Source organism: Euprymna scolopes, chromosome 15, assembly GCF_053919585.1.
Source record: "Euprymna scolopes isolate OS-2025 chromosome 15, ASM5391958v1, whole genome shotgun sequence".
NCBI lineage: Eukaryota > Metazoa > Mollusca > Cephalopoda > Sepiida > Sepiolidae > Euprymna > Euprymna scolopes.
In genome coordinates, this window is record NC_136496.1 from 89,170,126 (window position 1) to 89,242,214 (window position 72,089).

Sequence of the window (72,089 nt, forward strand, 5' to 3'; positions counted from 1 at the left end):
CGATTAAGAACTGTAATAGATTTCCTTCCTTCGAGGCGAAATGCCGAAGGGCTAAACAGTTAAAATTATGTACTCAGTGTCTGTATAAACACTCAGATGCAGTTTGTCGTTGAAGTAAGGGATTTCCTTACCCGTGTACAGTCTGTGGGTTGAAAAGCCATTTTAGTGTCATGTGTCCTAAAGGAAATAAGTCCTTTGTGGGCTGAACTACATATTCTGAAACACAGAACAGTATTTTTCCTGTCCTTAGAATATCGATGAAAGCAAATAGACGACCGACCTATTTCTTCTGTTTGATTGATATTGGGAGTCAACGTTTGTTTTTCGCCCAGGAAATTCTCTTTAAATTGTGTTCTGCTAAAACCATAAACCACAAGAAGGTTGATATAGTGGAGAACACATTGATTGGCAGTGACTACTTGAGATTGCAGAAGTACAATATATCTATAAAATTAGGTGATCAAAATCCCTTTAAATTTGCGGCGTTATTTTCCAGAGATTTAAATTTAAAATTTGAAGTGGATAATTTCGACAAAGTTCTCAATAACTTGTCTCAAGAAGGTTTCCGGCTCTGTCCCGGTTATAAGCATTTAAACGGAACTCCCATTAAGGGGATTATTAGTTTGGACATTCTGAGCAAATTAGATAATTTCAGATTAGTTGAGTGTCTTAATGGGAACGCTTGGCGACATGGAAATTTAATAATTCCGTTTGGCGAGAGACGACATTTTTTAATAAATATTTGAATACGGTAGAGTTGCCTCCCTTTAATAGCGTTGTGAAATCCCTCCCTCAATGCAACAGCTATTTGATCAATTCTGTTCTAAATCCGACACTCTCTTATGAGGATGGATCTGCGGTTGAACGATGGGTAGAGACGTTGCTCAGTCTCGACTTAGCAATTGATGAAGACGTTAAGTTATCAGCCGTTCGGCCGTGGACAAGGAAAAGATAGAGAAGTTTAAAAATTCCATCGTATGGGGGGGGGGAATATTACGTAAACTTACCGTGGCACCATGATAGGATCCCACTGTTAAAAAGTAACTTTGTGACTTCCTTAAAGGTAATGGACAGAGTGACAGAGTCCTTACAAAGGAAGGGAATATATAATGAGTACCTCCAAGTTTTTGAGGATTACGAGGAAGGTGGAATAGTGGAGCATTTTTTGTCCCGCCGGGGAAGTATGAAGATTATATTTGGGTTCCTCATAGACCCGTTATTAAGGAGGAAACTGGAGTGACGACAAAAATTCGTCCCGTATTTACTGCTCCTTGAAAAGTCGAGAGAGGACGTCAATTAATGATGATGCCTACATGGGCGTGAACTTATCTGCTAAATTATTGGACTTATTGCTGGGATTTAGGAAAAACGAATACGTCCTTCTAGGTGATATAAGGAAGGCCATTCTAGGTGATATAAGGAAGGCCATTTTACAAATTCACCTTAAATCAGAAGGTATAAAAATTGATTTTGTTTTTTCCTTAAAAATGTGACAAATTATGTACTTACAGGTACAAAACAATTATATTTGGGTTCAATGCTAGCCCCTTCATTCTGAACTTCATTTTGAAATTCCATGTGGAAAAATATGCAAAAGATGCAGCATTGTATGCTATTTCAAACAATTTTTATGTGGATAATCTTGTCACGACCAGTTGTGACGGAGAGTCCCTACTTGCTATTTATAACAATGTTCATAGCAGATTATTAGAGGCAGGATTCGATTTACGATCCTGAAATTCTAACTGTTCTAAGATACAAGATAAAATGTTGGAGGATGAAACTATTTCTTCTCCATTCCTAGCCTTCCTATATGATCCTATTCGGGACACGTTCAACCTTTCTCCCACTTTAGTGAACCCTAAGGTCAATACCAAACAGGGGATTCTTCGCAAATATCAGGAGTATATGACCCTTTATCTATGCTTCACCCTGTCACGATACAGGGGAAGATCATTGTCAACTCAATCTGGAAAAGCAAGTTGCGTGGGATGAACGGATACCCGAAGAGCTTAATAAGCTGTGGTAAACCCATACCAAGGATCTAAATGACTTGGGGAAGTTTGAATTTCCCAGGCGTGTATTGTCAGAAAATCAGTCTGTCGAATTTATTTGTTTCTGTGACGCGTCGAAAAACGCGTACGGATTCACCCTGTATGCGAAACAGAGTGGTCCCAATTAAAGGGAAGTCACTTCCCACTTTGGAACTATTGGCTATGTTTTTAGCCCTTAAGGTAGCCCCTCAAGTTTTTGGTGCTCTGGAGCCCCTTAACATTGATAATTAATTCCCAAGTTGCAATCGCGTGGGTCCTGAACGGTAAAGGACCCAAGAAAAATAGATGAATTGAAAACAGGATCACAGAGATCAACAAATTTTCAGAGATATTAATATTAAATTTGGCGTTCTACCGAAATTAAAATATGTTTCTTCGTCGGAAAATACTAGAGGTATCAATACTTCTAAATTTTCCCAGTTATTCAATTTCTGGATGTATGGCCCGGGATGACTCAATAGAGATGACATTGATTGGCCAATCTCACCCTTACCTTGTCTAAACGAAACTAATAAAAAAATTGTATCATGTTTGTACTGTCAGGAGACACGTCTTTCTGAAAATACCTTTCCGTTAGATATTACAAGGTATGCCAGCTTATCTAAGGCAATCAGCGTCTTAGAACAAGTGTTGAAATTTTATTTATTTATTATTTTTTGTTGGGCAGAAGAAAGTTGGATTATTTTGAATTTCTGACTGCACTTTCTGATGTGCAGAAGGCAGTAAATGACAGCCCCCTCACTTATATTGCTTCTGTCGACAAAGTCTTTAGTATTTTATCTCCGAATCATTTTCTTCTCGTTTGCTTATTAATAATTATGATGCTGAATTATGTCCTGACCCTCCAAATAAGACTGTCTTATTACATTCCCTCGAAATGAGGAATAAATTTGTTGAAAAATTCAATCGTATCTGGCATAATGATTCCCTCTTGTCATTAAGAGAAGTCGATGCCAAAATCGGGAGCAATTGTGCCCCCAAGTTATCTGTTGGAGAGATAGTATTTATTAAGACTCCCAACAAAACCAGACAATTTTGAAATCTTGGTAAAATAATTAAATTAATTACTGGAAGCGACAATAATGTTCATTCCGCGGTTGTTCTTAAGGATGGGTGCGATTAGGTCCATTCTTTAAAAAATCTTGTACCCTTGGAAATTAAGGGTAATGATGATATTGAATCAACTGAGTTTATAGAAGAAGGAGGTCCCTTTTTCTGTCCAACCTGTTCTGTTTCTAATGATGGAACATCGCCAATGGTGTGCTGCGATTCCTGTGACAGCTGGTACCATTTCAGCTGCGAAGGAGTTAACCGGCAAGATATCTTAGGGGGGTGGTTTTGTTCTAGTTGTAAGGATGAAGCTCCTCAGGTCAGTCCATACAGTGGAAATTAGCTAATGTCTGCATGCATGAGAATTTGAAGTTTAAACTGAAAATTGACAACAGACAGTGGCACACATATATTAATATTAAAAAAAAATTAATTGATTTAAAGTTTTAATTAACTTGTATTGGGAAAAGTAATAATTATCCATTACTTTTTCCTCTCCTCCTTGGAAGTGTAATATTAAAAAAGTTTAACTGAATTAAGTTATAATTATTGAATCTCAATTTGAATTGTCGACAAATGAACATATTAAGGTTTAGAAATTTAACTGAATTAAAACATATCGAAATTATAAAATTGTCCAAGTTAAGACTTATGTTTATTGGATTAACTTGCTATTCGTCGTTTATCCAACCGTTTTATTGATTAACTCGTATTGGGAAAAAGTAATGATTATCCATTACTTTTTCTTCTCCTCCTTGGCAGTGTGTGAGAAATTCCATATACAACAGCCATCTTTCTTTTAAGCCGGTCATACAGCTATAGTAGCCGGTCTGTGATTTGTTTAAATTTGAATGTGTCAGGTGATTTGACTTGGCGCCTTTTTTGTATTCATGCGTTTATTTTTCAGTCTAAGAAAGAACACGGAACAGGATAGACTCAGCCAAGACAATTCCTTCATGGACACCAAACATTTGGTGAACGAAGGACGCATCTCTACAAGCAGAGACAACTTATATTGCTGAACCTATTCAAGTCAAGGAGGACATTCAAAAAACTGTTTGTCATGTTTATTGTCCAAATATTGGATCTTATCTCATTTCTTCTTGAGTCGCAAGGGGCTCACATTGTGCCTGATTATAGGCGCCATCATTCCCGCCCTGTTCTCCATGATCTTCATGGATCCTTCTAAAGGAACAACGAAGTAACATTCCAACAATAGGAATTCGAACTAAAGGCTCCATGCGTACGGAAGCAAATCGAGTGACCGTTTTGCGAAAGGACTATACCAGAACCGAAGGACTTTCATTGCTGTTATTTGTGAATAAATTTTGAGTTTAAAGGTATGGCTTTTCTTTGTGGAATTCATGTGCTTCTGCAGGGATGAAATTGAGTGTGTAGGAAAGAAATTTCTTACAGTATATAGAGCCGTGGAGAAGACCACAGAAGTAAAAATCATCGTTTGTTATACCGACTATGACCTTCACCTTCACCGAGGTGAACGATTTATATGACCTTCACCGAGGTGCGCGACTTGACACACAAAAATAAACCGCCTCTTAATCACCTGCTAACGCACGCGTCACTCTAACGTCCAATGACAACAACAACAACAACAACCTTCTCACTCGACCTGCCTTTATACCACTATCTCAATCCCTTCTCTTGCGCATGCGCCTGTAGATTCCTGACAACCTCGAGACTTCCGCTTATAAAACCCCAATTTTTGTTGTCGCGCATGCCTATACAAGGCACAAACACGTGGGCATTTGTTGTGTTCGTAAGTACTACACCGACTACATGCTTTTAAACATGGTTTATCTTCTATGCATGGTTATCAGTGGATATTTGTTAGCGATTCAGCGTGGAAATTTCCTTTCAAGAATACATATTCATATATGTTTCCAGAATCATCTAAATATTACGGGGGGACAAACAATCCTGTTTATAGATGCATACAACACAATTTTCATGCATACTAAAGACTGGGAAAGAGTTCTGAGATACTATTTCACGGTGGATAGATCATTCAACATCGGATTAAAAGCTGTGTATCCTAATGAAGATACAAGCGCTCGAATGGCGTTAGGTTATGATGCCATCTGGTTATATACTGTAGCTTTGAAGAACATAGTTTCCAAAAGTCTTACAGCAACAACAGAAATGATCACTAAAGAATTAAGAAACGTCAAAATTGAAGGTCTCTCAGGTACTTTAAAGCTAAACAAAGACGGTGATAGGGAAAGATTTGAGGCAAATATTCGAATAATCGATGCCAGTAAATATGTATTCCGATAACCACTCCCCCCAGTGCCTTAATAGCATCATATCCCAACAGTACATCGAATTCCAGCAAATTCCCTCGCATCACCAGCACATTAATGTCTGCGGCCACACCAGAGTCTGTGTGGACTTTGACAGTTCCGGCTCCACAGCAAGCTTGCGTATTGCCACCTATTGTGGTTACTTTGATGTTCTGCTTTGTTCAGTTTCGACACAACTTGGCACTCATGATGGTGTGTGAGCACCCGGAGTCGAGAAGAGCTGAACAAAGCACTTGGTCCACGTACACATTTATTGTCGGTTGCGCCTCAATTAAATCTTGTCCAGGGAAGAGGGCGGCGCTGACGTCCTGCCCCCTGATGCATTTCCCGCACAGTTTTGGGATAAATGTCCATAACAACCACATTGGAAACAGCGCGGGCGCCCCGCTCCTTGTTAGTACAATTTCTTGCGATATGGCCTCGCTGGCCACAGCAGAAACATCTCCCATTGGTCGTGGGTCTCAAACTGGGACTCTTTTCAGCATTAGTCTTGGCTGCCTGCGTCATCATTACAACCGGTTCCCTCAGGTCCTCCTCATCTCTGATAATGGCTCGAGCGCGTTCTAACAAATGTTCCATGGGCGTTACAGATACGCTGGTGGAAGCCCTCAACAGTTGCTTAACATGGGTGGGAAGGCCGACCACAAACGCATACGCCAGTGTTTGCTCTGACACTCCATTGCCAAATAGAACTGCAAGTTTCTTCAGCTCCGCGAAGAAGACGTCCACGGTTTCTCCTGGCATGAGCTTCCTAGTAGCAAATGTTTCGTAGGTCGTACAGGGATCCATGGCAAATGCCTTGTATAAAACATTTTTTATACAGGTAATATCAGCCTTCTCCACGGCACTAAGTTGCTGATATACACTTAGGGCGCCTCCAGCCAATCTCAGGGGAATCTAGTATGCACCCCCTTTACTTCACAGAGGTTGCAGGTCACCTCAACCCTTTCGACCCAGTCGACAACAGAAGTGGATCCGTCGAATTCGGGTATCAGTTTTAAATCAAACTTTGCCCCAGCCATAATTGTTCAGGAAAAGAGACAAAATGAAATAGCCGAAATAGCTTATGACCTTCACCTTCACCGAGGTGAACGATTTATATGACCTTCACCGAGGTGCGCGACTTGACACACAAAAATAAACCGCCTCTTAATCACCTGCTAACGCACGCGTCACTCTAACGTCCAATGACAACAACAACAACAACAACAACAACAACCTTCTCACTCGACCTGCCTTTATACCACTATCTCAATCCCTTCTCTTGCGCATGCGCCTGTAGATTCCTGACAACCTCGAGACTTCCGCTTATAAAAACCCAATTTTTGTTGTCGCGCATGCCTATACAAGGCACAAACACGTGGGCGTTTGTTGTGTTCGTAAGTACTACACCGACTACATGCTTTTAAACATGGTTTATCTTCTATGCATGGTTATCAGTGGATATTTGTTAGCGATTCAGCGTGGGAATTTCCTTTCAAGAATGCATATTCATATATGTTTCCAGAATCATCTAAATATTACGGGGGGACAAACAATCCTGTTTATAGATGCATACAACACAATTTTCATGCATACTAAAGACTGGGAAAGAGTTCTAAGATACTATTTCACGGTGGATAGATCATTCAACATCGGATTAAAAGCTGTGTATCCTAATGAAGATACAAGCGCTCGAATGGCGTTAGGTTACGATGCCATTTGGTTATATGCTGTAGCTTTGAAGAACATAGTTTCCAAAAGTCTTACAGCAACAACAGAAATGATCACTAAAGAATTAAGAAACGTCAAAATTGAAGGTCTATCAGGTACTTTAAAGCTAAACAAAGACGGTGATAGGGAAAGATTTGAGGCAAATATTCGAATAATCGATGCCAGTAAATATAACGAAAGCATAGGAAAGGTTGCCCCATTATATAAACATATTATGAATACTTTCGATAACGAATATATCGAATATATATATACGAGGGTTATGAAGACACACCTTATCTTAATATGACAATCTTATCAACCGAGATCCCTCTCTCACCAGTGTATAATATCCGTAGATTTATGTAAATGACAAGGAAGCTGAGCAAAGATAATCTTCATTTTATCAAATACAGCGATAAATCACGGCACCCGGAAGTTATGTATCGCATGGAAAGAGTACTTCCGTCTTTCACTTGCGAAAATCCTTGTGGCAACCATCCGTCTATTTACAATGTAAACAGTTTCTAGAATGGAACGTGCCGATCAATGAACAAGTGTAGCTGCAGTAAAGGATTTTTCGGTGATTATTGCTAGAAGATGATATGCAATTGTAAATACGGTTACTGTTATTTCCCATTTCAATGCACTCGTCACAAAGGATACACTGATAAAGAATGCAATATTCCTATTTGTGTCAGTGACTGTTATAACGCCGAGTGTATGAAACCCAATAATTGCAAGTATTTCTAGCGACTTTGGATCGGTAAATCATACAATACACATCTGACGGAGATTATGGTGCCTTTAATTATAAACTTCATTCTGTTCATATATCTGGGTTACATATTTTTCATTTTCTTTCGGAGACGTACTGAACGTACGGCTGCACTTTCTAATGTGGAATGGATAGTAAATTGGAAAGATGTACATCAGATACCCCAAAATCCCACCTTGCTAAATAGCACGAGATTTAGTAATACCGATGGAGCCCTGACGAATGATATATACTATTGGAATAAACGAAATTGGTTTCTGCGGAAAATAAATTCGAACACAATTAACCAAGATGACGTGAATGTCCGCCTTGAGATGGTGGAATTGATTAATTTAAATCACCAAAACTTAATCACATATGGCGGAGCATGTATCGTTTACCCCAATGTATGCTTGCTTGTAGAAATAGCCCAAAAAGGAGGCTTGAGTGAAGTTTTACTCAATGATGAAATAAAACTGGACTGGAACTTTCGTTTCTCGTTTCTAAAAGACATTTGCCGAGGAATGAATTTTCTGCACACGGAGACCCGAATTGGTTCCCATGGTCGCCTCAAATCGTCCAATTGTCTCCCGGATAACCGCTGGTGCATTAGAATATCAGGCTTTGGAGCTTCGACGATTCCCTATGGACCTTACTTAATTTAAAAGAACGAAACAGAAAAGTCAAATCAATACTATACAATGCAAGAACTGCTTTGGACAGCGCTAGAAATATTGGAAACAGCGTCATGCCTCAATGATGTTAAAGTGGGCACCAAAGAAGGTGACGTTTATTCATTTGGGATCATCGCATCGGAGATCGCTACACGAGACATTCCATTCGCATATGAACGATGTTATGTATCTACTTGTACGTTGATCGACCTCATCGTTAACCGAGATAACCCATTGCTCTCAAATGATCTAAAAATTTGGCAATCACTTGAGAAGGACATGGATATAGTGCGCCCATATATTCATGACGACTACCTCACCGGAACAATGACAGTGAAATTAAAATTTAAGAAAATGCTTAACGATGTATGGGCTAACGACCCGCTTGCGAGGATGACATTTCAAAGAATAGCCACGGTGCTAGACAATTTATTTCCAGTTCCAGAAGAATTGATGGACAATTTGATGCATATGCTAGAATCGTATTCGAAGAATCTTGAACGGATTGTCTTGGAGAGAACTGATGCGCTTGAAGCAGGAAAAAACAAAAGTGGAAAACATTGTGAGCCAAATGCTGCCGAAAACCGTAATCGAAGAGTTGAAGTACGGTAACAAAGCTGAACCGGAACATTTTGAATGCGTCACCGTTTACTACAGCGACATTGCTGGCTTTACAACGATCGCAAAGAATATCCAGCCTATGCAAGTTGTGGATCTTTTGAACGATTTGTATATCCTGTTTGACAGTATCCTCGCAAAGTACGATGTCTACAAAGTGGAGACCATCGGAGATGCTTACGTGGTGTCAAGCGGAGTTCTAATCTTGAACGGCAACTTACACGCTGGAGAAATTGCTACAACATCTTTAGACATGATGTCCGCTGTAATGATGATAGAGACTCCCCAACTAATCAATTTAAAATTGCAACTACGATTAGGCATCAACACAGGCCCTGTAGTTGCTGGCGTGGTTGGTCTAACGATGCCTCGCTATACTTTATTCAGGGAGGCAATTCAAATAGATTCCACCATTGGGTCGTCGTAAAGCCAATGCGAATTCAAATTAGTGAATATACCGCGAAGATACTTAAGCAACTCGGGGGTTACTTCACAAAATATCTGTTATATCCCGTTTTGACGGTATATAATAACATGACAAAATACGCCGAGTGGAATGCGTAACAAAAAGGTTTATTCGTACTTCGAATAATACACAATACAAAATGGCTGCTCGCCTTGAAGTTGATATACGCGTAAATGAAGGTAAAGGAAAAAGGTAACTTAACGTGTGTGAGCGGAACGTTCGTCCTGGGAGCTTGGTTAATCCTGACTACACTTGGAGAGTGTAAGACGCGAGACGGTCGGGCTAGTGCGTACCACTGAACTGCCTCCAAGACAATACCAGACGCTCTTTTATACACCGTTTCGTATCCGGTGCTATCCGTAATTATGTCCCTTATAACACCTCCCCCTGAAGCTGAAATCTTCCCGATTTTAGCTTTAATATCGCTTCCGTTTAGGATCAGGACTTAAACGCCTGACGACTTTCCTTTTACGTGTGCTCTTCCTTTTGGTCAGAGTTTCCTTTGGTAAAGAATTCTGTTCAGCCCGTGCGGTATGTTCAGGAGATACATTCATGGGTCCATGTATACCCACCGGTTTTGGAATGTCAAATGTGTCGCACAACGTTTCCATTGAAATTTCCTCTGTATTTTCCGAAATTCTGGAACGGATTTGATTAACATGTCTTTTACAGACAAAACTGGGACCTTGAATAGTATAGACCATGTTCCCAATTCTTTTCTTAACAATACCGTCTACCCAATGATTTTTTCCATTCTGAAAATTTTTAAAATAAACTTTATCTCCTGGGGAATAGCACTTTACATTAAAGTTTTCTTTTCTGGTAACTTTCTTTTTATCCGGTAGAAGTCTATCGAAAATGGATCTAATTTTTCTTGCGAACATAAGTTCTGCAGGGGATGAATTTACATCATTGTTTGGATTTGGGGTTACTCTGTAGATCGCTAGAAATGTTTGTATTGTCCGCTCATCTGTGTCAATGTTCATGTTTTTCCTTAATGCCCGCTTAAACGTGTCCACAAATTTTTCTGCCAACCCATTCGATCTAGGATGGTAAATAGTCGTCGTGATGTGCTGTATATCCAGTGAGTTGCAGAATTCTCTAAATTCGTAACCTGTGAATGCTGTACCATTGTCACTCACTATGGTCTTTGGTACACCAAACCGGCTGAAAATTTCGTCAAGTGCACTTACAGTGTTCCTTGCTGTTGGATGTCTGATCTTGAATATCTCCAGCCATTTGGAGAAAGAGTCCACTACAATTAAGTAAAAAAAACCTTTTAGGGGTCCGGCATAATCAATATGCAGTCGTGACCAGGGCAAGTCCGTCTTTGGCCACGGGGTCGTTTTTACAGGCGGATCTCGGGCTGCTAATTGACATCCTTTGCACGCTTTGACACAGTTTTCCACCTCTTTATCCATACCAGGCCAATATACGTAACCTCTAATTAGGGATTTCATCCTTGAAATGCCAGGATGACCTGTGTGAAATTCGTTTAGCATTCTTTTTCGTAATACCTGTGGAATTACGATTCTATCGGCATACATAAGCACATCTTCGCAAATGGAAAAAGGTGTAATTTCTCTTGCCATCTTATTTCTTTCCGTCCGTCCTATTTGATTTTTCATTTGCTTTATAAAAACGTCTTTTGCAGCTTCTCTTTTAATCTCTTCTAGAGTTACCGGGAGTTCACGGATCATATTGCATATTGAGTTTGAGCATTCGCTTTCATCTTTAAGAGCTGCAATTACCGTCTCTTCGAAACTTTCCTTTCTTTTTGGAATCAACCTTGACAGTGCATCCGCGTGTCCTAACTTTTTTGATGACACATGCTCCATCTTAAACTGATAGTTTAAGAGAGTTACAGCCCATCGCTCTAGTCGATTTGCAGTATGCGTAGGGATGCCTTTCTTCGATCCAAATATCGTGATTAGTGGTTTATGATCCGTCTGTAATATGAAGTTTCGTCCATGGAGAAAACGGTTAAACTTTTTGACTCCAAATATTATTGAGAGAGCCTCCTTTTCAATCTGGCTGTAGTTTTTCTCAGCTGCAATCAAAGTTCTTGACGCGTGAGAGATTGCTTTTGTTGTTCCATCCTCATACTTGTGGAGTAATGCAGCACCAACTCCATAATAACTGGCGTCCGTTGCTAGTACAATCTCTTTCTCTGGATCGAAATGTGCTAATGCCAGATCTGATAGTAAACATTTCTTAATTTTCTGGAAAGCAGACTCACATTCCTTTGTCCAATTCCATCTACTGCCTTTTTTTAGTAGCTCGTTAAGAGGAGCTCTCAAATTATGTACATTAGGGATGTATATCGCATAGTATTGTACCAATCCCAGAAATGACTGTAGTTTTGATACTGAGTCTGGGGCAGGCATCTTATCAATTGCTTCGGTCCGTTGTGGATTTGGCCTTCGTCCATCTTCGTCAATTATTTGACCCAGGTATTTGATCCTTTTCATGAAGAAATCGCATTTCTCCGGACTCAATCTGAAACCAAACCCCTCTATTCTCTTAAGTACGTGCTTCTTGTGCTCTTGCAAATTACTGCTCTTTATCAAGATATCGTCAAGGTCTGCCATCGCAAATTCCAACCCTGCGAGCATCGTATCCATTATCTGTTGAAACAAAGCAGGGGCGACCTTTAAGTCAAAAGGAAGCCTCTTTAGCTGGAAGATACCCTTGTGCGTATTAATGCACAGGTACTTTGAACATTCATCATTGACCTTGATTTGCAAGTACGCGTCTGAGAGGTCTATCTTGGAAAAAATTTTTCCTCCGTTTAGTTTTGAGAATAGACCTTCTGTCGACGGAAGGGGATAATTGTGGTCCTTTAAACAGTCATTAAGGCCTGTTGAGAAGTCCGCACAGACCCTGATTTTGTTATTTTTCTTCTTCACATATACCGTCAGGCTGGCCCAATCCGTATGGTCAACTTTTTCAATAACCTCTAACTGTTGAAGTCTTTCCAACTTCTTCTCGATTGCGTCCATCGATGAAAACGGTACCTTTCTTTTAGGTTTGAACACTGGGGTGGCATCTTTCTTCACTTCAAATTTGGCTTCTACTTTCACACAATTTCCAAGTCCTTCAGCAAAAACCCTTGGAAATTCTGCTTTTACATCGTCCAGAAAATCTTCCACTTGGTTTGCTTTCTCTATGTTCAACCTATTACAAAAAGAATTAACTGGTCGCTCCCATAAATTAAACAGGACAAACCAATCCACTCCAAACAGACTTGTGTTCCTTCCTGGAACCACATACACTTTGGACGTGCGTGTCTAACCATCAAATGTCACGTTGCACCTCAGCTCTCCTTTAAATTCCAACTTTTTGCCGCACACACTCCTCGCCATCTTGCTGGTTTCCATTAGTTCGGGTCGACCGATCCTTCTCCAGATATCTTCATCTATGATGCTGATGTCCGAACCACTATCCAGGAGTAATGTTACAGGATGTCCATTTATGTGAACACTGACATACTTACGCCTTTCGCAACTTTTCTCTTTCCTTGTGCGAAGCGCATTCACTTTGTCAGTCTTTCGTTTTTTCTTCTGGTCACAGTACGTTCCCTTGTGGCCTTTGAACCCACATTCGTAACATATCTTATTCCTGAACCAGCAGGTCTTTTTGGTGTGTCTCGTACTTCCGCAACATTCACAATTTTGGTACTTGTGCATTCTAGGGGTCCTTTGTTCTTGGGTCTTGTAAGTTCTAGGGATCCTTTGCCTTTTTACATGTTGTACCTTGTAAACGCTTTTTTCTTTAATGCGGGTGTTGTCTCTCTTGATATTAATGAGACGTTGACATTCCTCGGTAACTTTTTGTAAAGTTATATTTGGGTCCGACTCCATAATTGTCAGGATCCGGGATCTGATATCTTTGTCCCTTGGTTCTGTGAGTCCCTGTACAAAGATTAAACATTTAAATAAATCCGCAGAAATTTCATTTAATTTAAATGATTCACATAAGCAATTTATAATACAAGCATACTCTAAATAGTCTTCAGATTCCGATTTCTGTAAATTCAAACATTTATATCTCGAGTGAAAAAGGCTATCTCTTTTATCAAATATTCTAGACAACGTATTAATTGTCTCTTCAAAGGTCACTTCCTCCGGTTTTTTGGGTAAAATTAAGTTAGCGTACTTAGTGTTTTCGTCAGTACCCAGTTTTTGGAGCAACAGCGTGACTTTTTCTTCGTCGGTCCAATCCGAACACCTCTTTGTAAAAACTGTTTCATACCTTCTATAGTATGCTGGAAATGTAACGCCAGTATTGGGAGAGTAGTGAAATTCCGACAAAGAATTTGAAATACCTTCTGCAGAAAAATTCGTTTTTTTCTCAGTTGTCGAGGTTTGAATTAATTTTTCCAAATTCTTTTGCTGAGTCGATATTTGGCGTTGAAGTATTTTTGTTTGTTCTTGTTGTGCCTCTAAAGTTTTTTGTGTCATTTCTTGCTGTTGTTGTTGCAGCTGTTGTTGTTGCACTAAGAATTGTTGTGTCATTTTTGACTGTTCCTGAACGCTAAGAGTTAGCACTTTCGTCAACTCAGCCAATTGTTCCATATTTAAAAAAAATGTCTTTCTAAAATTTACAACAATGATTCCACAAAATTTCGTAAGTATACGTTTTTCGCCAATTAGCAACAAGTCTTGCAAGAATAAATGTTTCCACACAGTTCATACAATTTAGCAATAGTAATTCTGCCTCAACGTAATTTTACACAATAATACTTTTCAAATTTACACAACGAATAATGCCCGAAAATGAGCAAACTGTTTTTCAACAAAAATACGGTTGCACGAAAAAAAGAAAAAAATTAAATTATAACAATAGTCTGTTTAATTTAGAGAAACAAAAAATCGTAAAAGTTCTTTTTTTTTCTTCCACAAACGTAATCCAAAGGTGCCGGGTTCGAATTCCGCCTGCGTTCCTCACATATTTTTTTCTTCAAAAAATATAAATAAAGTTCACTTTACCTTGTCAATATCTTTCAAGTACAATTTTATTACCTTTCCGTGAGTTCATATCGGAGAAATCCGTACTTTATGTAAGACAATTTCGAATAGTTCTTTGCCGTACGTGTTCAGTAACGAAATCCTTGTAAATTTGAATAGTACACAGTCCTATTAGTACGTTAATTTATCTCTGTTAAGAGATAAGAATCATCCTTGTCGCCAACTGTTATATCCCATTTTGACGGTATATAATAACATGACAAAATACGCCGAGTGGAATGCGTAACAAAAAGGTTTATTCGTACTTCGAATAATACACAATACAAAATGGCTGCTCGCCTTGAAGTTGATATACGCGTAAATGAAGGTAAAGGAAAAGGGTAACTTAACGTGTGTGAGCGGAACGCTCGTCCTGGGAGCTTGGTTAATCCTGACTACACTTGGAGAGTGTAAGACGCGAGACGGTCGGGCTAGTGCGTACCACTGAACTGCCTCCAAGACAATACCAGACGCTCTTTTATACACCGTTTCGTATCCGGTGCTATCCGTAATTATGTCCCTTATAACAATATCACTGGAATATAACTGTTTGTGGGGAAAGCATTGACACTTATTTTTTAATTGGGAAAAGCAATTATACAAAACGACTGCCAGAAATTGTATACAATAACAAGCAGGATAAATGATGCTTTAATGCCCCTAATTCCTTTAACTTGTATGATTTAAATTTTAATCTTATCTTGGATTTTCTTGGATTATTTTATATTTGAATAAACTATATTACTTTTTATCGATTAGCAAAAACTATCACAATTTGGTAATAGGGATTTTAAAACTAAATTCGTTCATTCATTGTGAGTAACCATCTAACTATAGACTATCTGATGTCTCCTCTTCAACTCTCTTCTTTCAATTAACTAACTTTCCTGTATATATCAAAACTAATTCTCTTGTGCTCACATCATTCGACTACACAAAGACCTAACATGCGACTTCTCAGTCTCGTTTTCTCTGGTCAAATTTTTTGTTTATATATAAATTTGAAAACCTAATTTGTTTACGTTTGCTACATTCCAAAACTTATAAACATTATTTGCCCTTGTAATACAACCTAATTTACATATCTATAATCATAATAATGTTCTTTCGTAATAATAACTTCTTTATATAGACATTTAACTTCTATAGATATAAAGTAGTAGCATTCGCAGGTGTGTGTATATGTGTCTGTGTGTACAACTCCTCTACAACCCATACCAATGGACCGATCATGACCAAACCTGGCATGATGACAGTTCTCTACCCAGGGATTGTGCACACCATTTTCAAGGTTAAGGCCAACGATCAAGGTCATAGCATACCGATATATATTTTCCTACAGCCCACACCACTAGACTGATCATGACTAAACCTGGCATGAAGATGGTCTCCCACCTAGGGATAATACATACCATTTTTCAAGATTAAGGTAAAAGGTTAAGGTCATAGCCTACGTATATATATACTCTCCTAGAGCCCACACCATTAGACTGATTATGACTAAACCTGGCATATGATGCACACCATTTCCCAAGATAAAGCTCAAAGGTCAAAGTTATAGCCTATGTATACACACTCTCCTACAGTCCACACCACTGGACCGATTATGTTCAAACCTGACATGAGGATGGTCTCTGACCTAGAAATGGTTCACACTATTTTTCAAGGATAATGTCAAAGGTTAAGGTCTGGACTTTGCGTATATGGCGAGTATCTTTGCGAGTTTAATAATAATAGTAGACCATACAGTTGACTATATGCAAAGCCAATACATAACAACCACGTCACCCTCACCCATTGCAGCATACTTTCAAATATGACTTTTCATTAGGTTACTTTATTGTATGATTTCTTTTGGTGATTGTAAAACGATGTCTATGGTGAATTATATATAGAATAAATGCGGTATTGAGGTGGTTGTTGAGTGCGAGTGATGTTGGGAATTTGTTAGGATATACCAGCTTGCAATAGTTCATCATGGCCGGTTTTCCCTCCTTTTATTCCCATTGTACCACATTTTTTAAAATACTTTCATTGTGTATTGAATACCAGCCTGGGTGCCCAGTGTTGCCCGGGTGTTTGGAGATGTGTGTAAAAAAAAAGTGGTAGTAGGCAGGCAGGCTCGAACCCGTATCGTGAAGGAGGAAAAGAACGTGAAAACAAAATACGTCTTTGTCGTGGTGTCCAGCGACAAACCAGAATTGGCAAAGGCTTAAAATTAAGGCTAGTCAATCGAAAAGAGGGTATGACTTTCGAAAATATGGGTGAAAAAAGTGATCCTTCCTTGTAGAAAAGTGGACAGTTGAGGGTGAAGGAATTAACGCTTTTAGCCAATTTTTCGATATTTGTCGTCCAAAGGGTCGAGCTTCAAAACGATATCGATCTCGTGAAAATCCGTTGCCTGTGTCAAAAGTTTTAGGCAGACATACATACATTTAAACAGACAGGTGAGATTTATATAATAGACTAGCGGGGGTACCCGGCGTTGCTCGGGTGTTTGGAGGTGTGTGTGGTGTTAAATAAAAAAGAAACGGGGGTAGTAGGATCGAACCCGAAGCCCTGAGGCGAAGTTTGAAAAGAAAATCGGCCAGCCAGAATGAGTTACTGAAAGATGTTTGAATTTATATAAGTAAGAACAAAATTGACAGGTGCGCGCACGGAAGTCGTCGCGCGTTACGATGAAGACGACGACGACGACGACGACGACGTCAATGACCAGGTTTGTTTGTTATAAGCGAAGTAAAAAAGAAAACAACGTTAAAACTAAGCGGGGGAGGGGAGGTAATCAAAACACAAAAAAACTAACGTAAGGCAAACGAACGATGAAAACAGAAAACGAACACGTGAAAAATGGCTTAAATAAGCCTGTTTCGATATTAACATTTAAAAAATCGGTAGGTACCCGCGTGTTTTTGGGTGTGTGAGGTGGATAAGCGAAGTAAAAAAAAAAAAAAAAAAAAAAAAAAAAAACACAGAAAAACGAACGTTACGTGAAAAATGGCTTAAATAACACTGGTTCAATATTTAAATTTAAAAAATCGAAAAAAAATACATCTCACACCACGATTCGAACCCAAAACGTTTACATAATGAACCAACGGGCTAATCAACCGACCTAACATGACGTACATGAAATTTGTCAGTTTTTCAACTATTTAAAGTAAATCAGGCCATAACGTCATCTGGCGCATGCGTAGAACCGGTCGTCGTCACGAGAAGACCGTTCTTTTTGACCTCTCCCCCCTGTCGAAAATTGTCGATTTCGGGGTGAAAAAATGAACATTTTTAGCCAATTTTTCGATATTTTTCGAGCGAAGGATGGAGCTTCGATATGATACCGAGTTTGTGAATTTTCGTCGTGTCTATCGAAAGTTTTTAGTAGACACACAAACATACACACACACATACATACATACATACATACATGCATACATACATACATACATTTTCGCTTTTATATATATAGATGAATATTTGCTAACACAACATTTCAGCAGTTGTAATATCTGACCATCTTAAGTTTCATTTAATCAAACTTGAGAATGTTTAGGTCAAACTCAGAAATCCGTACGGAATTTTTAACGGAACTCTTCATTTAATCCACGTTAATCGGCTATCACTCGTTCAGTCAGCCATGTCTTGGTAGAAATCTTAAGTAATTTGTAATTGTATTCCTTACTATTGCTTGTACGGCTGAAACTCCGGAAGACTGTCATTTAGAAATGATTATCGTAGCACTTTGTGCTACGTTCTTTGCAGGCGAAGATAAGAATAATAGTATGAATAATCCAAATAATGCAAATTATCAATCCCCCTCGAAAAAAAAATCTGAAATGTAAAATTATTTCTTTAACTTGAGCATGTTTTTTAGTTTGGAACAATTCTATTTTACAAGGGACGTTCCAAAAGTAATGTTTTCTATATTTCTATTCCGCCCGAATTGATCAGAGCGGATTGCAACTTGCATTATTATGATGATTGAACTTATACACCCATGACCTGAAAGTGTCATCCCTCCGTTGCAGTTATTGATGATGTGAGATTCTAAGAAAGCAACCCTTGTCATGGACTAGGTATATCAGAATTTTTGTAGGAATTTTTGACACCAGTAACACGAAACTGCGAATAACATATAAAAAAAAAACCCTCAAAATTTCTCATTTAAAAGTGGGTTGTTTATTTTCTTTATGGATTATACTTCCAAAATAAACTATTAAAGTTGTATAAAAAGTAAAATAAATTGTATTTTTTATTTTTTAAAAAACAGTAATGAAATTAATTGAATTCTATGAGTTCAGTATTTTTCAATTTTTAAACTTTAAAAATCTATCAACATTTTTCTATTGATTCTATTTTTACGAGTCAATGTGAAATTTTATGCTCTTTTCAATAAACCGAATATATTTTAGACAAGCGTTTTTTTTAATTCACGGTCCCCCCCCTTTTGAAATGTCTATTAAAAAGTAAATAATTAATTTACTCACCAAAGTTTTATATATCACAAATTGAAAATAAAAGATCAATAAATAATATATTCAAATTTAAAACAAAAAAGTAGTGTTTTTTTAGAAATTTACCTGCAAAGTCCGAAGTTTAAAACCTTTTTTTTTAAATCACGTTGTTTTTTTTTGTTTTTTTTTTTAATGAAACCTTGGTCCTTGCTCCTTTAATTGAAAAGAAAATAGGGTGTGAATTACATTTTTCAAGTAGTTATAAGCTTGGAAAAACAGGGAGTCGAATTATTCAATATTTTTCACAAAGTTAATAACACACCTAGTCATGGACGTGCGTCAGAAGCAGAGATACGTCACTGAATTCCTCCACGCAGAAAAATCAAACCGAACAACATTCACCCGCACATGTTGAACGTTTCCAAGCCAATGCAATTGATGTCAGCACAGTTAAGAGGTTGATTCTTCGATTTCAGAATGGCGACAGAGATATGACTGAAAAAGCGTTCTCCAGATTTTTGTAGGAAAATAAATTCTGGAGCACAAAGGGTCTCTAGTTTTAATGGTACCACTTCCGTCTTCGCATCCATTCAACGTTTAATTATTATTTTTTTTTAAATAAGAGGCTTTACTTTTCGAACGACCCAGGACAGGAAATAAGTTGAGTTTTAATGTGTTAGGGCATTTATTATTAAGTACTCTCCATCCTAGCAACAGCGAATCTACTTATAGCCAGTTTTAAAAAAAAATCTTTTTCACAAAAACTAAAGCATATTGCCACTGGAAACACTAGACGATACTATTTGGGATCCTGTCTAATAGGGAACTGTGGAGAGTTGAGCAGCGAGATATCTACTCTCATTACATTTAAACTTCTGCAGGTTAGTACAATTAGGGAAACAGGAAACTGTCCGAGGGGAGAAACTATACAAGTAGAAAGCTTTCCGACATCTAGGAACTTTACAGTAAAGGGATTTTGTTATTTGTCGTGCTAGTCGGGGCTTTTAGCGTCGAGGAGGCACAAGTGCTATGAGTTCATCAGCACATTTCATTAAAATACTTGTAAAACAGGAATAGGGATGCGACATTGCAGTGATGGGACAGAAGTTTGAGCTCTACATGAAAAAGCAGGTTATTACTGTGGTGTTATTTGATGTATTCCAATGTTAGGGAAATTTAATAAGTATGAATGTAGTCATATTTCATATATAAGAAGATGAAAAAAAAAGAACACCGAATAGGTTATTTTATATGGCATTTTCGATATCTAAAGTCAGAAGATTTGTATAACCATTAAACTGAAAACGAATTCTACATCAAAACATTGTTATATGATGAAATGAATAAACGACGTAGCAAATGAACCAATTGTAAAAATCCTGAGTAATTTTAAATGGTCATTTCGTGTTTGTTTTTCATTTTTTTATTAACTAACAGGATTGTTAGGCATTGACAGAAGAAAAATGTAACATAACTTCTATTCTCCTCTCGTTCCACCCTACCCTGTTTCAGTATTCCTTGTTTCTTTTTCGCCCAACCCATTCCTCTCTCTGCAAATACGCACATAACTCGAGTCGACGTAATGAAATAACTATGTGAAAAAATCAGAGTTACTTTCTTTTGTATCCTTCCTTTATATGATAACATTAAAATATGCACGTACGTTTTGATAACATTAAATGATATAATTGGGCATTCGACACTCAAATAATGAATCTTGTTCATTTTTCATTCGAGATTACTCCGATTACAAAATGCAAACTTTGCGGGTATTTGCTGTGTATTTTACAAGTTTTAGTTGGACATACAAACAGAGATTTCCTCTTTATATAATAAGTTATCTGGTGCTGTCAGCTCCTTATCGCTGCGCAAACTTGAAATATGTAGTACATGAATCTAATATATAAACGGCTTTATGCCTGTTTGTCTGTCCGTCTGTCTCCATATTTTCAAACTCTATCTCTTCCGAAATTAAAAGTTGCAGATCGGTGCTAGAGACCTCAAACGATTAGATTTTTATGGACCGTTCTTCTATGGGTCTTTAGCTGGTTAAAATAGTTTTAAGGGGTCAAAAATGGACCAAAATTGAAAAAAATCTATATACATTTTGTATATTCATCTTCGTATATTTTTAATTAAATTTTTTTAGTCAGTTCATATGCATGTCGCCCTTGTACAGTGGAAATGTCACGAGCTTTGAATGGTACAGTTTTGCTTTCGGTTTCGATTCTAGCTAATGGCACCCACATACTTTTTTTTCCTTTTGAAATCACGACTCTATAATAATAAATACGAAATCTGGATAAATTAAAATATCATATTTAAGTGTATTTTACGACTGGGAAAAGCATCCCCCACCCCGTTTAAAATGCTAAACACTTTATTCATAATTTTATTGTAAACACAAAAAAAAATCTTTCTCACTTGTTCATACGGATAAACATTAAATTTTGGTAATTTCGATAAAAAATCATTTATATTTTAAATGCAACTGTTAAGAAAGAAATAAAACATGAAATCAATTTGCCTTTTCATTTACAATTTAAAAATGCAGCGTAATTTATTTAAAATCAAATCTTCTTTAAAGAAAGGAACATTTGAAGGTAAATGCTAAAAGCAAAACGAAAAAAAAACATGGAAATAAAAAAAATATTATGAAACGGAAGTATTTGTTATATTAAAATCAAAAAATAAAACTGAATTTAAAAAAGCAGCAACAAATAGTTAATATATGAAATGTTCTTTTACAAAACCAATATGCAAATTAGTTTATCATTCGACCGATATTGCATATACATAAGCTGTGTATAAAAAATTGAATTTACTTTAAATGTGATGTTTACAATCTACGGTTGATATAAGAAATGGGCCAACTTTCGTATCAGGACGTTGTGACATAATCCTTAAATTGGATTATGTATTTAAATGAAAATTTAAATAGTTAATTTTAGGCTAAACAATACTATTTGTTTTGAACTGAGCGAAAGTCTACTAATCTATTCTTCCTTTAAAACTTAAGATCAAAGTCTGAGAGAACGAGGACGACACTGTGACCGGGTCTGGGAAAGCAAAGGATTCGGCCAGCAGATATTTTACCAGCTAGAGATATTTCATCAGCCAAGCAACGAAGAAAAAAAAGATTTCGTCAAATCTATTTTTAAATTGGAGTTTGAAACAGAGAAGAGGAAAGGGGACCGGAAGTGATCCTACTTCCCCTTCCCACCTTTCTTTAAGTGGATACTAGCGGAAGTCGGTCTCTTTTCGGCTTGGACGCCGACCGGCTAAAAAGTCACTCTCCTCGTGAGATGAGGGGGCGGCCTCTTCCATCATGCGATAGATATAGATATATGAAACACGGACGACGCGACTTCTCCTTCGTGAGAGGGACACATGATGCGACTTCTCCCCTTCGTGAAAGAGACAGTGCATGCAATGCGGACGACAAGAAAAGAAAACCTGCGGATTTGCTACCTGCACTTTTCCCCACCAAAAGGATTACCTCAAACTGACTACGTCGCCAGCAAGTTGTGAAAACATACAAGATAAAGAAATAAAAAGAAAAAGAAAGAGAAGAGAAAGAACTGTGAGCGTAAAACTTTGTTTCCTCTTTCCTCATGCTGACAATTTAATTTTCCCACGTGGTATCGCGTAAATCCTAATTACGCTGTTAGACCCCTTCCCACTCAGTTCATAAGCTTAGATATATCTCAAATTCCATAGCTTTGAATGCATTTCTTTTTCCTTCGTTAATTTTAATAAACCTAGTTTGTATTATTTGGAAAAGTGTTTGTTATTTCGTTCTTTCTCGTGTTTTTGTTATGTTCAGTCTTCGTGTCTCTATTCGCTTTTTTACCCTTGTCACATGTGCGATAAATATTTATTTATGTTTTTTTCTCGTAAATCCCCTTTTACCCCCTCCCCCTTTGGTAAGATGTTATGAAGATAAACAAGTTTCGTTTCTTTTGGAAATTTTTGTCATACCCCTATGTTGGTGCTTTTTACTTAATCCCACCCCTCTATCGCATGTGTAACAACGTAAATACACCTTATTAACTCGGTAAGCAGCAAAATCCCACGCCTTCACTGTGAAGGTCCACACCAATGCCAGGCAACTTTTCACTCTGAAAGTTTCTTCTCTTGAACAGCTAGCCTTTGGAAGTTTCTACTGATTTTCTGTAAAACAGTCCTCGTTAGGGATTAATCTACTAATTGAATTGTATCTGCGGCCTTTTCATTCCTTGATTTTCCAACTAATGACTACAATGCCATTATTCCCATGCGTTTATGTTGGAGAAACTCATTCCACCAAGCTAGTACCCCGTCCGCATTTTTAATTTGTTATGTCGAGAATTACCAAAACGACCCGAAGCCGGTGTGTGCAACACTGCCTCTATCTAGGCACGCAACATCACGGAAAACAGATTTTTAGTCGCGTGCAAACGACTCTATAAGTCACTCGGTCGGTCAGTCGGTCGTTCGGTCGGTCTGTCGGTCTGTCCGTAACACATTTGTACTTGGCCTTTTTGGTTAAGATCAAAGGTCTGTTGTTAATAGATGCTGTTCTTAGTTTTTTTTAAGCTTTTCTGGCCTTTTGGCCACGTGTAATATCTGTTCCGGCAGATACTGCAAGCAAAGACCATATGTGGGGCCAGCCCCACATATAAGACCTTGGTCAATGTAGGGGTAACCCTTCATACCAATTGTCACTATCCAGCTTCCCTACTTCCCGGGGAGTTGGTCCCCATTTCCCCTTCATCCCTCACATTAAAAATAGGCCATGTGCCTAATTTGCTCGGTGGGGGAGCAAATAAATACCCTTTTCTTGGCCTTTTGGTCAAGATCAAAGTATAGTATCTGTTCCAGCAAATACTGCAAGCGAGACCATATGTGGGGGAAACCCACATATAAGACCTTCGTCAATGTAGGGGCAACCCTTCATACCAATTGTTACTATTCAGCTCCCCTATTCTCCGGGGAGTTGGTCCCCATTTCCTCTTAACTCCTCACATTAAAAATCGGCCTTGTGCCTAATTTGTTCGGTGGGGGAGCAAATAAATATCCTTTTCTTGACCTTTTGGCCAAGATCAAAGTGTAGTATCTGTTCTTACTACATGCTGTACTTATTGTAATATAAAGTGGTTGATCACTTTTCTGTATTATTTTAATGTAAAATGATCGCCCACTTTACAACCAGTCAGTCTCAAAGCCATTCAAGTCATTCTCCAGATCATTCAAGTTGTTTTTGAAGGATTCCAGTTATTTTTTAAGCATTCAACTCATTCTTAAGATCATTTAATTCATCCTTAAGTTCAATAAAGTCATTCTAAATCATTTACTTTTTATTTATTTAAGTCATTTCAGTACATTTTTCGGTCATTTCAGTTTATATTTAAGAATTTCATGTCAATCGTACATTCACGCATTCATTCATTACACGAGAACATGCGACTAATGCCTATCGGCCTTGTTTTCTATTTGTTACATTAAAAAGCGATAAGACTATTTACCCAGATTCCGATACAATTACCGATTATTTTCTACATTTCCGATTCCGATACACCTACCAATTTCGATTCTTTGTAAATGTCCAAATATTTAGTTTTTTTTTTTTTAATTTTCGAAATACCATAAAAGAAACGGTATAACTGGAAATATTTTCTCTATCATTAAGTCATTTCTCTCAGATAGGCTCATAAGGTTGATGGGCAGAAATCAGAGGCCCACAGTATTAATGCTGGAGTCCCTCAGGGGTCCATACTAGGCCCAACTCTCTTCCTGATCTGCATCAATGATCTCCCAAAACACATACTAAAATCTTTCGTTGATATCTATGCTCATGACACGACCATCTATGGCAACACATAAAAGGCTGTAAATGATGATGTTCTCTCTGATTCACTCTCCTCTGATCTTGAGCGCGTGGTACAGTGGGGAAAGAGGTGGCTGGTTACGTTTAATGCATCTACGACCAATCTCCTATCTCTACATCATAAACGCTCTGATCCCCATCTGGCATCAATTGAAATGGATCGCTCTCGTCTAAGGGAGGCCCCAGGCTTTGATAAGCTCCTGCGTTTGACCTTTACACCTGATCTTAAATGGAACATATACATCAAGTCTGTGGCCAAGGTTGCTGGGAAAATGGTGGGATCCTTCTACCGCTACAGAAGATATCTCACTAATTATGCAATTCTCTATCTATAAAAGAGCCAAGTACGTCCAAAGATGGAGTACTGCTGCCACATATGGGCGGGGGCTGCTAAAAGCAGCCTATCTTGCTTTGACAGAGTACAAAATAGACTCCGTGGCTTGGTGGGGGATGTCCTTTTCTCTACCCTGCAACCTCTTTCCCACAGAAGAGACGTAGCGAGCCTGTCATTGTTCTATCGTTATTTCCATGGCAGGTGCTCGTCTGAGCTCCATTCTCTGGTCCCCCCTCGCCAATCTTTTTCAAAAAACATCCGACTAGCTGAAACCACCGTCAATAATATTCCCCACTCCCTATCTGTGCCTAAATCAAAACGTAGATACCATGAACAAAGCTTCTTTCTTAGAACTGCACGCCTGTGGAACTCTGTTCCGCTTGCCTGTTTCCCTCCCGACTTCAACCTGGATGTCTTCAAGTCCAACACAAACAAATTTCTGATGAACCGCCCCCCCCCTAAGTAATGACACCTGACAATTTCTCCAATACTATTGCTACACTATCCCTTTGATTACTGTACACACAATAACCCTCATCCCTGAGTGGCCATTGGGTCTTGATAAGTGGTGAACTCCATGTAAAAAAAAAAAAAAACTCTGTTCAGTTTTTCAACGCAGTGGTGGAGTCTATCCTTGTTTACGATGCTACAATCTGGACTGACCAAAAGATTGGAAGTAAAACTAGACTACGAGCAGTGTTAAATATATCTTGGCAAAATCATCCCACGAAGCAGCAACTTTATGGCAACCTACCTTCCATATCTAGTACCATCAGGGAGCGACGTCTACGATTTGCCGGTCACTGCCAGAAGAGGAAGCAAGATCTGGTGAGAAATGTATTGCTGTGGAATCCACAGCACAGGCGTACGAGCATAGGACGATCTAGATCCACGTACATCCAGCTAATTACACATAACGCCAAACATGATCCTAAAGATCTGAGGCAACTTATGGAAGACAGGGAAATCTGGAGAGAGTTACATTGGTCCGGGAAAAAGTCCGACAACACACACACACACACACACACACACACACACACACACACACACACACACACACACACACACACACACACACACACACACACACATCCTGGCTTGAGGTAGTTGCTTGTCTAGCCGCACTGATGAGCTGTGAAACAGCGAAACAGAAGTGAGAGCGTGTTTTACATGAGTAGATCTTTCTACCTTTTTTTCCTCAAATGTTTTTCCGGTAATTGAAAATAGTGAGGCAATTAAATGTGTATTATTTGTATTCATCGGACTACTGTTCTCATCTTGAGTGTCACTTTTATTACGCTTCGTTCGATGTAACCTCCGACCTTCTTCGGGTGTATCTTGTCGAACTCGGGAATGTTTCTGCCGAACTCGGGAATGTTTCTGGACGAAAATGTTTTGGACGAAAAATTCCCGAGTCCGACAAAATAAACCTAAAAAAGGTCAGAGATTACATGGAGCGAAACGTTGTGAAAGTGACACTCAAGATGAGAAAAGTAGTCCGAAAAATCCAAATTATATGAATAACCAATCCTTATCTAAAAAAAATTAGAAACGTAACAAAAAATCTATTTCTCGTTTCAAACCAAACTGATTTGCACTGATTTTCGTCAATTGACAATATGTTATTTGAATTTTTTCATAAACAATTGAAAATAGTCGACGACTTGCATGCAAAAAAATAAAGACGGCATAGGAACAGAATAGTTAACAACAAAGCCCATGTTAAAAATGAATGTCTAATTAATGACGCTGCTATTAAAAAAAATGAAGTCTTAACATGAGAATGCGCAGATGAAGTGTTAACTATGCTGTACTTATATAAATAACATAACCTCGACGATATCTCTGTGGTGGTGGGGGGCGGACTGGTGTACGTTTATAAACTTTTTAGTATCTTTGCATTGTCATTAGGCAATCCTCAAAAAAGAGAATCAAATCTAATGAGTCTCGTACGATCAAACAAACTCCAACCTCTGTCCCATCATCGCAATGTTGCATTCCTATGCATGTTTTTACGAGAACGTGCTCTAATGAATAATAACAGGTGTCTCCCCTCGACATACATATTCCCGACCAATTCGACAGGAAGTAAAATCTCACCCTCCACTGTTGAGGTCCTTAGATGCCGGAAAAACTTCTACTCTACTAGTTCTTTCACTTCGACCACTAGACTTTGGAATTCCCTCCGTGTTTCTCGTTTCTCTGACGATGCTAATCTGTAGAAGTTTAAATGTAATGTGAAAAAACATCTCGTTGCTGAACTCCCTATATCCCCCTGTTAAATATGATTCCAAATATTAATATTTTATGCCCAAGGTGCAATATGTCCTGTTTGGGGTTTAACAGTCAAAGAATAATTCTATATTCTGTGGCGCAGCGATGCGAGTGTGTTACTGTGAAGTACGTTTTTAGTGGGAAATCTGATGTTTATATGGGAATGAAGCAGCTGAAATCACTCAAGAACTTTTTTTATTGGTTAAGAAATTTCGTATAACCCTAACCCTAACTCTGCCTTTCTACTTCCTCTTTCTCACAGACAAGACGTTGCAAATCTATCTCTACTCTATTTTTACTTTTATGGTAGGTGCTCGACTGAGTTGATGCGGCATAATTCTTGTTGACATGCCGGTTACCTTCAGATCACCGAAGTTAAGCAACGTTGAGCCTGGTCATTACTAAAATGGGCTATGATTTGGGAATTCGAGATGCTGTTTGTGCTCTCCGTTTATCTTGGTATAGTTTCCAGCCGTCTAGCACTTCTCATTGCCACTGGCAAGCAGTACTGATTCAGGAGAGGTGAAGTTGGGATTGCGCAACCCCTACCTCAATTATACGCATAGCTAATCTTACAGAGGGTATCCATTGTCTCCGAGACTGAACAGAGGCATCAACTGAGCTCCAATCCATGCCCCTGTAACACGTTTGTAACAAATACTCGTTTAGCTATACTAACCGTCATCAATTTCCATTATTTTCTATCCGTGTCTAAAACTAAACGAAAATTCCACGAGCAGAATTTCTTTCCTAGAACTGTCCGTTTGTGGAACAAGATACTGTGGGACTGCTTCCCAACTAATTCTAATATGGTCGTTTTCTAGTCTATTATGGATAAGTTTTTGTTGATTCATCCTCTTAAATAACTAAGTCCTACCCAGGTTACACCATTACTGATCATCATGGAGTTGTCTCACCAACTACCTAACACTTATAAACCTTATCCTGGAGTGACCTTCTGGCCTTGATAAGTGGTGATTTTCAAATAGAAAGAAACTCTGACGCAAACTATTGAGGATGGGTTTGACTTTAAATCTGTGTTCTACTGTTGTTGTTGTTGTTGTTGTTGTTGTTGAGCATAATTTATTCATTGCGTATGAATCAAATGGTGTTCGTTTTTCGATATTGTTATAGTTAGAATTCTTTCTTGAAAGTCATCGGGTGTTTACGGGAGTGATCACGTAAAGCTTGCCAACATCCGTAAATGAAAATATTTCTATTGAACCAACTATATTTGAACTTGGAACACTTGAGTTGTCAGTCCTCCTGTTGTTGGTTGCTCTTGGTAGATTAACAGTAGAATTCAATCGCAATTTTGTTATAGAAATTAATTAATAAAAAAGAACTGCAAAAGAAAACTTTATCTAGTCTGCTGCTGGTTAGTCTAGTAATACAGTATTTGTGTGTATGTGTAGCACTACCGTTACTATCACTAGTAACACAATCACCATCACCAAGCAGGGTAACCAATGGCGGGCACGATTGATATCAAGCGGAATTAGAGCCGTAACTTGTTTACCAGGCCTCTGATTAAAATACAGATCCGGTGTTCTCTGGTAGTCTCTATTTCTGTGTGGGTCAATCTATGATCATTCATGCGCGACTAATGAGGGGTCTCTACACAGACCTGATAATCCTGAGGTGTGATCTTTCTGAGCTCTATATAGAAGAAGGCTCGCTCCATCACCAGCAACAGCAGCAGCACGACAACCACCACCAATACTAAAACCACCACTACTACAATTTGTATGCGTATGTGCGTATGATTATATATCGACTTACTTGTGAAAAGATCCAGTAGAATCCAAGAAAATCTGAAAAAAAAGCTTTCTCGATTAACTCAACGATCATTAGTGTTTACAAGTTATATAAAACAAGAAAATTGTATGCGCTAGCTACAACCAGTTTCAATAATATTTTTCAGTAATAGTAATTAATATCACAATTTGAAATTTAAGAAAACCAAAACAATATGTGCTTTTTTAAAAAAAAAAAGAAGAAATATTTATTAATCCTTTTGTTTTTACTCACGTTCATCCCGAACAAGACATATCGTCACTTGGACGTTAGGGGCTACTCTTTGTGACCATGCTTAGGGAAGATGTTTAAACTTCTGCATATCAATACAGTCAGGCAGCAGGAAGGGAATTCCAAAATATAGCTGTTCGCGGGAAGAAACTATTATAATAGAAAGCTTTCTGGCATTTTGGGACCTCAACAGTGAAGGGTGTGATTTTGTTGCTAAGCGAATTTGTCAGGGGTCTGTATGTCGAGGGGACACAAGTGCAATGAGTTCACCAGAGCACATTCTATTAAAATACTTGTAAAACAGGCATAGGGAGTAATATTGCGGCAATGGGTCAGGAGTTGGAGTTTAGTTAACAAAGTGGGCCATATTAGATTGGAGACTTTTCTTTGGACCCCGTGCAAGAGGGAAAGACTAGCAGTAGATGCACCAGTCCCGATGTGGCAACAATACTCCATGTATGGGCGAATGGTGGTTTTGTAGAGGTACAGGATTTTCTCAGGTGTGAGTAATCTTCTAGCACGATAGACGGAACCCACCTTCTTTGCAGCAGTTTTTGCAATGTCCTCATAGTATTTGTTCCACTTCACATTTCCTGTGAATGTTAAGCCGAGAAGTTTGAAGGAAGAATTCTCAGGTACGATGCTATTTGTCATATGTCGGTAGTTGGGAAGGGTTCTTGTAATTGTAAAAGGAGAGCAGCTTAGCCTTACTAACATTAAATGTTACCATCTATTTACGGCCCCATTCCACTATTGTTTGGAGATCATTTTCTAAGGATTCTGTCATTGTCTTAGATTTGTGTACATTCGTTTTTCTCATGTACATGTTATAAAGCGTTGTATTATCAGCAAATATACCCATTTCGAACACAATATCATCAGAGAGGTCATTAATGAATATCAGAAATAATAGTGGTTCAAGGATCTACCCCTGAGGCACTCCCACATTAATGTTATACTGTTTAGATGTACGTCCATCAACGACCACCTGGATGGTTCTATGATCTAAGAAGGATCTAATTATATTTAGTATTCGTCTAGTTATACCGTACGATTTAATTTTCATTAGCAGACCTTCATGCCAAACTTTGTCAAAGGCTTTGGATATATCAAGGGTTACAGCCCTGGCTCCGCCCGCCTTATTAAGTATATGGTATATGCGTTCAGAGATGACCGTTAACATATCTGCAGTAGAAAGACATTGCTTCAATTCATATTGTTTGTAAGAGAGAAAATTGCCTCAGTCAAGGCGTCTTCAAGCAATTTCTTTTTATTGATAATTTTTAAAAATCTCTCTGGGTAGTAGTCCGTTGGGATGTTGAATGGACAGTTTATAAGTTTCTTTAAGTGCAAGTAAGCGGCTCGCGTGACAATGTTATAAGAAATAGGGTAGCATTAAAAAATGTCTTTATGAAATTAATATTAATATCATTATTGCTTTCTTAAATTTCAAATTTTAATATTTATTCATGACACCCAAACGAACTACTACTCACAGAGATATTTATATCTCCAAGAAGTAATAAAAATAAAAATGATTAATGAAAAAGAAATTGTGTGAAAAAGCCTCAACCAAGGCGAAAGATTGCTTCATATTTTAAAGAAAAATAAATATTTCTTAAAAAACAAAAAACAAAAAAAAAAGCACATATTTTCTTAAATTTCAAATTTTAATATTCATTTCATCACGATATTTCAAAAAAAGTACCAATCGATTTCGTATTAGTATCATTTGGATCCGTCGGACTACTGTTCTCATCTTGAGTGTAATTTTCACAACGTTTCGGCCGATGTAACCTCCGACTTTCTTCAGGTGTATCTTGTTGAACTCGGGAATGTTTCTGTCGAACTCGGGAATTTTGATGGACTCTTGAGCGGAACCCTTTATTCACTTCACGGAGGTAGCATGCTCTTGTTCCGTCAGCCATGACTGGATGGAGGGCCTAAGTAATTCGCAATTGTATTTTTCGGTCGCCCACACTGAGGATTGAACCTTCAACCTTCAGGAGAATATCACTTTTTTAATTGATTTTTCCAAGTACTCTAACCACTGCGCCACGGGTTCTTGCGCAAGTTATATCGACCGAAACGTTGTAAAAATCACACTCAAGATGAGAACAGTAGTCCGATGAATCCAAATAATACGAATAACCAATCTTCATCTAAAAAATTCAGAAACGTCATATTTCTTATTAGTTATTATATATATAAACTTAGAAAGAACGTCATTAGTTATGTAAAGATCCTGGACACTGGATATAGGGTCTTACAATGAATAACTAAGCTTCAGACGAGTTCACCTTGGTTTAACAGTTATTCAAGCCTAATAAACACCAAAGTAGCTGAATCGGTCCACAACGTTATTTATCTAATCTATTTCAACTAAAATGCATTTATAAATCTTTCTCATTTGCTAAATAATAAATATAAGTAAATCAACAAATAATGAACAATGAGCAATTTTAGTCTTATAGTTTTATTGAATAAAATTAAACGTAACAATGGCAATAGAGAAAGAACACAGAGCATGTTATATTATGCTATGTAGGAAAGAAACATATATATATTGTGTTGTATATAATTGGTATGGAAGAACTTATCTTATGATGAGGATATTTTCGTCCAAGTAACAATTATTGTTGACTTATATCATGATGGAAATGAATAAAGTGATAAGAGAAAAAAAATATTTACACAATAACCTATCAAAATACGGAAAGCTTTACACGGATAAGAAGAGGAAATAAACATAAAAAAAAATAATTGCTGACAGTTGAAAATTAAATAAACTTTATTTGATGATTAGCTGGCCGACCGGCGTTGCCCGGTCGTACAATACGTTTAAACATGATATTTTAATTTATTCAGATTGCGCATGTATGTATAGAATCAATCCTCTATTGATTATTATATATTACGAGAAATAATTTGCCCGGTGCACTAATTCACAATTTTTTTTTAACTAAAAATAATAATGTTAATGTCGTTCATTGAATTCTGTCTGTGTTTGTTTACAATATAACGTCAGCTGATATTTAGGCTTTACGATCTTCAACATAGTCTTTTTTCTCTTATGGATAAAAATGATTTTTATATGGAAATATTTTACGTTAACCTGGCCAAGGGAAATAATAAAATTATTTCCCTTGCTCCGTGTAACGTAAAATATTCCCATGTAAAAATTCTCCTTTTTTATCTATAAGAAAAGAAATACTATCTTTTTGCGATACTTATCGGATGAATTTCTGTACAAAACATATCTAAGAACACTGCCAGACATATAAATTACTTTTGCGTAAAATTTATAAAAGATAGGCTCAGCCGTTTCGGAACCTATGAAGAAAGAAACTCACACACGCACATACACACGAAGTGACTTTTATGTAATAGTAGAGATTCTATCAATTCCTTATTGATTAGATGATCGAATAAAGGTTATTTAACTTTGAACTGTCATTACACACACACACACACACACACACACACACACACATACACACACACAAATTCCGTTTTTACGATTGGAAAAGTGAAAAAATATACGAATAGGAACATTGTGAGTAAGAGAGAGAGAATAAGAGTGAGAGAGAGAGAGAGAGAGAAAGACAGAGGAGAGGGAGAACGATAGAAAGAGATAAAGATAAAGAGATAGAAAAAGAGTGTATCTGTGTAAATAAAATAAAGTCCATACCTCAAAGGCATTATCATTGAAAACTGAAATGAAAGTGAAATTTATAAAATTTTAGCTCAAAGAATTATGCATTCACTAAACTATATATATATTATATACATATATATATATATTTATATTTATATGTATATATGTATATATATGTATATATATATAACTACTTCATTTACTCACATAAAATTAACATACAAAAGTATAAATTTATGAGTAAACTTTAAGTATTTACTTCAAAAGTGCTCAATACGTAGGTAGAGCTAGTTAGTAATTTATAAAATATATATGGCGATTAAGCTACACTGAATATTCCGCGTTTCATCCACTCTAGGATTCTTTAGGCTTATGCGCATATATATATATATATATATATATATATATATATATATATATAGGCGCATAAGCCTAAAGAATCCTATATATATATATATATATATATATATATATATATATACATTGAGTAAGATGATTGATAATTTATAATTAAAATTAAAAATTAAATATCGGTTTCACAAGGAAGAACAAACAAAGTCAATAAATTGTACGATCCTTTCGGAAACGATGTTTTTTATTGAGATAAACTTCGACAATAATTTTATCAACTAACAATCAATCGATTATCAATTAACTTTTTCAAACAAAGTCTCCTCATCGACATAAATGTTGCGTGTTTTTTTTTTTTTTAAGTAACCAAAAAATAAACCTAGCATTTTTTAAAGTAAGGCAGATGTATCTGGAAAATATTTAAAATATAAAGGAAAATAGTTACTTTTTTGATGTTGATAAACAAAGTACGATAAAATTAAAATAAAGATAAAAATAAAATAAAATCGGGTGGAAAGGTAAGGTTAAGAGAGGATATTTTAAATATTTCTAATAAAAATATATATACCTTTTAATGGTTCGCCTTCTAAAGCTCGTGAGTATCATCGTCAATGCATTCATTGGGATGTTAAATGTAGTTTATGAATGCTTGAAAATGTTGATATATACAAACTTTCAAAGGAAACGCCAATAGAATAAAATTACCAGTTTAAAATCGTTAGTAACGCTATATATATATATATATATATATATATATATATATATATATATATACATATATATATATATATATATATATATATATATATATATATATATATATATATATATATCGTAGATGCAAGTATTTTTCGTTCTTTGAGGAAATTATGAGAAGAATCAAAATCCTTTGTCTACTCAAATAGTTGCGTAAGCATTTTTTATTATAAATGTACAAAAAATATTTAGAATGAAATAAAATAAAAATAAATTTAAAATGAAATAAAATAAAAACAAGCACAAAATAAATGTATGAATGAAATTTACTCAAAGAAAAAAAAAGTAAAAACCGAAAACACGCTCGATTAATTTGGAGTTTAAAATCAATTTGGAATTTTCTTTGGGTTTTCCAACAAAAATTTTTTTGGCCTGAAAAAGTTTTTCATCGCTTAATAGACCAATGTTTGCGCAGGGCCTACACTCGTCATCAAATACCCAGATACCATAATACTTAAAGTTAAATTCAAATTTTGATACATCTTTTAATTTAAACGCGAAAAAAAAAAAAAAAAAAAAACAAAAAAAAATTGGGACGCTGAAACCGTACACAGTAAAACAATACGTTTTATTGTCGCGTTGATTATGTACGCATGCACAACCGGAAATCGTAAACCGGATGTTGGTTACAATGCCCGTTACAAGGTCATTTGAGTTTTATAATTATATGGATTTCGTTTAAATTTATGTTCTAAATAGTAAACCTTATAGACTACCTATAAATATTACTTTGCTGAGTACATTTCCTCTGAGGATATATGCCATTCATTTAAACTCCATGGAATAATGAAAAAGCTTTGTATATCTTGTCGAAGAATAAAATTGTTGTAAATTTTTACCTTACAAAATCTAATTCCAAACTTTTCCTTATACTATTGCTCTATCTCGTGTATTGAGCTTTTTTATCTGGTTGGGATTGTCTTATAAATATTAATGCTAATATTATATAAATGTTAAGTTTAAAGTATTATTCAATCTGTAATCTGATATTATTAATTTTTTCTTAGAATTTGAATATATATATATATATATATATATATATATACACACCCACAGTTGCGCCAAAAAGAAAGTCCGCACTTGCAATGCCAGTTTTTAAAAAATCGCAAATTTAAGCTAAACTGATTGTAACTGTTTAGACAACCTCATTTGATTCGCCTTTTATTTCTCTATAATTTTAATTGTGCACATTTGACTTTTAATTGAAGTATAACGCCAATTAAAAAAAATAATAACTTCAAATTGAGAAGGCTCCGTGGATTGTCCGGGCGTCCTTGTTTGCTTGAATCTTGTATTATAATAAAGTCGTATTCTTGTCTGTTTACAATTTAATTAACATATACAAAAACAGAACACTGTTTCACAAACTAATTTGACCACTGAAAACGGACTAATGCATTCTCTTATTCCAGCATTATTTCTATATATACTATGTATTAAAAAAAATGACAATCAATGAATTCCCTCGTTTGCATATTATATTTAAAAAAATCTAATTTAATAATTAACTCGATTTTATTAATTGTTTGTTGTGATAGAATCGTTTTATGAAAAAGCGGATCGAAGCACAAAAACTAGAAACTCGAGACTTCTGGAAAATCTACAACAGTGTAGTAAATAATGGGCAATCAATAATTCCCCCACTAACCAACAACCACGAGGTTGTCTCCTCAGCAACCGACAAAGCTAACATGCTTGCCAGTCGGTTTGCCTCAAACTCAAGACTGGACCCTTCCAACCACCCCCTACCTGACTTTCCTATGCGGACAGACGCCACGCGAGACGATCTAAAAACCACCCCTGCTCAGGTGCATGCTATCACAAAAAACCTTGACACTTCAAAAGCATGTGGACCCGATCTTATCCCAGCTGTGCTATTAAAAAAGTGCTCAGCCGAAGTAGCTTCAGTTCTCTCCAAACTCTACAACAAATGCCTTAATGAAGCTTGCTTTCCAGGCTGTTGGAAAACTGCTTCTGTTGTACCAGTATTCAAGAATTCTGGCGAAAGGACTGACCCATCAAATTATCACCCCATTAGCCTCCTCCCACTTTTTGCCAAAATATTTGAGACCTTAATTAACCATGCTCTAGTCCATCACCTTACAGATGCTAAACTTCTGACTCACAAACAATATAGATTTAGACAAGCCCGTTCCACAGCAGACATCCTCACTGTAATCTCTGAACGTATATACCATTCACTCGACAAAGCGGGGGAGGGCAGAGCGGTAGCTCTAGATATATCTAAGGCTTTTGACAGGGTATGGCATGAGGGTCTCCTCAGGAAAATTAGATCATACGGTATCACTGGTAGAATACTTGACATAATTAAATCCTTCTTAGATAAGAGAAAGATCCAGGTTGTCCTCGACGGTCGTACATCTAAACAATATGATATAAATGCGGGGGTGCCCCAGGGGTCTATTCTTGGACCTCTATTGTTCCTGATATTCATAAATGACCTCCCCGACAAAATTGCCTCTGAGATGGGTATATATGCTGATGACACTACACTCTATGGCAGGCACGACAGGAAGACGAATGAACACATTTCTAAAGAAATGGCAGAAACACTAGAAGAAGACCTCCAATCTGTGGAGGAATGGGGACAAAAGTGGTTGGTCGCGTTCAATGCTGCCAAGACTAAACTAGTTTCATTCAATAATTACAAGAAACCCTCTCTACCACCTATAGCAATGGCCAACGACTCTTTATCTGAGAGTACATCTTTCAAACTCCTTGGCCTAACGTTCACAGGAAACATGAGTTGGAACAATTACATTGAAGGCATTGCCAGGGCCGCTGCAAGAAAGGTGGGCTCTCTCTACCGTGCTAGACAACTACTAACACCCAGAAGTATCCTGTACCTCTATAAGGCCACCATTCGCCCATGTATGGAGTATTGCTGTCACATTTGGGCTGGTGCATCTGCTACTAGTCTCTCGCTCCTTGACAAGGTTCAAAAGAGAATCGCAAACCTTATAGGCCCTGAACTGGCATCTAAGCTTCAGCCTCTGTCCCATCAACGAAATGTTGCATCCCTCTGCCTTTTCTACAAGTATTTTAGTGGTGAATGCTCTGACGAACTGCAATCACTTGTGCCCCCACGACGTGAGCACTTTCGACAAACCCGACAGGCTGCTAAATCCCACACTGTAGAGAGCCCTAGATGTAAAAAGATCTTTTTACTCCAGTAGTTTCTTCCCCAGAACCGCTAGACTCTGGAATTCCATTCCAGGTCCCTGCTTCCCCAACAGTACTGACGTGCAGAAGTTCAAGTGTAACGTGAACCGACATTTTGCTGCCCAAATCCCTACATAGTACCCCAGTAGTTGTTGCCCCTGATAGTAGCCCCCTACACCAAAGTGGCAATGTGCCTTGTTTGGGATGAAAATGTAATAAAAAAATGTTTTCTATTTAGAAATAATATTTAAGGTTAATTTATTAAATTTATATTTATTTTTACTTTAATTTATATTTAATTTAATTCATTTTCAATTATTAATAGCTGACAACAGTTGTGTTTTAAACCGGAAGTAATTTTTTTAGCTATAGGAGTTATTTCCCATTCAAGCTATGAAAGTTACTTCGCATTAGATTTTCATAAACCAAGATGAATGTTTTTTATGCTTTCCTAAAGCCAACATATGGTCACTTTTCGTAACAAGTTAGGATATTCGGCGTATCTTAAATAGTATTCCTCCGCCCGGCAATATGTTTCGACAAGGCAAAGCCTGGTATATGGAGCTAGTAAACATATATTTCTGTGATATATTTTAATTTAAAGTTTGCCGTCTCTAAAAGCACCGTTTATATATGCACTAGCCTGGGTGCCTATCGTTGCTCGGGTGGTTGGATGTGTTGAGCAAAAAAAAAAAAAAATGTTAGTAGGCAGGCAGACTCGAACCCGTACCGCGAAGTAGGAAAAGAATGTGGAAAAAAAGTGACATCTTTCCCGCTGCGTTCATCGCTAAACCGGAAGTGGTAAAGATTTAAATTAAGGTTAGTCAATCGAAAAGAGGGAATGACTTTCGAAAATATCGACGAAAAAGGCGACTCCTCCCTGTAGAAAACTGCCCAGTTGAGGGTGAAGGAATTAATGCTTTTAGCCAATTTTTCGATATTTGTCGTTCGAAGCGTTGAGTTTCAAAACCAATCTCGTGAAAATCCGTCGCCTGTGTCAAAAGTTTTAGGCAGCATATATACATACACATATACATACATGCATACATACATACATAAATACATACATTTAAACAGACATGTGAGATTTATATTATAGATATGTGTGTATGTGTATATACGTCTGTGTATCTGTGTAATATTATAAAATAGCAATTACTTTAGGGGTGTCAGATAGATTCTTATTGCAAGCAATTTCAAAAGCAAATCAATCTCAGTTAAAGGATCTTTTTATAAACTTTGATAAACTATGCTTTGAATTTTTATCTAAAAAGTATATATTTCTTTTGAAATAGTCAAATTTGTTGCGAATAATAATCCCAAGGAAGATGTATTAACGCTTTCAGAGCTTATATACTGTAGAATTACATTCCAGTTACCACACAAATCAGTCCACAATCACGATTTTTAATTTTTAAATTCCTTTATCTATTTTTTTATGTGTAACTGATTCTAATATTTATCTGCTTCTAATAATTTGTGTGATTGCAGTATCGGCTACATAAACAATGAAACATGTGTAAGGCGCTTATGGAAGAAAGTAAATATAAAATTTCGCCTATATTAAAATAAATAATAATAATAATCATATGATTGTGAACTGATTTTTATGATAACTAGAATGTAATTCTGCAATATATATATATATATATATATATATATATATATATATATATATATATATATATATAGTAATTTATAAAATATATATGGCAATTAAGCTACACTGAATATTCCGCGTTTCATCCACTCTCGGACTCTTCAGGCTTATGCGCGAATTCTGTGGTTGTTTATCGTTTTTATATGCTCCTCTTCTATTGAGATTTTAGTAAGCCAATCAGCTTTCTAGTATCCACCACGCCCTTCCTATCAGTCAATGGGCGTGCATTTTATCGGACAAAGGATCTGTTTTAAAACTAGGTTAGTTTTTTTTCATATATATAAATATATATATGTGTACACACATATATGCACATATATATACACATATATATATATACATACATATATGCGTGACCGTTTATGTATATTCATGTTTATTTAATTTATTTATTTGTTTATTTTCTATTGTTTTTGTTAGTTTTAAAACTATTTTGTATCGCTATCCTAGAGTAAATTTTATCTTGTGAACACAGTTATTTGCTATTTCTCTTCTACAGTTTAATAGATGTTGGGGTTCTTTAAAGTACAGGATAGCAAATTTTTCATGAAGGCATAATCTACATGGGTCGTCTAGGTCCCTACACGTGGTAGCTTGTCTTATTATTTTCCATTCGACTACCGGCGAATGTCCGCTTTCTTTGAGTTCCCAGTATTTATTCGCTAGTGTTGTTTTTATACGGTGTTTTTTTTTTATTGTTGAATGTACTTTTGTGGTCATAGTATCGGGTTTTGAAATCTAAGGAAGTCATGCCTACGTAATATTTCTTGTTATTCGGGTTTTCTTTCGCAAATATTGTTGCCTGATAAACTACGCTTTTGGTTAGACATTTATTTTGAACTGAGCAAAGTGTGCGGTGTCTACAGTTGCACATATCTTGTTCGTTATTAGTATTTTTATTTATAGTATGGTTGTGCTGATAATCGGACGCACCGATAGAAAGCGCTTGAGAAGAATATGTCTGAATAACAATGTTTGGGCGCCATTCTATACAAAACGCCAGCTGAAATAAAAAAGACTGCTCTGCGAATGAAACAGATATCCAGAAAAATCGGAAAAAAGAATAACTCTGTCGTGTTCAATCAGATGTGCTTGAATATATTATTTATATATATATATATGTGTGTGTGTGTGTGTGTGTGTGTTTGTATGCATATATATATGTATGTATGCATATATATATATATATATTTGTATGTATATATATATATGTCAAAAAGGTTTTAAAAATATAAGTATATTCTTTATATAAAGATGTCAGAAATTATATACATAAAAAAAAATAAATATAGGTATATATGAATTTATTGGTCAGTTCATTAAAGAAATAACATCAATGGGAAGAAGGGTTATAGTTCACCTTTTTACCCCCGCACTTAATCACTAATTCAGCTCCCTTATAGCTTCAATATCACCCCCTACTTATGTAGCGGCAACTTCTAACTCCCCACATTCTTCTCGTTTTCCCCCTCATAATCTATAACCAATCCATCTTCATTCCATGTTTTTATTCTTCCTTCTATTTCTGTATGTTCCTTTTCTTTCTTATTTCTATTTATATATATTGTTTTTTTATGTTTATTTTGATGTTTTATTTTACATTTCCTGCCGAATGTATCCTAAGCTAGATGTCGCCTTCCCCTATATATGTAACCTAGCTTCCTTCTCCTTTTCTAATAAAAAGTATTAGGCTTCGAAATGCCTACGTATAAAGAGCATCTATGGTCCTTATTCCTATTGATGTGTTTTCTTTATTGAACTAAGAAATAAATTCATATACGAGGGGTGTGCAATAAGTAATTCCCCTGACCCACTTCCAGTTGTTTGATCTAGCTGAAATTTTGCATGTGCAATGATTTATATCTCTACGGGTTATGTGGCAAATTACAGCTCTGAACTAATTATGGTTTCTGTTTTACAGGTGTTTGAACTGAGTCAGGTGTGAAATGGAGCCTGTTGAATGTCAAGCAGTGATCCGGTTTTTGTATTTGAAAGGACGCACACCACAGGAGACTTTTGATGAAATGAAAGAAACTTATGGTGATAACGCCCCATCATATGACCTTGTAAAACGCTGGCATCTTGAATTCAAACATGGCCGGAAGTCTGTGGAAACAGCTCCCAGACCTGGTCGCCCCCCCCTTCTGCCATTGATGAGGCATCTGTCCGTCAAGTTAAGGCTGTCATTTTGGAAGATCGGCGTATTACTATTCGCCAAATAGCCCAAGATGTCCCAAGATGTCAAGATTTGTACAGGATCTGTGGAAACTATCATTCATGACCATTTGTATATGCATAAGGTGTCTGTCAGATGGAATCCCAGGTTGCTCACACCATTCCAGAAGCGAGAACGCGTCGAGTGCTCGAGGATGAATTTGGAGATGTGCCAAGAAGATGAGCCAAAGTTTTTCAAAAGACTGATTACACAGGATGAGACCTGGGTCCAGAGACCAAAGCCCAGTTAATGCAGTGGAAGCACTTGGACTCACCACCTCCAAAGAAGACAAGGGTGCAGCCTCCGCTGGCAAGGTCATACTCACAGTCTTCTGGGACCAGGACGGAATAGTGATGACAGATTTCCTGGCAAAGGGTACCACAATTACAGGAGCCTATTATGCTTCACTTTTGAGGAAATTAAAAGAAGCTATCAAAATCAAGAGGTGGGGCAAGATCAGCAAAGGTATCCTCCTCCTGCAGGACAACACTCCGGTCCACAACTCGCATGTCGCCAGATCAGAAGCACGGGCGTGTGGTTATGAAATCTTCCCCATCCTCCCTTCCCTCCTGACCTTGCACCCTCTGACTTCCACCTCTTCCCAGCCGTTAAGTTGTTTTTGAAAGGAAAGCGTTTCCCAAATGATGCAGCCTTGATTTCTGAAGTCACGTCATAGTTGGAGGACCAACCTGGGGTGTTCTACAAAAACGGTCGCCAGAGCTGCATCAAACGACGGGAGGAATGCATAACTCTGGGTGATTCCTATGTAGAGAAAGAATAATAACTGTGCCAAGTTTCGTTGCTCTACTCCTATGGGAAGTGGGCCAGGGGCATTACTTATTGCACGCTCCTCGTACACCTATATTTGTTTTGTCTATAATTTCTTCATATACATGTACATATATTATTGTTTTTTGTTTTTACTATTTTAAATATGAAGTAATATTTTTCGTGTGTGTATATATATATATATATATATATATATATATATATATATATATATATATATATATATATTCAATACGTAAGTACTGTCAAGTAAGCTACACAGAAACGTTTTTATTTGATTTCCAAGGGAAATCATGCACATATTAACATTATAATAAAACAATTTTCAATGTTTAAGGATAAAAAGAATGCGAAAATATGACGTAATGTACTTGAGAATTATGACGAGGTTTCAATTACAGACACCAAATGTCCAATATAGTAAGATGCGTGATAACTAAGCACGTTTATGATACAAAAAGGAAGAGAGTATAAGATAATAAACCGTCTGAATCGTGCTGTGTCCTGTTCGCCCAAACATGCGAGTCTTCTAGTATGGCGCCAATGTAAAGCTTCGTGTCGTCCCATCGTATTTTCACTCGAGTGTTGAAACGAGGAAATCGATCGATCCGACCCTCCAAATCTTCAAAGAGAAAAATAAAATAAAATAATATTGTTACATAATGAAAGTTGAATGGAGGAGTGATTGAGAGATGTGAGGTTAGAGTTTAACATTTAGTTAACGGAAGTTAGCGAAACCGCGTGACTTCTGGAACAAATGACATAATCTTTTTGGCCGACACGCACAATGAAGCTATGTGTAACGAAACAATTTATTTATCTACCTGTCTATATATTTCTTTCTCCGAAGGGCGACCAATATTTTTTTGATATGCAGAGATCCCTCACCCTGTTTATGAATATTCCATTTTTTGTATTACTAAACCTCCTATAAAGAAACTAAACATCCGAATGATTGTACTTACAAACGATCATGAACCTGAGTTTTCGACGACATAGGTCGTATAATGGTTTGTCGGAGAAATCGAAAGTACAAAATATAACGACAACTCTTGATTTTCGTTCATGATGAAACGACGGTACAAGCAAGATATGGCCATTCTGATTAATTATTATTTTTTCTCAAACAACATGACCCCCTCCCCCATTTTCCTCATGTTAAAAATGGCTTTCTTGTCCGCTTCACCATGTCTAATTATCCAGCCAAATAGACAGCAGAAACCGGAAGTGAAAAAGAGCAGACAATCTTGACTATAACCCATACATCTATATTAGACAGAGGAGTGCCTGAGTAGTAGAGTGCCCGTTTTGAATGCGAAATACTCTACGTTCACAACCCCGTTTTTACCGGAATTCTGCCCAGTTCGTATATATTTTTCCTGTTACTGTTTTTTTTTTTTACGCTGTTCAGGTAAACTCTAACTAATCTATTGTGTAACCATTTATCTTTTTTTTTCTATAAAGTTATGTATGTGTAGATGTTTATGTTATATATGAGAGTCTTAGTGAGTCTTTTATTAATTATTTATGTTTTTGAGACTTAGAGAGAGTTTGTTGTAAGAGAGATTGTTCGTTTTATGAAGATATTCATATATATTAAACTGTTCATACTTACGGTGTAGATATGAGATGTAGAGTTCACATTGTAGATATGAGATGTGTATGTCAAGACATTTTAAACCACATGATATACAAGACATATAATAACAATTTTCACTTTACCTTTTGGTAGAATTACAACACAAAGACGACGTTTATAAAAACACATGATGGGTTTATTTCTTCTCACGACCGGCCGTGGTTTTCTGAGTCAAGAATTCAAAGCTTTACATTCTAAGTTTCAAAAGTGACCGTCTCGCTTCTAGACGTTCGAATGTCCATGTCTGGACTGTCGTCTGTCGTCCTCAGACTCTCTCTGACTCTCCCCCAGTTTCTCCTTCAGTTTCTCTCAAGTTTCTAACTATATCTAGAACTTCCCATTTTCCATGACGTCATACACATGTTAAAACATGTGTCTTCTTTCACGTGTTCTGGACATGCGTGTCCAAAACTTTTTCCTTTGTTTACAAAAGAAATTTTAACCTATATTCCCAGTAACCTGTTTTTCCAATATGTTAAAAACATGTATATTAAATTATCTTGTATAGTTGCATTCCTCAATTGAATTTTTCATAACAGAATTGACAACGCACATTCTTTTCTTGAAACTATTTTATCTCTAAGCTAAACAATGGTTTGTTTTACATTCCATTTTCTAATTCTCTCTCGTAATCTATTTCTAAACCTAATTTACGAGGTTCGAATTTCGTCTATTCTATTTCATTTTCATTATAACTAAATCTCTCTATTTTTATACTTACATGAAAAGGGGGCAGCCCTTATCATGTAACATTTATATATTTCTATGTATATCATAGTTTTGCGAGAGGTGTCGAATCGTCATTTTGTATTTGTTGCATCATCGAATGGAAAGACAATACACGTATGAAATATGGAATAGTTTTATTCCGTTAGGTACAATAATAAAAGTCCGTGACAGGTAACAAAACCTGATGAGTTCACAAGTACACCGCTGTGTTCGCATTCTAATTGACTTCAACTAGTTTCGCCCTCCTTAATTATACATGAACCATAGTCGCACGTTGAAGCCAATTCATGACGGTAGTAGATGTCAGTATCACGACATTCATCGTACAGGCATCATTTGCTACAAAGAAAATAGTCACCAAGTTTTGAATGATAAACTTCTCTATAGTTGAAACCAATTCTATTCAAACAGTTTTATTGACACAAAACATGACCCGAAAGGAGTTATGGGAGCAAGAATACAAAATAGGTTGAGTCAAGAGACATGGGTGTACAATAGTAGTTAGATTGATTTCAGCTATTTTCTTTTTATCTCGCCTCTCACCCAAGTCCTTGAGAGAGGCAAGAGAGGAAATATAATGTCTTGTTAACATGGCGTATGGCTGTTGATAAAATGCACAAAATAGTTTGCGTTCAAACGGAAGTTCACCTCCTATCCAACGGTGTCAAATGGCGTAGATATCACTACGTGAGCGCGAACATGCAAGTATATTTTTAGTGAATCAAATGTTGATGACTCTGCGAGTGAAAACATGCAAGTGCAAAAGAAAATAGATCGTAATTATGCAATTGCTACAATATGATTCCCTATTATCTATTAGAAGGGAGACCCGACGTTTCCCGGGATTTAATGATGATCAATGAATGTTTCATACTCCCATATTTTTTGTCATTGAAATCAGCGAAATTGCCTATTTCTCGAGCAAATCAAGATTGATTGCCTGCTCTAGTTTATGACCCATCACGGTGCACCGGGGGGAAGCTTCACATGCCGCCCTTGCAGTGACATAGTTCATAGTACATTGTAGTTTACATTGCACTGTAGAGAACCTACTGTTTATTTTATAAAATTATTTATATATATATATATAAAGGCTTGAATTAAAGTTTAAAATGCAAAAGTATCATGGTTCAATTGTGCTCTAAACAGAAACATTCATTTCGAACGCGCCCCTGTGATATCAAAGAATTTACTGTCAATTTTATATGCCTGGCCTTACTACGTGTGCGGTGATAATGGCTTAAATTAAAGTTTAAAATTAAAAATCAAGTATCATAGTGTAATTGTGCTTTAAGCAGGAACATTCATTTCGAACGCGCCCCTGGAATATCGAAGAACCTATTATTGATTTTATATGTCGGACCTTTTTGTTTATGCGGTAATAAAACTTCTCAAATGCACTTATGTTGTTAGGCTAAGTTGTTAACTTTGATCAAAATCGCTTGTTTCTTTTTTCATCGGATTATTTTGATTATCGATTATCGATACTTATCAGCGATATCCCGATACAAAACATCTTTAAGAGCATTACCAGGCAAATAAAGTACCTTCGTGTGAAATTTCATAAAAATCGTTCCAGCCGTTTTCGAGTCCATAGGAAACGAACTCACACATACACACAAAGTTCCTTTTTATAATTGTAGATTAGCAAGATATATTATTAAACTATACATTTAAAATCATAGAATTCCGTCAGTAATTTAATTTTTCATATATAAATGAATTTTGTCATCTATATATTAATACGATAGCATGTGTATTATTTTGTGTGTCACACTTTTTTTTTCTTCCCAGTGACTGTTGTTTAATTGTTATAACCTTCCAATTCTTGTAATAAATAATTTTACCAAGAATTCTTCTATAAGTTTTTGGTTTTCGATTATAGCTGAAAGAATTCAAGTTATATATATATAATTATTTCCACTGCCAGACAATATTGCAGCAAGAAAGAGCTACGAAAGCCAACAAACCAGAAGTCCAAGACTCGAGTTTCGCTCTCATAAGTTCACTCAGGATTCGAAACCCGAGCCTCTTGCATGCGAGGCAAGCACTCTACCAACTGAACAAACGCGCCGCACACAAGAAAGTCTTATTAACTATCATAGATCAAGCAAACCGCAAGGAAATCCGACAGTGGAATGCGCCTACCTTTGTTGTTGGCTTTAGTGGCTCTTGCTTGCCACAATATTGTCTTGCAGTGGAAATAATTATATATTCTCTCACACAGTCTGAAAATACTTATTGCTCGTTAGGATATGCTTGTCTTGATAACATCCCTAGTGAGTATAAACTCCTACTAGTGAGACATCGACTTGGATTAAGGCTGATTGCGATGATCACATCACTTGTTCGAGACGAAGGTAGGTGCAATGCTTGCTGCAATGTTTTCTGGCAGTGGAAATAATTATATATTGTCTCACACACTCTGAATATATATATATATATATATATATATATATATATATATATATATATATATATATATATATTCTTCATAAGTTTTGGTTTCGGTTTCGATTCATTCAAGACATATGGATATATTTTTTATTTTTGAAATCACTTTATAATATATAAGAATCGATAGAAAATTGACTATAATAATATATACGAAATCTGCATAAATCAAAATATCGTATTTAAGCGTACTTTACGACCGGGATAAGCCGGGCGTCCATGCTAGCTTAGATAAATAATTTTGCAGTTTAAACAAAAGCGCTACAATAATATCAGGGCGTCTCCATTTACGCTGAACATCCACAGAATGCCAACATTAATATATTACATATGAAAGAGTCTGCTGTGGAATTTCCACAGATCCCGCTAGTTTCTGATGATAAAAAACATCTCTCGTTGACTTTTTATTATATAAAAAAACACACACACCCAAAGCAATATATTCTAGAATGTTTGTTTATTGGGAACACATTTTTTAAATTGACACCATTAAGGAAATCAGATCGACTTGTCTAAAATAAAAATAAAGAATTGTTGTAGTTTTTGCTTTGTGGTAAAGCGTATGCGCGCTGATATGGGTCAAGATGGAGAAAGTAGTAACCTTAGTTGAAGTTAGTGTTCCTGATGATGCTGGCTTAAACACAACCGAGAGGGAGAAGATAACGAAATAATGTCTCATGTACGACATGAAATAAAACTGGAATGTTAGAAAGATCTTTATTATTATATTATTATAATTATAGGAGCAACCGGACTCATAAAGAAGAAAAATCAAAAACTACCTGGCGAATATACTCGGTGAACCAAGCGCAAAAGATATACAAACAATTGCACCTAAAGGGATGGTTAGAATCTCCGTTGAAATATCTGAAATAGAGGGTGAATGTCCGGCATCCGGTATGGTGCATTATCTTTATCAAAAACAAAATGATATATTTGTGCAATTGTATCTTATGCTGCAAATGAAACAAGTTTTGCATGTAGTATCACCTGCTATTAAAATCTTTCATCTCGGTAAACCTGTCGCAATTTTGCGACAGTCGCGCTAAGACTATTTATTTTCCTTTGGTAGAAGTATTACGTTACAAAGGTAAATTAGTTGAAATGCGAGCTTAATTAACTTACCAACAAACTTCTCCGACCATGGCATTTGTGCCCAGGCGCTTTCATCGAGCATGCCATCTATTACGATCTGTTCGCCGTGAAGGTACTCAGACACGTATGTTCGAGGCAAAGGAATATCACACGCCTCGGCAGCACATGCTTCAATAATGCTCTGTTCTAAGAATCTGAAAAAGAAATAAAAAAGCAATAAAATGTAATCTAAGTTTAACAGAAAAAAAGTCACGATAGCGAGTAAATGAAGTTCATTCTTCGGTGTCCAAATGAAAATGCTTACGTGCCAGCTTCCCTCGCCTCTCTATCGGGCGATGGGAAAGCTAAATATTACATTTCTCAACTCACACACAGAGACAATCGTAAGCATACGCACTCTGACACTAACGTATACATATCACTAAGGAAGTTTACCACACGCAACCGGATTCATGCATAATTAATAAAAGCAAATGACATTTTTGACCAATCAGAGGATTTTCTAAATTTTATTCGCAATAGCCATTTTGAGTCCACCTTTTTCAAATTTTTCATTCAATAAACAGTTGAACCAAAATCCAAGGTAAAATATAAGACCTGTCGAGCTTGGGGTTGATATCTCAACTCACGCATACACGCAGTAATAAGTATACGCACGCAGACACTACATAACGTACAGACAAACAGCTCACTAATTTTTCTCCTTATCGTCTGCATATCAAAAACAAATGTATAAACTTATTCATTGTAATACTTTCGACTTTTCGCATTGATCTTTCTTTTTACGATAAAAGCAAATAAACATTTACTTTTATTAATAACTTTTAATCAAATGTAATTTGTGCAATTGAGTGGGGAAGGTAATATGTAGAGAACTTGCACACCAAGTTCATGCATCAACGGCGTCACGCTAAAGAATGGGGAAGATTTCAGTATTCTGCAATAACCATCCAGAAACCATGAACGGCCAAGTCAGAGACGGTTGCAGCTTTAAACTGACGAGACTCCCATTAAACATGGTCGGAATGAGTCTCCTTGTTGCTTTGGTTTCTTGGAGGCTGGATAAAAAAAAAGTGCCGGTCAAGAATACGTTCTTGACAATCAGCTCGACAGGTGCGGGCCAGGAACTGGCTCAGTACCCGTCGGACTGAGGTACACCGTCTGGGTATCACCCAGGAGATTCACCCATCCAGGCCTTGCCACCCAGCTTTCAGGCGGAGTAAGTTCATTGCTTGCTGCCTGAGGCGCCCGACTGGGGGATGCCGACAGGGAAAGTCAGGCAGTTGTTGCTAGGCAAGTGCTCCTCCTTTAGAGGAGCTTGCTCGACACCCACTTTCTTGACCTTGTGTCAAGAAAGCATTTAAATATTTACTCTGTATCTATTTTTTTACATTACATTTTCACCCCAAACAAGGCACAGTGCCACTTTGATGTAAGGAGGCTACTATTAGGACATGAGTTGCAGGGATACAATGTAGGGAGTTGAGCAGCATGGTGTCTGTTCACATTGCACTTAAACAATCATACAATCATAAGCATATCAGTACAGTTGGAGAAGCAGGAAGCCGAAAGAGAATTCCAGAGTCTAGCAGTTCTGGAGAAGAAACTATTAGAGTAGAAGGCTTTCTTACATCTAGATATCTCTACTGTGTAGGGGTAGGACTTTGCTGATTGTCGGGTTTGACGAGTTATTTACGTCGAAGGGGCACATTGAAATTTTTGTGTACTAACAAGTCACCGGTTATCAAGGCCCATAGGCTACTCGAGTATAGGGGGGGGTTGATGAATTTGTCAGGAAGACACTGAAACTAAAACTTTAGGATTGGCAACAATGTTTGAGACTTGCCAGAAATTAAATTATTTTAGATAACGACGCAACAAAAAGTTGTAAACATTTGACTTGAAAACGGCCATGCTATAGTTAGCATGATGTTTTTATGAAACAGAAAGAGCGTTAAGTCATTTCTGTTTTTTGTATAAATTCGGGTCCGTACTGATTTGATCTAATGTTTCTGCAATTTTGAGATGAGAATTAATAATTTGTATTATTTGGGTTGTTCGGACAATTGTTTTCATTTTGGTTTTATTCTTGCGCTGTTTCGGTCGATATAAACTCCGACCTTTTCTAAGTGTATCTTAATGGTTGTTATTGGAGAATGATTAAAAAAAATTATACAAAAATAGAAATGGCTCGATACTCTTTCCGTTTCAAAATAAATACATAAATCACACATTTTGAATTCTAACGACTATGGTTCGTTGGAAACCTGAAACAGGTCGGATGTTACATCGGCCGAAACTTTAAGAGATGAAAACAGTAGTCCGAATAATCCAAATGATGCAAATTATCAATCCTCATCTAAAAATTCAGAAACAAGACAACTCTAATTGTTAATTTTATTTTATTTTTCAATCTTAACCCTAACTCTAATCCTTACACCCGTTTCACTGTTCTTTAATATTTGCGATTTTTAAAATTTAAACACTTGCGACGGATGAGACGACTAGTTAGTTCGAGTACAACTGTCGCAAAAAAAAAAAAAATGATGAAAATGCGTTCGTTATTAATGCGTTGTCCTTTATTATTATTATTATTATTATTATTATTATTATTATTATTATTATTATTTGTTATTATTTGTTATTATTATTATTATTATTATTATTATTATTTATTATTTATTATTATTTGTTATTATTATTATTTATTATTATTATTATTTGTTGTTATTATTATTATTTGTTATTATTATTATTTGTTATTATTATTCGTTAGTATTATTATTTGTTATTATTATTATTAGTTATTATTATCATTATTATTTGTTATTATTATTATTAGTTATTATTATCATTATTATTTGTTATTGTTGTTGTTGTTGTTGTTGTTGTTGTCCATTTATTCTTGTTGTTGCTCTTGTTTTTGTTTCCATTTGTAAGTCAGCCTATTTTTATGTTATTCGTATCACTGATAAGTTTTTCCCAATCATAGCTGATTCAAGCCTGACGCAACAGACAGGCCATAGAGAAGTGGAGAAAGTTTTCATTTGTCACAATTAGCGCCATGAATATGCAGTTCCTACAGTCATGTACCCAGAAAACGGAGCTATTAAACCTGACATAGTGATATGGGGCAAAAAGGAGAAAAAAGCAACTTTTCTTAAATAATATACCCGATGAACCAAATGTAAGCGAGATTCAAACAATTGCACTTAAAGGGAAGGTTATAATCTTTAAAAATGTCACTTGGTTGGAATGTATGAGATAGCAGGTGAATGTCTGGCATTCGATAGGATGATACATCCCCAACTAGACCAAAATTATAAGAAAATTAAATAAATAAAAATGTAATCTTCCCACCTCGTAACAAAACAATGTAGTTCATGTGTGTTAGTCTTCACATTAATTTTTTTTTACAAAGATATCACCACTTATCAAAGTCCGGAAGCCATTCAAGGATAAGGGTTAATGAGTGTACAGTAATCAATGAGAAAATGTCTTAGTAATCGTTAGTAATGGAAATTTGGTAAATTGGATTACTTAAGGGAATGGATCATCAAGAACTTGTTCACGTTGTGTTTGAAGACGACCATATTGTAGTCAGTTGAAAAGCAGAAAAACGGACCAGATTTCAACAGCGTGCAGTTCTAATAAAACAAGCTTTGTTTATGGAATCTACGTTTAGGTTTATGTACAGATAAATTGTGGGGAAAATTATTGATAGTCGTTTCAAGTAGACGGATGTTTACCGTGAATGTTACGGCAGGGGGCATAGATTAGAGCTCAGACGAGCACTTGCCATGAAAATAACGATAAAACAGAGACAGGCGCATGACGCCTCTTCTGTGGGAAAGAGGTTGCAGGGAAGAGAAAAGGGAATCCCCCATTACACTACGAAGTCTATTTTGAACTCTGTCAAGGCAGGATAAGCAACTTCTAGCAGATCCTGCTCAGATGTGGCAACAGTACTTCATCCTTGACTCTTATACAGGTAGAGAATTGCATCAGCAATTAGATATCTACTGGCTGGAGCGGTAGCAGAAGCCCACTATTTTTCCAGCAGCAATGGCAACGGATTTGGTGTACGTGTTCCATTTCAGATCAGGAGTAAATTCAGACTCAGAAGCTTGTCACATATACATAAGCTATACATAAAAAGTATGAATCTAGTTTTCCTTAATATTTTTGCAGTTTTCATTATTGTTAATTGTTGTATCTTCTCAGCCATCGTTCTGATTCCAATCTCTGCTGTTGCAATATTTTTGATTCATAATGGAGTAGAGATATATTTGCTGCCCACCTCAGCAAAATGTGGCACAAGGCTGGAAAGTGGGGATCCAGCAGGCTAACCTAAAGGAGGGGCATTCCAGCAATTGTAAAAATTGCCTGAGTAACCTCGAGTTATTTATTTAGGTAGGGACTCCTCAGGCGACAAGTAATTAACTTGCCTCACCGGAAAGCCCGGTGGCAAGGCCTGGGAGCGTGGACCTCCTAGGTAGTATCCAAGTTGTGTACCTCAATCCGACAGGTGCTGGGCCGGTTCCCGGCCCCTCACCTGTCAAGCTGAGTGTCAAGAATGGATCCTTAACGAGTACTCTAACCTGCCTCCCTGCAGCCAAAGCCGCTAGGAGACACATCCCATCATCCAGATTAATAATGGGGTAGTTATTTATTTGGTGTCCACCACACCAAAATGTGGCACAAGGCCGGAAGGTGGAGATAGGCAAGCTCCCCTAAAGGAGGGGCAAACCTGCAATTGTAAAAATTGCCTGAGTAACCCCGGTCGGAACGCCTCAGGCAGTAAGCAAATAACTTACTCCACCAGCAAGCCCGGTGCAAGGCCTGGGAGGGTGGACCTCCTAGGTATTACCCAGATGGCGTACCTCGGTTCGACAGGCGCTGGGCTGGTTACCGGCTCCTCACCTGTCGGGCTGAGTATCAAGAACGAATCCTTGACCAGTATGACGACCCTGTCTTCCTGCAGCCGAAGCTGCTAGGAGACACATCCCATCATCCAGATGAATAATGGGGTAGTTATTTATTTGGTGTCCACCACACCAAAATGTGGCACAAGGCCGGAAGGTGGAGATAGGCAAGCTCCCCTAAAGGAGGGGCAATCCTGAAATTGTAAAAATTGCCTGGGCACCCCCGTCGGCATTCCCCGGTAGGGGCGCCTCAGGCGACAAGCAATTAACTTGCCCCACCGGAAAGCCTTGTGGCAAGGCCTGGGAGTGAGGATCCAGCAAGCTTCCCTAAAGGAGAGGAGTGAGGATCCAGCAAGCTTCCCTAAAGGAGAGGGAATCCTGCAATTGTAAGAATTTTCTGAGTAACCCCGTCGGCATTCCCCAGTAGGGGCGTCTCAGGCAGTAAGCGATAGACTTACTCCACCGGAAAGCTCAGTGGCAAGGCCTGGGAAGGTGTACCTCCTAGGTATTACTCAGGCGGTGTACCTCAGTCCGACAAGTGCTGGGCCGATTCCTGGTCCCTCACCTGTCAAATGACGAATACTTGACGAGTACTTCTACCCTGTCTCCCTGCAGCCGAAGCTGCTGGGAGACACATCCCAACATCCAAGATGAATGATGGGATAATCATTTATTTGCTGCCCACCTCAGCAAAATGTGGCACAAAGCCGCAAAGTGGGGATCCAGCAAGCTTCCGTAAAGGAGGGGCACTCCTGCAATTGTAAAAATTGCCTGAGTAACCTTGTCGGCATTCCCCGGTAGGGGCGCCTCAGGCAGTAGGTGATAAACTTACTCCATCGGAAAGCCCAGTGGCAAGGCCTGGGAAGGTGGACCTCCTAGGTATTATCCAGGCGGCGTACCTCAGTCCGACAGGTGGTAGGCCGGTTCCCGGCCCCTCACCTGTCGAGCTATGTGTCAAGGACGGGTCCTTGACGAGTATTACTACCCTGTCTCCCGGCAGCCGAAGCCGCTAGGAGACACATCCCAACATCCAAGATGAATGGTGGGGTATGATCCCACACAGTCGGGCGATTCTATTTATAAAAGATGCTGCTAGGAACTGACGAATCGAATTAATTCACGTTCTGCTACCAACCAATCAGTAACCAGAATTGCTCCATAAATATTAAACCTTTTCTGTAGCAATTTCGCATGTTTTTTCCGTCTCGACACGGTAAGAATTTTTTGCTCTGTGGAACTGTCTACTGCAAACTAGTCACCTCTCAAGACTTGTGTGGAACAACGAACCATCGGAAACTGTTCTGTCTACTGCAAACCAGTCACCTCTCAGGATTTGTGTGGAACAACGCATTATTGGAAACTGGTTTGTCTACTGCAACCAGTCACCTCTCTGGACTTTGTAGAACAAGGAACCATCGGAAACTGTTCTGAAACTAAACATGGCTTACGCTTTTTTCAAAGGTTTTCGGTATTGTTCCTAGTACCTTTACTATTAGTGATGTTATCTTGACTTTTTTCCCCAAATCGCTTTGAGTTTCTGCCCAGTTCACTGTATTTGCACCGTTCCTCTGTCTCTTTGACCTTCATTCTGTGGTCTGCTGGAACTGCAAAATCTGCAATCTGGCAGGACTATACCTTCTTGTTAACTATTATGGTATCCGATCTTCTTGCTTGAATAGATTTATCCGTTTGTTTATCCTTGCCACATGAGATCTTGGGACTTTTATTTTACAGTACTGCTGCTGATTTGTGTTTATACCATTTGTATGGGCGTTCAAGATTCAATAGTCTGCATAATTGCCAGTGTATTGCCTTCCCCACTTGATCGTGTCCATTTTTATGTTCTTTTTGGGATAGTTTGCTGCATTCACTTATTATGCAGCTTATTGTTTTGTCTCTTTGTCCGTGGAGTCTATATTTGCTGTTTTCTTGGGTATTCTTGTTTTCTTGCTTTAGTGTGATTGGTTGTAATTGCGTTATCTTGTGCGGCTGTTATTAGGGATTCAGTTCCCTTTTTAGGTTTTCTTTTTGTAGTCGTTTCCAAGTGTTTTCGTTAGTCTCATCTTTTGTAATCCTTATGAATGTAGCTGTTTCTTTTCACATTTTTCTTTCATCGGCTTATTCCTCGTCTCTTTTTCTATTTTGTTTGTTTCTTTCGGTGTTCTACATTATGTATTTTTCTACTTATTTTATTGTGTTATTTACACACTCTTGAATACAAACCAGCCCCCTTTCTAAGTAAGATCCTTTGGATGTAGTGCATTGTCATGAGTTTCCTGGTTTTCTGGTCGAGATTTCTCAAGTTTTCTTTGGTCCAACTTATAAATGGTCCAGAGTATCTTACTAGTGACACTGCCCAGGTGGTTATTCCTTTAATTAATCTATATATAGCTTTATTATTATTATTATTATTATTATTATTATTATTATTATTATTATTATTATTATTATTAATAATAATAATAATAATAATAATAATAATAATAATAATAATAGGGACACCCGGCGTAGCCTCGCCATAAAGTATGCTTAAATATATTATAATTCTTATATATATGTAGTTGAGATTTAGAAGGCTAGCACAATGTGAGGAATTAAATATAGTCGTTGTTGGTAAAAGAAGATGAGAAAAAGTGGCGATTTACAAACCAACAAGTACATATATATATATATATATATATATATATATATATATATATATATATATATATTCAGTTGTATTAGGTAAAAATGTCTTACTTGTTACGTCTGCGACAATATCCATTATTAATTTCGGAAAAAAATTCACTTTTCAGATGGTGGACGTAACAGATCGATTCAAAGCATGCTAGTTGGTGGAGCGGAAGTTGGATAGCTGTGTGGAGCCTCCTGCAACTTACACTGCTTCGGCCTCACTCCCTCAGACATCCACAAACTCTTATTTATAATAGTAGACAACAGATACTTCATCTACCAACGCCAAACATACAGACAAATTACAGGACTGCCCATGGGTTCCAGCCTCTCACGAATACTGGTCATCTCATACATGGACAGATTCGAACGCCGAGCCCTCAACACATGCAACTCGGTCATATTCCTCTTGAGATATGTCGATGATGTCCTAATCCTCACATCATCACGCGCCGATGCTGAGGACATCTATGCTATATTCTCTGATACCGACCCACACATAGAATTCACCATCGAACACCCCAGCGATGACGGATCCCTATCACTCCTAGATTTCAACCTAAAAATATCAGATGAAGGGACCGTCATTACTAAATTCTACTGAAAGGCAGCCAGCCGAAGTATATTTTTACACTACAAGTCGGCCCTCCCTACTAAGGCCATTATCGGATATGCTAGGGATCATCCGCATCCAAAATAAAATGCTAGGATCATCCGCATCCAAAACAAGTGCAGCAAGCCAAAAGACAAGACAGAATGCACAAAACAGTTCCATAGTTCTTAGAGACAAACGGATACCCTAGCACTGTCATTAAACACCTCTGGAACACGAGAAAACGTGTAAGAAGCTTCCCAACCAATACTTGCTTCCTTAAAATGCCCCATCTTAGCGACAAGATCACAACGGCTATCCGCAGGGCTATCAGAAGAGAGGGTCTCAATATGCAACTAGCCAACTCTGGGCCATCCCTTAGACAGAAGTTCTCTAAATGCAGGCACAATGAGGACCCACCACCATGCACATTGGCCAATTGCCCCGTATACCCCACAACTATCTGCCACCGCACACACGTAGTATACAGACTAGAATGCTCTGCCTGCGGAAAATTCTACGTGGGCAGCACCACAAGACCCCTACACATAAGAATCAAGGAACACACACATACACAAGCATCATCATTCCGCAAACACCTCAACACCTGCAGAAACACTAATACATCTATTAAAGTCGATATCTTAACCACAGAACGCAATATTGGGAATCTTTGCATAAAAGAATCATTACTAATATCCAAATTACAGCCAGAACTCAACAACAGACTGGAGCTCGGATCTTCATTCATTATATAACTTTACATACGACTCCCACCAAAGACTTACCATTACAACCATAACCCATTAGAACAGGTACACCACTGCACACCGCCCACACCCCAACTCACAGTCCAGATAGGACCTTACTATAAGTCCCCTTCCATATAAATTATATATATATATAAAAATAAAAAATAAAAATAAAGAAATCTAATAAATAAGTAAAAAACAGCAGTATATATTAAAAACAAAAAAAATAATAAAAAAATAGATAACTGAAATAACATAAACCAATTTTAAAAAACCTTTGATTTAAGCTAACAACCTATAACACTAATAACAAACAAAAATAAATTAATAAACAATAACAATAAAGAATTAAATGAAAAAAAAATGTCCCATCTATTACCACTTATAATTCTATGGAAATAAATAAATTAGTAACTCTCAAGGAATGTCATCCCAGTGCCCCCTTCCCACCTATCTTCCTACTCCTGGCAACCTAAACACCCAGCAGCCGACTGGGAGCGCACCACTCGCACCCCACCTCCCCTCCTCTCTAACCGGACGCAGCCTACTTGCGACCTACGTGACCTAGATAAAACAAGACCTCCCACATATCAGCAGAAAAAAATGATAATAAAGACAACAAAATAGAGAACATACAAAATTAAAAAAAGCTTACGCTTAAGCAAAAAGTTATAAACTTAAAAAAAAATATATAAATAAATAAAATAAATAAAAATATAAAATGTTAATTACCTAATCAGACCATACATAAATCCTCCCCTCCTCACATTTGCTCCGAGGCCCCGTACAGCTATCCAACTTCCGCTCCACCATCTAGCATGCTTTGAATCGATCTGTTACGTCCACCATTTGAAAAGGGAATTTTTTTCCGAAATTAATAATGGATATTGTCGCAGACATAACAAGTAAGACATTTTTACCTAATACAACTGAATATATATATATATATATATATATATATATATATATATATATATGATTGCAACGTCTTGTCAGACGAGTGCCACTCCCTCAGACATTTAAAATCCATGAGCCCAAATGCCTGAGGGAGTATCTATACAAATATGATGTTACAGAGTCTTAGCTTTGTACGACAGCTAAGTCTCTCTCTCGGTCCAGCAACAAGCAAGAGCAAGATAGCCAGCAACAAATTAAACTGCAGACCAGCTTAATGCGGGTAATGGTCTTCCGCTTTATGGTTTTTTAAATCAGAGATTTGCTTCTCCTAGAAAGGTTGCCTTCACCACGGCTTACGGGAGCCCTCTCCACCCCAATACACACACACACACACACACACACACACACACACACACACACACACACACACACACACACACACAAATATATACTTGTTGATTTGTAAATCGCCACTGATTCTCGTCTTCTTTTACCAACAATGACTATATTTCATTCCTCGCATTGTGCTAATCTTCTAAATCTCTACTACATACCTATCCCACACAATGATTCAAGCAAACTACATATCAATCCTATATATATATATATATATATATATATATATATATATAATTTGAGTCCCTTCAGCCATAATCGAAATCGAAACCAAAACTTATGAAGAATTCAGTGCCATCAGTTATAATCGAAACCGAAACCAAAACTTATGAAGAATTCTTAGTAAAATTATTTATTACAATAAATGGAATTAAACGACTCGGATGTAAGCGTAACACAGAAAATAAATAAATAACACACACGCTGTCGTTTTAATATATATATTATTATTATGGTAACAAGCTATGGTACATTACTACGTAAAATCCGTTACGCCAAAGGTTCTTTTACTTAAGACTTTTACCCTGTCATGCCTGACAAAACGAGAACACGCTATCTCCGTGGATTAAATAAAGGGGTCCGTTCGAAAATCCGTACAGAAAGATGGCCGAGTTCGACAAGATACACCCGAAGAAAGTCGGTGGTTGCATCGGCCGAAACATTGTGAGAATAACATATTAAGACGAGAACAATACTCTAAATTATACAAATGATCAATCCTCAGCTAAAGAAAATTGAAAACATGAGTTAGCGTTTACGTCATTTCCGGAAATAACCGATACAATTATTCGAAAACTGTCGATATCGGCGTTCCTAATCTGGACAAGCCCATCTCCGCATAAATAAATAAATAAACAAAGAAGAAAAAAGAAAGAAAAAGAAAGAAATTTTTTTTTTTTTTCGAAAACCGTGTATTGTAAGAAGATAAAAAAAATATCGTGTTTACCTTTGTACCTGGGGCAAGTGGCTTCCGTAGCCAATGTCGCAAGCCCGTTGGTCTTTTCGAAGGAGTAATGTTTCGGCAGATGCCTGAATAAAATAACCGATTACAACACCAAATCCAAGAGACAAGGCAAAGACGACCAGGGCGAGAATGGCATATACACGTGGAGCTGTAGACATGATGATGGCAAATACCGATATTGAGACAAAACAAACAAAAGAAAAGCGATGTGGGTGGACACCACGTGACGTATACCTCATTCTCTGAGGGGGAGGAAAAGGGAGAGAGAGTGGGGCTGAAAGGGTCTGCGTGAAAGACAATTTAAAAAAAAAGTATGGAAACAGAGGCAAAATAAATGAAGAGGACAAAAATAAATGAAGGAGAAAGTGAAAGACAGGAAGAAAATGGGGAAGAAAGAACGCATACTGATTTCAAGATAAGATGTGCCCAACCTTTGGTGTTGTCTATTTCAAACTGAGACGTGACATTCTTGTAAGAGCGCATCTAAAAACGGTAACGGAAATGGAAAAGAAGGAAAGAGTGAGAAGTAAAATGGTGCATCAGATGTAAAGCAAATAACAGACTTTTAGAATGAAATGTTAACACGATGTTGATCTCTGTGCGTTTATATAAAGGAAGGAGATTTCGCAGATTATATGAAAAATATCTTTTTTTTTTCATCCATTTTGTTTTATTTTTGCTTCCCATCTCTCCCTTCTTTCTTATTTCGCTTCCTTTTCTTTCTTTCTTTCCTATTACAGCTATCTATCTATCTATCTATCTATCTATCTATCTATCTATCTATCTATCTATCTTGCAAGACCAAAAAAAAAAAAAGTGTCCATTGAAGGGAAACTGTAAAGCTGGATCCCTTGTTTATAAAGCTATAGTAGCGGACCAATCTACAAATATACCTGAAAAATACATCGGAATGACACAAGGTTCATTTAAGCAAAGATATTATGCACATATGAGCTCCTTTAGACAAGAATAAAAAAAGCCTTAGCAACCCGCGTGTGGGAGCTTAAAGAAAAGGCTGCACCTTTTACCATCAAATGGAGAAAAATCGAACATAAACCAGCATACGTCCTAGAATTAAATCAATGCTCACTTTGTAATGCGGAAAAATACCAGAAATAAGATGTTTAAATGTGAGGAGTGAATCTTTGAAAAATTGTATACACAGAAGGAAAGCACGCCTTATAAACTGAGACAATATAAAAAGACAAAACCTAAATTACAAAAAAAAAAAAAAAATAAAATAAATAAATAAATAAATAAATAAAATAAATAAAAATACCCTTTTATTTAAATTTTAAATTCTAATTTTGAGTTTTTAGTGTTGTAAATCTGGATTTAAATTGTATTTTTATTTTTTTAAAATCATATTTTATAAAATGTATCTTACAATTCATTTCGATTTAAAACCATTAGGAAAAAGGAATACAATAGTATTGAGGTTATTATAGTAGAAAAATCCTCTAGGCTATATAAGTATTCCCCCCAACCTTGAAATGTTTAAAATTGTTAAATGCATTTGTATATAATCAAAAGAAAATTTAAATTGATATTAAGATAAATTTTAAATTTTAAATTTAGAAAGTTAATTTTAAAATTAATTTAAAATCAATTTTGAAGTTAATATTAAAGGTATTATTTAAAAAAATCTTAATTGAAATTAGATTTTTAATTTAATAAAATTGCCCCATCCGATAAATAAGTGGGATTATTTCACAAAACGAGAGTTAAGCGTGAACTCGTGATATATATATATATATATATATATATATATATATATATATATATATATATATATATATATATATGTTCCACTTCCGGTTATAAAAGAGATGAGTAGAGTATTAGCTTGATATGGGTATTTAAAACAGTGCCTAATTATCAGGTTTGAAACCGACGGTACTAATGACTTGATGACTTATCTTATCTAAACTTTATGTAAGCGAAACATGAATAATACGCTCTTATTTTCGTAATTTTTCTTATAATAGAGCACTCTGCTGTGTGTGCGTGTTTCCTATTCCATACTTTTTTTTGCATAGGCATCACCACTTATCAAGGCCAAGAGGCCACTCGAGGATAAGGGTTAAAGAGTGTACAGTAGAATTGGACAACATAGTAATCGTTAGTAATGGCAATTCGGTAAATTTGTTAACAAGTGGGACGGCTCACCAAGAACTTGTTTATGTTGGACTTGAAGACAACCACCAGTCAGCTAGAAAGCAGGAAAACGGAAGACAATTCCACAGGCGTGCAGTTCTAAGAAAGAAGCTTTGTTCATGGAATCTATGTTTAGGTTTAGGCACAGATAACGAGTGGGGGGAATTATTGATAGTGTTTTCAGCTAGACGGGTGTTTCTTGTGAAAGTTTGGCGAGGGGGGAACCATAGACTGCAGCTCAGTCGAACACTTTCCATGAAAATAACGATAAAGCAGAGACAAACTCGCAACATCTCTTCTGTGAGATAGAGGTTGTAGCTACATTCGCAACTACATTCGATTTAATTTCTTAAATCATGATCAATCGGAATCTTACCGTGTTTTCATTCATTTTATTTTAGTACGAAGGTCATTCCAAAAGTAAGGATTTTTAACTGATAAAAGTTGACGTACTACGAAGACGGGAGTACTACCATTAAAGCGAGTGAGTGTTTTCATTATTTTGTTTTTAATTTTATCGGCCAGTATTTACCAACTGCGAAATAAGCATATAAAGTGAATATTGGTAAATAGTACATATTCATATAGAGAAGGTATTTAAATATAGTGAGTATAATTAGTATTTATATATAGTGAGTATAATTAGTATTTATATATAGTGAGTATTTATATATTGTATATATTTATATACAGTAAGTATTTATATATGGTAAGTATTTATGTATAGTGAGTATTTACGATATATGTACATGGCAAGTATTTATATAAAGTAAGCATTTATATATGGTAAGTATTTATGTACATGGCAAGTATTTATATTAAGTAAGCATTTATATATGGTAAGTATTTATGTACATGGTAAGTATTTATATAAAGTAAGCATTTATATAAGGTAAGTATTTATGTACATGGCAAGTATTTATATAAAGTAAGCATTTATATAAGGTAAGTATTTATGTACATGGAAAGTATTTATATAAAGTAAGCATTTATATATGGTAAGTATTTATATAAAGTAAGCATTTATATGAGGTAAGTATTTATGTACATGGCAAGTATTTATATAAACTAAGCATTTATACAAGGTAAGTATTTATGTACATGGCAAGTATTTATATAAAGTAAGTATTTATATAAGGTAAGTATTTATGTACATGGCAAGTATTTATATAAAGTAAGCATTTATATAAGGTAAGTATTTATGTACATGGCAAGTATTTATATAAAGTAAGCATTTATATAAGGTAAGTATTTATGTACATGGCAAGTACTTATATAAAGTAAGTATTTATATAAGGTAAGTATTTATGTACATGGCAAGTATTTATATTAAGTAAGTATTTATACAAGGTAAGTATTTATGTACATGGCAAGTATTTATATAAAGTAAGTACTTATATAAGGTAAGTATTTATGTACATGGCAAGTATTTATATAAAGTAACCATTTATATAAGGTAAGTATTTATGTACATGGCAAGTATTTATATAAAGTAAGTATTTATATAAGGTAAGTATTTATGTACATGGCAGGTATTTATATAAAGTAAGCATTTATATTAGGTAAGTATTTATGTACATGGCAAGTATTTATATAAAGTAAGCATTTATATAAGGTAAGTATTTATGTACATGGCAAGTATTTATATAAAGTAAGCATTTATATATGGAAAGTATTTATGTATAGTGAGTATTTACGATATATGTACATGGTAAGTATTTATATAAAGTAAGCATTTATATATGGTAAGTATTTATGTACATGGCAAGTATTTATAAAAAGTAAGCATTTATATAAGGTAAGTATTTATGTACATGGCAAGTATTTATATAACGTAAGCATTTATATAAGGTAAGTATTTATGTACATGGCAAGTATTTATATAAAGTAAGCATTTATATAAGGTACGTATTTATGTACATCGTAAGTATTTATATAAAGTAAGCATTTATATAAGGTAAGTATTTATGTACGTGGCAAGTATTTATATAAAGTAAGTATTTATATAAGGTAAGTATTTATGTACATGGCAAGTATTTATATAAAGTAAGTATTTATATAAAGTAAGTATTTATGTATATGGCAAATATTTATATAAAGTAAGTATTTATATAAGGTAAGTACTTATGTACATGGCAAGTATTTATATAAAGTAAGCATTTATATAAAGTAGGTATTTATGTACATGACAAGTATTTATATAAAGTAAGCATTTATATAAGGTAAGTATTTATGCACATGGAAAGTATTTATATAAAGTAAGCATTTTTATAAGGTAAGTATTTATGCACATGGCAAGTATTTATATAACGTAAGCATTTATATATGGTAAGTATTTATGTACATGGCAAGTATTTATATAAAGTAAGCATTTATATAAGGTACGTATTTATGTACATCGTAAGTATTTATATAAAGTAAGCATTTATATAAGGTAAGTATTTATGTACGTGGCAAGTATTTATATAAAGTACGCATTTATATATGGTAAGTATTTATGTATAGTGAGTATTTACGATATATGTACATTGTAAGTATTTATATAAAGTAAGCATTTATATAAGGTAAGTATTTATGTACGTGGCAAGTATTTATATAAAGTAAGCATTTATATAAGGTAAGTATTTATGTACGTGGCAAGTATTTATATAAAGTCAGTATTTATATAAAGTAAGTATTTATGTACATGGCAAGTATTTATAAAAGTAAGCATTTATATGAGGTAAGTATTTATGTACATGGCAAGTATTTATATAAAGTAAGCATTTATATAAGGTAAGTATTTATGTACATTGCAAGTATTTATATAAAGTAAGTATTTATATTAAGTAAGTATTTATGTACATGGCAAGTATTTATATAAAGTAAGCATTTATATATGGTAAGTATTTATGTACATGGTAAGTATTTATATAAAGTAAGCATTTATATAAGGAAGTTTTTATGGACATGGCAAGTATTTATATAAAGTAAGCATTTATATAAGGTAAGTATTTATGTACATAGCAAGTATTTATATAAAGTAAGCATTTATACAAGGTAAGTATTTATGTACATGGCAAGTATTTATATAAAGTAAGCATTTATATACGGTAAGTATTTATATAAAGTAAGCATTTATATAAGGTAAGTATTTATGTACATGGCAAGTATTTATATAAAGTAAGCATTTATATAAGGTAAGTATTTATGGACATGGCAAGTATTTATATGAAGTAAGCATTTATATAAGGTATGTATTTATGTACATCGTAAGTATTTATATAAAGTAAGCATTTATACAAGGTAAGTATTTATGTACATGGCAAGTATTTATATAAAGTAAGCATTTATATATGGTAAGTATTTATAAAAAGTAAGCATTTATATAAGGTAAGTATTTATGTACATGGCAAGTATTTATATAAAGTAAGCATTTATATAAGGTAAGTATTTATGTACATTGCAAGTATTTATATAAAGTAAGTATTTATATAAAGTAAGTATTTATGTACATGGCAAGTATTTATATAAAGTAAGCATTTATATATGGTAAGTATTTATGTACATGGTAAGTATTTATATAAAGTAAGCATTTATATAAGGTAAGTATTTATGTACATGGCAAGTATTTATATAAAGGAAGCATTTATATAAGGTAAGTATTTATGTACGTGGCAAGTATTTATATAAAGTAAGCATTTATATAAGGTAAGTATTTATGTACGTGGCAAGTATTTATATAAAGTCAGTATTTATATAAAGTAAGTATTTATGTACATGGCAAGTATTTATATAAAGTAAGCATTTATATGAGGTAAGTATTTATGTACATGGCAAGTATTTATATAAAGTAAGCATTTATATAAGGTAAGTATTTATGTACATTGCAAGTATTTATATAAAGTAGGTATTTATATTAAGTAAGTATTTATGTACATGGCAAGTATTTATATAAAGTAAGCATTTATATATGGTAAGTATTTATGTACATGGTAAGTATTTATATAAAGTAAGCATTTATATAAGGTAAGTATTTATGGACATGGCAAGTATTTATATAAAGTAAGCATTTATATAAGGTAAGTATTTATGTACATAGAAAGTATTTATATAAAGTAAGCATTTATACAAGGTAAGTATTTATGTACATGGCAAGTATTTATATAAAGTAAGCATTTATATACGGTAAGTATTTATATAAAGTAAGCATTTATATAAGGTAAGTATTTATGTACATGGCAAGTATTTATATAAAGTAAGCATTTATATAAGGTAAGTATTTATGGACATGGCAAGTATTTATATGAAGTAAGCATTTATATATGGTAAGTATTTATAAAAAGTAAGCATTTATATAAGGTAAGTATTTATGTACATGGCAAGTATTTATATAAAGTAAGCATTTATATAAGGTAAGTATTTATGTACATTGCAAGTATTTATATAAAGTAAGTATTTATATAAAGTAAGTATTTATGTACATGGCAAGTATTTATATAAAGTAAGCATTTATATATGGTAAGTATTTATGTACATGGTAAGTATTTATATAAAGTAAGCATTTATATAAGGTAAGTATTTATGTACATGGCAAGTATTTATATAAAGGAAGCATTTATATAAGGTAAGTATTTATGTACATGGCAAGTATTTATATAAAATAAGCATTTATACAAGGTAAGTATTTATGTACATGGCAAGTATTTATATAAAGTAAGCATTTATATAAGGTAAGTATTTATGTACATGGCAAGTATTTATATAAAGTAAGTATTTATATATGGTAAGTAGTTATGTACATGGCAAGTATTTATATAAAGTAAGCATTTATATAAGGTAAGTATTTATGTACATGGCAAGTATTTATATAAAGTAAGTATTTATATAAGGTAAGTATTTATGTACATGGCAAGTATTTATATAAAGTAACCATTTATATAAGGTAAGTATTTATGTACATGGCAAGTATTTATATAAAGTAAGCATTTATATAAGGTAAGTATTTATGTACATGGCAGGTATTTATATAAAGTAAGACTTTATATTAGGTAAGTATTTATGTTCATGGCAAGTATTTATATAAAGTAAGCATTTATATAAGGTAAGTATTTATGCACATGGCAAGTATTTATATAAAGTAAGCATTTTTATATGGAAAGTATTTATGTATAGTGAGTATTTACGATACATGTACATAGTAAGTATTTATATAAAGTAAGCATTTATATAAGGTAAGTATTTATGTACATGGCAAGTATTTATATAAAGTAAGCATTTTTATAAGGTAAGTATTTATGTACATGGCAAGTATTTATATAACGTAAGCATTTATATATGGTACGTATTTATGTACATGGCAAGTATTTATATAAAGTAAGCATTTATATAAGGTATGTATTTATGTACATCGTAAGTATTTATATAAAGTAAGTATTTATATAAGGTAAGTATTTATGTACGTGGCAAATATTTATATAAAGTAAGTATTTCTATAAGGTAAGTATTTATGTACATGGCAAGTATTTATATAAAGTAAGTATTTATATAAAGTAAGTATTTATTATATGGCAAATATTTATATAAAGTAAGTATTTATATAAGGTAAGTATTTATGTTCATGGCAAGTATTTATATAAAGTAAGCATTTATATAAGGTAAGTATTTATGTACATGACAAATATTTATATAAAGTAAGCATTTATATAAGGTAAGTATTTATGTACATGACAAGTATTTATATAAAGTAAGCATTTATATATGGTAAGTATTTATGTATAGTGAGTATTTACGATATATGTACATCGTAAGTATTTATATAAAGTAAGCATTTATATAAGGTAAGTATTTATGTACGTGGCAAGTATTTATATAAAGTAAGTATTTATATAAGGTAAGTATTTATGTACATGGCAAGTATTTATATAAAGTAAGCATTTATATAAGGTAAGTATTTATGTACATGGCAAGTATTTATATAAAGTAAGCATTTATATAAGGTAAGTATTTATGTATATGGCAAGTATTTATATAAAGTAAGTATTTATATAAAATAAGTATTTATGTACATGGCAAGTATTTATATAAAGTAAGCATTTATATATGGTAAGTATTTATGTATAGTGAGTATTTACGATATATGTACATGGTAAGTATTTATATAAAGTAAGCATTTATATATGGTAAGTATTTATGTAGGTGGCAAGTATTTATATAAAGTAAGCATTTATATAAGGTAAGTATTTATGTACATGGCAAGTAGTTATATAAAGTAAGTATTTATATTAAGTAAGTAGTTATGTATATGGCAAATATTTATATAATGTAAGTATTTATATAAGGTACGTATTTATGTACATGGCAAGTATTTATATAAAGTAAGTATTTATATAAATAAGTATTTATATAAAGGAATTATTTATGTATAGTGAGAGGATTTTGTATGAGAACGTAATAACATACAGAATCTTTAAGAACATCCCTAACGGCTATTTTTTTTTTTTTTTTGCATTTTCACCCCAAACAATGCACATTGCCACTTTGATGTAGGGGGTTACTCTTAGGGACATAAGCTGCAGGAGTACTATGTACGGAGTTTGCCAGCAAGATGTCTGTGCACATTACACTTGAACTTCTGCATGTCAATACAGTTGAAAAACAAGGACCCGGAAGGGAGTTCCAAAGTGTAGCAGTTCTGGGGAAGAAACTACTGGAGTTGAAAGGTCTCTTACATTTAGGGATCTCTACCGTTTAGGGGTGGGATTTAGCTGTTAGTCATATTTGTCGGGGGTATTTACGTCGAGGGGGTACAAGTGCTTGCAGTTCGTCGCAGCATTCATCATTCGTCAGTGTTAATTACAAAGCTAGATACTTAACAGGTGCATGGATGTTTTCGTAATGAATGTTATCTAGTTTTAATGTGCATGGAATTTCGAATGGAACACTTTATTTAATTCACAGGGTAGTATGCTCTCGTTCTGTCAGTCATGACTGGATAGAAATCCTAAGTAATCCGCAATTATATTTTCAGTCGCCGACATTGAGAATTGAACATTCAACCTTCCGAAGGACGTCATTCTTACCATTAAATTGTTCCAAGTACTCTAACTACTGCGGCACGGGTCCTTGCAGACAATTCTAATATGAATTTTAGAAGCCTTAAATCGTCTACTCTAATGGGACAAAGTAAAAATTATAGACAGAGAAGAACGGTGGAAAGTAAGACGACTCAAACAAACAGCGCATATGTTGGGTGACGACCAATTAGTAAGTTCGACAAAAAGCTTCCCGAATCGGACAAAACGCTGTGAAAATTACACTCAGAATGAGAACAGTAGTCCGAAGAATGCAAATAACACGTTAGTACAGTCACTGAAGCAGGAAATATGAAGGGAATCCGAAGGTCTAGCAGTCCGAGGGAACAAACTATTAAAGTGAAGGGATTTGAGACAATGACAGATCTTAACAGTGAAGGAATGGAATTTTTCTGTTTGTTTGCTTAGTCGGGCGTGTGTACGTTGAGGGAGCACAAGTGCCATGAGATCATCAGAGCGCATTTCATTATATAACAAGCAGATTTTACGAAATTCGAAAGATGCGAAAAAAAAAAGTAAAGACACAGACGACACTAAAGTACACAAATGTTAAACCCGGTTACGGATTAGCTTAGAGTTAGGATTAGGATTAGTTTAGACTTAGGGTTAAATTTCTTAGTTCTTGCCTCCCAAACATAAATGAAGTTTTAATAAAACTTCATAAAAAATTTGATTAATTTATTAATTTGAAAAAATTATGAAGGCCATTCTTAATACGGAAGGGGGGGTACTTGACCTTAACTATAACTAAACCATTGAAAACATTGCTTTCTTCTGGGCAAGCAAGAAAAAGTTTTCGTTAATTATATTCTTTAAAGAAAAACAAACAGTTTTCTGTTTTATTTATTCATTTATTTATTTAATTTTTCTATTTATTTATTTAATTTATTTAATTAATTTATTTATTTATTAATTTAATTTATTTATTTATTTATTTAATTAATTAATTTATTTATTTATTGCGCAGTCGATAGAGGCGTTAGATCTCTACGGTTTCAGGTGAGCATTTTCTGAAGACAGCGGTTTCAATCCTTCTCAAAGAAGGCCAGATGATTAGTTGCCAAAAACGTGGTGAGAAAACAACAACTATGGAAGGCAGTAATTATTGAGGATACAGTTGCAATCCTACAGTTCCTATCCCGTCGCGGTTAACCACCCGAAGAAGGCCAGAGGAATAGTTGGTCGAAACGTTGTGAAACAGCAACAACTATGAAGATGAGGATAAAAAAAATAAATAAAAATTCTCTGTTTGTTGAGCTTTTATGTCAATACCTGTAACTAACTCAAGGTTCTCCGTCAGTACTCGGGACTGGCACCGTAAGTACTGAAACCCTCTGGATAGTCATTTATTACAAGTACCTTCGTTCATATTTACTTAATGTTGAAAACTATTTATTTATAGTCAAATCTAAGCAGGTGGATTTTAAAGCTGAACTATTGACTCGAGTCAGGTTTATTGAGATGTTTTAGTCCGAACGTGACACGGGAAGATGACAGGCACTGCACTGTACATATCAAAAGACACCTGTCGAAGGGAGATAGTCATAACTTGAGGATATTACAGATTTTGCAAGTACGTTAATCTACTGACTAAAGGTTGTATACTCTACTCATGCTTCCAGCATAAAATGGTTGCATCATTCTACCGCTCTAGAAAATACCTGACTTCTGATGCAATCTTCTACCTGTATAAGAGTCAGCTATGTCATAAGATGGAGCACTGTTATCACACCTGGAGCATTTTCGTTGTCTTTAAAATCGATTCCGAAATCTGTTTCTGACAGTTCTTTTTTTTTTTTTTTGCTGAAAAGACGTTGCTAGTCTCTACTCTGCTCTATCGTTATTTTTTTAAGGTGCTCGGCCGAGCTCTAATCTCTGGTTCTTCTTTGCAAGAAATCCACAACAAGAAGAAGTCATTTTCTTCCATTACGTAACCGATTTTCTTTCTCCATGTGTCTAAAATTAAACGGAACTTCCACGAACAAAGTTTCTTTCAAAGATTCACCCGTACATGGAACGTAATTCCGCATGGCTGTTTGCCATGGTCGTGTTCAAGTCCAATGTTAACAAATCAAGTAAGGCGGGATTTTCTAAAAACAGAACTTCTTCGCAAGAACACATTGGCACAAGAATGCTTTGCTGCAGATTATGTAACATAGCACGGACGCGCGTATGTAAATGCATGCGAAATGACGTCACTGATAGGGGGAAATAAAGAGATCATATTAGAGACGGGGATCACCAGAGGCGTTGATGACGCTCGAAAAGACGATCACGTGAGGGATGCCACAGCAGTAGCTAGAGAATCAGGAAATAAATGTTGTACAACAAAAAAGGGAGTTGAAATTCTTTTTTATTCTTTGCGACTGAGGCTATAACGTGTTGGTTCCTGGACAGCGTTACAGATTACAACATGGTCGTTTTCGATTTCAATATCAAAGATTCCTGTTGTAAACCGTCCGCACAATCAATCGGAGCTTAATCTATTCTGTCAAACTTTCCTAGTCATCTTATAAGTTTCATCATTTCTCAACTAACAATTGTTTCATCATATTAACCCTAATCCTTGAGTAGCTTCTGTTCTGGATACGTGGTGATACATTAGTAAAATAAAAATCAAAGTGAAACTAAATATTATACGACCGTTTGAGGTAGTTATTGAATAAAAAAAAAAGCCTCAATTATTCACTAAAACATTTCTACACATAAATAAATATACAATAAGAGTTGCTGAAATAAGAACGGATATCCTGAAGATTCGTACGATCATTCAGCTTACGCGTTTAATGATGAACTTATTATTTCGAACTTAAGAGTGGCAAACTGATAAACCGACAGAGTCTCTTGTAGAAGATACTTGAGCGCATTTAAATAAAAAATATTTTTCTTTCCAGTAATAAAATACGAAAATTTTCCAATGAATGTATTTCTAATCAGGCGGTTGCTAAAAGAATAAACGTACCGTAAATTCTTACAAAATTCATCCCACTGTAGTTAATTCTTTTCTTACACAATCAATATTCAGTGTATACCATTTTAGTGGCGTGCAAGCAACTCTATAAGCCATTCTGTCGGTCCGTCAGCCGGTCGGTCGGCCTGTCGGTCGGTCTGTCCGTAAAACTTCTGTGCTTAGCCTTTTTGGTTAAGATCAAAGGTCTGTTGTTAACAGATGCTGTTCTTTGCTTTTTTCTTTGTGGCCAAGACTTTTTTTTCCCCGCCCTCGATACAAATGAATTATCGTATCATCATTGTTATCTTTTTTGTTTTTACATGGAAATAAAAAATGTTTTAAACAATTGGGTGCCAAGTAGGACGTCCTCAAGTACGAAAGGGCGAATGCGCTATTATGGTGAAAGAAGATTCTAGCTAAGAGAAACTTTTGTTTAGTTCTAGAGTGACAAGGATGACCAACGACCCCTCATCCTCCCCTCCCTTTTGAGTTGGCCTTGTACCTAAGTTTTTTGTTCATGTTCTTTTTTTGCCTGAATAAAAGATTTAATATCTCAAAGTGTAGTATCTGTTCTGATACATACA

The 72,089-nt window shown here is 35.7% G+C and overlaps 2 protein-coding genes and 1 pseudogene across 2 annotated transcripts; 2 read left to right on the forward strand and 1 right to left on the reverse strand.

The window, feature by feature from the left end:
• The first annotated feature begins 8,575 nt into the window (after nt 1-8,575).
• Nucleotides 8,576-9,593, forward strand: LOC145294195 (retinal guanylyl cyclase 2-like). The gene is given in 2 exon segments (XM_080141306.1): nt 8,576-9,067; nt 9,069-9,593. Coding segments are annotated over 2 exon segments (1,017 nt in total).
• A 14,556-nt stretch (nt 9,594-24,149) lies between these two features.
• LOC145294347 (U2 spliceosomal RNA) lies at nt 24,150-24,303 on the forward strand (annotated as a pseudogene).
• An 18,262-nt stretch (nt 24,304-42,565) lies between these two features.
• LOC145294197 (uncharacterized) lies at nt 42,566-59,483 on the reverse strand. Its single transcript, XM_080141307.1, has 3 exons — nt 59,308-59,483; nt 48,157-48,320; nt 42,566-42,831 (listed from the first exon to the last, which is right to left on the reverse strand). The coding sequence occupies exons 1-3, from the start codon at nt 59,481-59,483 to the stop codon at nt 42,656-42,658; spliced, it is 516 nt and encodes a 171-aa protein (XP_079997433.1). The 3' UTR covers nt 42,566-42,655.
• Nucleotides 59,484-72,089: the final 12,606 nt, after the last annotated feature.

Excerpts from the sequence above, each read along its gene's own strand:
- LOC145294197 (XM_080141307.1), bottom strand. The coding sequence starts at position 59,483 with ATGTCTACAGCTCCACGTGTATATGCCATTCTCGCCCTGGTCGTCTTT. Across the intron at positions 48,321-59,307 it reads CACTTGCCCCAGGTACAAAG|ATTCTTAGAACAGAGCATTA; the intron begins GTAAACACGATA and ends TTTCTTTTTCAG. Across the intron at positions 42,832-48,156 it reads ATGGTCGGAGAAGTTTGTTG|ATTTGGAGGGTCGGATCGAT; the intron begins GTAAGTTAATTA and ends TTCTCTTTGAAG.